This window comes from Patella vulgata, chromosome 4 (genome assembly GCF_932274485.2).
Source record: "Patella vulgata chromosome 4, xgPatVulg1.2, whole genome shotgun sequence".
Lineage (NCBI taxonomy): Eukaryota > Metazoa > Mollusca > Gastropoda > Patellidae > Patella > Patella vulgata.
In genome coordinates, this window is record NC_065882.2 from 13,934,592 (window position 1) to 14,006,680 (window position 72,089).

A 72,089-nucleotide genomic window follows, 5' to 3' on the forward strand; every position below is an offset into this window, starting at 1 on the left:
AATCAGGGGACATAGTTCAGGAAGTTAAGCTCCGATATGCGCAAATATCACAAGCAACCAAGACCTGTGAGTTATAAACATGCATTTCAAGTTCCATGAAAATCGGATCAAAATTGTTACCTCTATAGGGTCCACAACCTTGATATACCATATTCTTACGCTATTTGAGAACGAACGGGCGCCATTTTGTCTGTCAATTTTGGGCCGATTTTCACGAAATTCGAACTCAGTCGTCCTTAGGGTGTAACGGTGATATAATAATACGGTTTTTTTTTAAATCGGATACAAATTATGACCTCTATAGGGTCCACAAGCTAAAAACTCGATTTTTCGTACAATCAGGGACCATAATTCAGGAAGTTACGGTCCGATATGCGTGAATATCGAAAGGATCCGAGATCTTTGGGTTATAAACTTACATTTTAAGTTTCAACAAAATCGGATAAAAATTGTGACCTCTATAGGGTCCACAACCTTGATATGCCATATTCTTACGCTATTTGAAAACGAACGGCGGCCATTTTGTCTGTCAATTTTGGGCCGATTTTCACGAAATTCGAACTCAGTCGTCCTTAGGGTGTAACGGTGATATAATAATACGGTTTTTTAAATCGGGTAAAAATTATGACCTCTATAGGGTCCACAAGCTAAAAACGCGATTTTTCGTACAATCAGGGCCCATAGTTACGGTCCGATATGCGCGAATATCGAAAGGAATCGAGATCTTTGGGTTATAAACTTACATTTCAGGTTTCAACAAAATCGGATAAAAATTGTGACCTCTATAGGGTCCACAAGCCAAAAACGTGATTTTTCGTACAAACAGGGGCCATAATCCATGAAGTTTCGAAAGCAGCCGAGCTCTTTTCGAGATAAACCTATATTTCAAGTTTCGTCAAAATCGGATAAGAATTGTGACCTGTAGAGTGTCCACAAACAAATTTTGGACGGACGTCCGGACGGACAGTGGCGACGGCATAATACGTCCACATGAAAATGTGGGTGTATAAAAAACTGTTCGAACGTATCACCGTTACACCGTAATATTGTTTGAGGTCGCTTTTGTGAAAATCGGACAAAAACTGCCAGACAAAATGGCCGCCCCTCCACGCAAATAGTGTAAACATCTGGTATATCAAGGTTGTGGACCCTTTAGAGGTCACTATTTTGATCCGATTTGATAAAACTTGAAATGCATGTTTATAACCCAAAGATCTTGGTTGCTTTCGATATTTGCGCATATCAGATCGTAACGTCCTGAATTATGGCCCCTGATTGTACGAAAAATCGTGTTTTAGAGGTCACAATTATTATCTGATTTTCAAAAACGTTCGATATATCACCGTTACACCGTAATGTTGGTTGAGTACGCAGATTGTGTAAACATCTGGTATATCAAGGTTATGGACCCTCTAGAGGTCACAATTTTGGTGCGATTTTCATGAAACTTGAAATACATGTTTATAACCCACAGATCTTGGTTCCTTTTGATATTTGCGCATATCGGATCGTAACTTCCTGAATTATGGACCTTCATTGTACAAAATTAAGAGGTCACAATTTTTGTCCGATTTAACGAAAACTAAGATCTTGGTTCCATTTGATAATCGCGCATATCCTAACGTAACTTCCTTGATTATGGCCCCTAATTGTTCGAAAAATTGCATTTTTAGCTTGCGGATTCTCTAGATGTCACATTTTTTTTCCGATTTTAAAAAACGTTTAAATATATTACCATTCCACCATAATGAAGGTTGAATTCGAATTTCTGGAAAATTGAAATGAAACTGTCCATCAAAATCGCCGCTCTTTGTACGCAAATTGTGTAAAAGTATGTAATACGAAGGTTGTGGACCCTCTAGAGGTCACAATTTTTATCCGATTTGATGAAACTTGAAATGTATGTTCATAAATCAAAGATCTCTGTTCTTTTCGATATTCGCGCATATCGGACCATATCTTCCTGGATTGTACAAAAAATCACATTATATTTTTAACTCGTTCTCTGTCCATCTCTTGCAAAATGTGGGCGTATCTTGCATGACAACCGCGTGTTTTAAATAACGCGGTCTTACTCTTTTTGGAACACCTGCTGTCATTTCTTAGTTGAGAACTTCACTTAGCTGACACTTTATTGTTGTGCAAACCACAAAAACGAATTTACTAAAAGCCTCGAGATTGTTGTAAACAAGATTTTATCATATACAAATGTTAGGGCGTACTATATTCAAACTTGTATATATTCACTGGCTCAGGTAATATATACGTGTATATGACATTATGTAATTGGTATTATTTTGATTAATTCCTATTGTAGGGACCGGAACCAAAGCAGGTGATCCAGTAGAAGTAACAGCTCTTGGTAAATTCTTTCAGAAAGATACAAATTCCAAACAGAGACTAATAGGATCTGTAAAAACTAACATTGGACATCTAGAATCGGGTGCTGGTGTAGCTGGTCTAATTAAAGTTTTACTGATGCATAAACATCGGGAAATCGTCCCATCCCTCCATTTTGATAAACCCAGTGAGAATGTTCCTCTTGATAAATATAACCTGAAGGTACCAACAGAAGTTCAGCCCTGGCCCAAAACCGATAATGGGTATATGCGATCTTGTGTAAATAGTTTTAGTTTCGGTGGTACTAACAGCCATGCTATTATCACAACCCACATGAACCCGTCAAATGAATTAGAAAATTATGACACCTCAACATCTCAATTACCCAGGATTGTTTGCTTGTCGGCACGTGATCTCTCCTCCTTACATATGATCAAATCGGTTTTCTGCGAAAACGGAGAAGCTTATAAAATTGAGGATGTTTCGTATACCACTATGTATAGACGAAACCATTTCCCGTTTCGTGTTGCTGTCGTTGGCACTAACATGAAACAAATTATTCAAAAATTGAAAGAAATTGACTTAGAACACAAAAACAGAACAGATCCTCTTTCTAAGAAGAAGAAAATTATTTTGGTCTTCGCTGGAATGGGAACAAACTGGAAAGGAATGTGTCAGTCTTTAATGAAACATTCTACTATATTCAAAGATACTATAAATGGTGTGTCAGATTTATTGAAAGAATTTGTTTCATGGGATTTGTGTGATGCATTTCAGACCGGCTTTAACCTGGATGATCCTTATGTAGCCCCAATCATGACATTCGCGTGTGAAGTTGGTGTATATGCTATGGTCAAAGAATTTGGTGTAGTGGCAGATGCTATCGTTGGACAATCTATAGGTGAAGTTGCAGCAGCGTATGCATCCGGAGCTCTTACCCTAACACAAGCAGTTTGTGTTATTTATCATAGAACTAAATATCAAGCCGAAGCAACAGGGGGTAAAATGTTTGTAGTCAGAAATATGAAGATTGCTGACGTAAAGTCTTTAATGGAGACATTTAAAACACAAGCAAACATATCCTTGTTTTACAACCCATCCTGTTGCACAATCAGTTGTGATGATGAAGTCGTTCATTTGATCAAATCTCGGTTGAAAGAAATAGAACGCCGTGTAGAATTCATGGATTTAAATGTGACAAGCGCATTTCACTCACACCATATGAACGATTGTGCAAAGAAGTTGGCTACTGCCTTTACTCTTGACGGAACTCCACCTACAACGCCAATAGTATCATCGGTAAGCGGGAAAATGGCCGTTGGTGCAGATTTCATCACGTCTGAATACTGGGCGAAAAACGTCAGGAACCCAGTGTTGTTTCACCAGTCTATAGTAGAAGTTCACGAACCCGATAAAATTAATATATTTATAGAAATTGGACCGAAGCCGATTTTAAAGGCGCACATTAGGGAAATCTTTGAACAACATCTTGTTGCTATTGCCATACCAACAATACAGAAAGATGGTGAAATGATATCTATAACAAAGGCTGCAGCATCTCTATATGAGTATGGAGTAAATATTAAATGGGAGGATGTTCTAAAATGTTTAGGAAAAGTTCTGGAAGTTCCCCGATACCAGTTCAACCGGGTTCCAAATTGTTACATTCCCAATATAGCAAGAGAAACACTCATGGGTTTTATTTCTAAAACACGCCGTCATCCATTTCTGAAATTACTCGGTTCAGATTCTAGAAATTATAAAGTTCTATTAGACCCGACTCGCGTTGGTTCTATCTATGAACATAGAATAAATGGGATAGTGGTGATACCTGGTGCATTCTATGCAGAAGTGGGATTAGCTATTGCTGCCACAAAATCTCCCCGCTTATTATTCGAAGAAATCAGTGTTGACTTTAAAAACCCACTTGTTTTGATGAACCGAAAACCGAAAGAGCTTGATGTAGAAACAGAAAACATAAATCAGGAGATACAATTCAGGATCTTTAAAGGAACCAAAGCTTATGCTACAGGTACTATTAAATCTTATCCTAGTGGATCTGCTGTTGATAATTTAGATTTAGATTGTATCCGAAGCAGATGTAGTAGTTTGCTAACACCAGAAGACATGTACACTAATTTAGCTTCTTATGGCTTTCAATATGGAAAAGCAATGACCATTTTGAAAAGGGGCGTAAAGAATAACAATAGCAACGAGGCTTTAGTGGAATTTAAGTTGAATGGACTTCTAAAAGAAGAAATGGAAGGAACGATACTGCACCCGGCTATAATAGATGGTCTCCTTCAAACACCTAGCGTTTTCGGCTCAAACGAATACGACTTTAAACTGCTTCCTGCCCATTTGAACCAAATTCGGGTCTTGCGGGAAGTACAAGATCAAATGTTTTGCTATGTTAAGAATCTAACAAAAACACCAACAACGTCAACTTACTTAATCCATCTTTGTGCTGACAATGGTGACATCATAGCTAGTATTTTGGAATTCACTATTAAAGTCATTGGCATCAATCGGGAGAAAACTAAAGAATATTTTTACAAACAAAATTGGAAAAAAGTTCTTCTCGTCGACCATAACACAAGTTTTCACGCGAGCGGCGGTAACATCTCGCAAGACGAAGGCCCTTGCTGGATTATTATGGAAAACAATATTAAGTTATCGGCGGATTTCAGCACCCAAATTAAAGAGCACAAAAATATAGCAATAATGATGGACGAATTCAAAGATCAAATAGTTAATAATCGTGACATACAGAGTTTTGTGGAAACAAAATTATTCCGACTCCGAAATATTTTAATACATATTCACGAAAATACTGAAAACTGCAGGGTTGTAGTTATTACCAGGAACACCTGGACTGTTACTACCGATAAAAGCAACTATGCTGAAACGTCAAATTGTAACCCAATTCAAGTTTCAATATGGGGATTTCTTAGATCAGTTCAAAGAGAAACCATGTCTTTTCAACTCTACATTGTTGATTTACAGGATTATAGTAATGAGCAGATATCCGAGACCGGAATCTTGGAATTTTTAATGTGTGAATTTTCGAACAATCTTAAAAACCAGGGTGAAATTCTGGTCACAGCGGGTGCAGTATATTCATTCGAATGTACGGGCTTTTATGAAATGAAAGATTACATTGAACGAGACCAGTCCTCATTAGGCGATTTTGAAATGTTTTCTTCACAGAAAGATAATATACAAGATCGTTTTCAAATGTATCCTTGCCATGAAAGAGGAAATGCTAACCCAATTAATACAGTTGTCCAAAATCCAGATTTATACCCCTATTGTTTCGATTCCCAAGAGCAAGAAGACACCGACGAACCAATCAAATTTCCTATCTATTGCCTCGAGACGCTTTGCTATGAAGAAAACAATCAAAATGATTTTTATATATCATGCTATCCCGTACATGCATCAAACAGGATAAAGGTACCTAAATCCTGTTGTATACCACTGTCACTATTACCCGGGTACCACCCTGGATTAATAACGATCTTCGTAACTATGTGGCATATATGTGAGCATATAACATCCAAGTCTGTTGTCTTATTTTGCGAAGATAACACTTCATTATATGAAGAAATTATATGCTTAATGCTGCGATATAGGAAAGTTAAAACTACTCGAGTTTCTCGAAACACCAACAATCTAACAACTGAATGCGACTTAATAAATCTAACACGATTAGACAAAAGTATAATTCTACAATTTGCTAAAGTGAGAAGATTTACTAGCCTTTCTGCTCTTGTGACACAAGACTGTTTACGTCTATTATATCACCACATGCGAGATTCGGAAATTGAAGTTTTAAGGGAATTGGACATATTTTCACATAGAAAGCTCACATCTACCATGCCAAAGATGACAAAATGGTTGCAGAATTCAACTAGAGATGTACAAATGATTATAAATAAATATGGAGCATTCACAGAATCTGCAGATTATCTGACCAAGTTGTTTTCTCCAAAGGAAATCAGTTTTGACCAATCACCATTACGCTTAAGACCACCAGATCGAATACTCAATAAATCGGCTGCTTATGTAGTTGTTGGGGGTTTAACTGGACTTGGGTGGCAGTGTGTTAAATGGCTGGCTGAACATAACGCTGGGTTTATTGCTTGTTTCAACCGCAGAAATCCCACCAGGGACGACGAGATCAAAATGGAAATATTATCCGATAAATGCTGTTGTAAGATTTTTGCTGTACAAACAGACGTAACAAATTTTATTTCTTTGGAAGGGTCGTTTGAAGAGCTCATGCACCAATTCCCGATGAACCCCATTAAAGGCGTGATCTTCGGAGCAGGTGTATTGAGAGATTCTACATTGATTAACATGACGGAGGAACAAATAATAGAAGTCTTAGATCCTAAAATTGCTGGGGCTTGGAACATGCACTTAGCAACAGAAACCAAAAATATTAAATTGGATTTCTTTATTCTTCATTCTTCAATAACATCAGTATTCGGGGCACCAGGGCAGAGTAATTATGGGGCGGGAAATGCTTTCCAGGACAGCTTAGCATTTTATCGCCGATCAAAGGGATTACCCGCACAAAGCATAAACTGGGGACCTTTAGACATGGGAATGTTGGAAAATGTCAATGATAATTTGCGTAATAGACAAAGACTAGAAAAGCAAGGTTACCGTCTAATTTGCAAAGACGATATTGGACATTGCCTAGAATCTGCCATTTTATCAGATCTTCCACAGATTATTGTAACTGATCTAAATTTAGAGCTCCTTAAAACTACTCTGTTGGGGAACAAAGACATGTTTGCCATAGAAAAGCTTCGTGGTACATTACAGAAATCTGGAAATATCACTGAAGTAACTGCGGACACAAATTCTGAAACAATACAAATAAGTACCCACGTTTTACAGTCAGCAACTACCGAAGAAAGAATATCAATGATCGAATCTTACATTTCTCAATTAGTATGTAAAGTTCTGATTTTAGATGAAAAGAGTTTATCGTCGAACACCTGTCTAGTGGATGAAGGAATGGATTCAATGTCAGCTATGACAGTTGTGAACGAAGTAAAGAAGAATATTAGCTCCACAATACCTATTAGTTTATTATTTTCACCAGATACAACTGTAGCTAGTCTTTCAAGTTTTATAAATGAGAATATCAGGAGTAGCAATAAGGTTGACTGTCAAGATGACAACGTTAACAACCAACAAACCATATCCCACATGGAGTACAGATATTACAAATTAAACCAAAATCCACAAGCTTGCAAAGCATTCCACCTATTATTTGATATGGAATTTTCAGATTTAAGCCTGGATGAAGAGAAAATGAACAGTTTGTTGTTGGAAATAACGAACAGAAATCCTATTCTTAGAACAACTTACTCAGGAGTATTGCGTCCAGGAGGCTCAAAAGAGGACATCAAACGAAATCTGATTGAAGCAAACCAAGCACTTGATCTGATTGTAATCGACAAAGACACTCGAAACATCGATGAAGCATTTGAAAAGGAAAGTATGGAACACTTTGATTTGAAGTCCAAAGGACCCGTCCGTTTTATATACCACACAAATGGTTCATCTATGCGAATCGCCATTATATGCAATCACATAGCATTTGACATACAAGCGATGAACATGTTATTGAAGGAATTCATAAACTGCTTGAAAAGTGCCTGTATGTACGGCGACCTTAAACATCTTCCAATACCAACATCTGAAAATAATAGATTGGCAGCGAATATAATGCATGGGGAACTAGAATCATCATCTAGTGCGATGAAGAGTTTTTGGAAAGAGGAGCTATCTAAGGGCGTCCCGTTGATTTCTATCGATTCTCCCAAAAGATGTGACTTACACGGTCTGTCAGTTACAGCTCATAGACAATTATCTGGAGTACTACACAATAATCTAAGTAGACTAAGCAAGACACTACGGACAACAACCCCTAAGATAATGATGTCTATGTATCAGCTGTTTTTGAGTCTTCGGTCTGGAAATCGTAGAGTATTTATTATTCTACCCGAAGACCTTCGGGGGTTATTACCAGCTACTAAAAACTTTATGGAATGCTTAATAAACCATATTCCAATTTTTGCAGATATAGAACATTCCATGTCCGTGAAAGATTTTCTTGTTACTAACTCCAAACACGTCAATGACATTCTTGATAACAGTCTGTTTCCCTATGATGAAATAGAAAAACTTATACCTAAGGATGCTAACAAAGACTTGTACCGCCATGTTTTGACTTTTAACGATTATTCATTTGTTGACCAATTAACAGCAATGAAGGATGGAATTGAACTGCAAGTGAAAGAAACCAATAATGAACATATTTTTGGCGAATCCTTTTTATTCGTTTTCACTAATTTTAATGCCCAAACAACGTCACTAAAGCTGCAGTTGTGTGCAGAGATGTACAGTCAATCTGATGTAGAAGATCTTATTGACCAAATTATTGAACTTTTACAAGAAATGGTTGATCAGCCCGAAATTAAAATCGGACAGCTAAAAATGGCAGCACCTAAAGAACATTAGAAGGTATGTTGGTTTTCTTCTTTGTCTGTGAAAGTTAATTGAAACATGTAGCCGTGTAAAAAGAACTATTTTAAAAAGTTTTAATTATATACTGTGTGGTTCCGATATGCGTTGCTAGACTTTGTTATGCCAATAAGATTCAGAATATTATTATAGTCAATTATGGAAAATGAACACAATATATAATCATTGCAGGGAAATTCTGAAGAGAAACATCTACAAGAATGTGAAGTTTCTTGAGCCCGAAAAATGATGGTGTAAAAAGAATATAAGTGACGTCATTCAATGTTATTTTAAAGAAAGGAAAAGTAATAGGCTGGTAGGAGTACTTCGAATTTACGTAAGCTGGGGGTAAAAATCCGAAACAAACGATTCTTGCTTTTTATGAAAGGTCTATATGAGTACAACTTCAGTGGAAAAAATCCACCAAAAATCGGCCTTGGGCAAAAAGAGTTATAGGCGTTTTGGTTTCCGTACCCATTCGACTTATCAATCTACCATTTCGTTTCTTTTTCTTTGGCATTCCGAGGATATATTTGTGCATCACAAATGCCTGTCCGCTATTAGACAATCGACATAAGTCAGTAGATTCCCATGTTGGGAAATTCTGATTGTAAAGACATCCATGATTGCCCCATCCAAAAGGCTAAGCTAGATCAGCGCATTTACTAACTGCATGAAATTGTTTGCATAATGTTCAGGATTGTCACGAGCATCAGAAGTGACAACTGTCAGATATTTTCAGTGTTGGGGTAAACTCGTCAGGCGCCTCTAATTGCCCCACACCCACTAGCTTATTTACTAACCACACGAAAATGCAAAATGTTCAGAAAATTCACATGTATCAAAAGACCACCTCCAGACATTTTCAGTGGTGGGGTATCCCCGTAGGCCTGGGCGGTTTACCCACCACTACTCAATACTAACTAAATGCTACCTTATTATTGTGGGAAACTACCATAATACTTCAATTATGTTCGATGGTATTGGGTAAACGTCCTGCCGTCCCCTCCAGACTCTCCCATTTCCCAACACCAAAGGCTAAGCCAGATGAGCCCAGTTGCTTATCGCACAAAATTTCTTATAAAATGCTCAGCATAAGATTGACTTGCCAGACTTTTTCAGGAGTCGGGTATCCCAGCCAGAAATCTAAATGCTCCACCCAAAAGCTAATGTCAATTACCACATGGCTAACGTATAAAATGTATCTGAAAACCATCAACATATTCCAACGAATCATAAATGGCCACTCCCAAGTATTTTCAGTGAACATACGAACTGTAAATCGGACCGTTTCCAACAATAATTGACTAACCGCGCTCACTGTAACTCTTTATGGCGAGAAAGAACATATCCCTTGATGACCCTAATGATTCTGATCATGAACCCTTGACAGACGAATCCAATTCCGATCCAGATGAGTACGTATACTAGTCTTTTTGAGCTGCTCACTGACTATTGAATTACCTGATACAGAACATTTCAGATGTTTATTACTGGCGAGAACGAACGCATCCCTTGATGACCCTAATGATTCTGATCATGAATCCTTGACAGACTAATCCAATTCCGATCCAAAAGAGGACGAGTATACTAGTCTTTTTTTAGATGCTCACTGACTATTGAATTACCTGATACAGGACATTTCAGATGTTTATTTCTGACGAAGTGTCGATGCAAATTCTCTCGTCGCTATTATTGAAATGGTAAAGAGATCAGCGTCACCACTCACCAGCTCTCCTCCACATTACCCCCTGATACATATAACACTCTTCGCGACAGATTGAAGCCAATGCCAAACTACACATCCTGGTGAAATGCAGCCATACCAATAATATCAACCATCTAAAACTCTATCCAAGCACCTGCTAGAACATCTCAGAATGAATATATTACGAAAACTGTTATCAATCTTAGCCTCCTCACAGGTAACTACCACTCCAAAAGAGAACACGAAGCTGCAATAATGGATATAGCTGACCACTTCAGCATTGTCAACAAGACGGGTAACGAAAAAAAACCTTTCCGCTCATCAAACTAAAAACCCGAAACACGTTTGGCACAACCAAAAGCAACCTAAATCCGAGACTTTCTACCACAAAACAGTCCAATACCTTTCGAATTTTTATACGCCCACATTTTCATGTGGACGTATATTGTCGTCGCCCCTGTCCGTCCGTCCGTCCACAATTGTTTGTGAACAGTCTACAGGTCACAATTTTTATCCGATTTCAATGAAACTTGAAATATAGGTTTATCAAACTAAGATCTCGGTTCCTTTCGATATTGGCATGTATCGGACTGTAATTTCATGGATTATGGCCCCAGATTGTACGAAAAATCACGTTTTTAGCTTGTGAACACTGTAGAGGTCACAATTTTTATCCGATTTAGTTTAAGCTTGAAATGTATGATTATAACCCAAAGATCTCGGTTCCTTTCGATATTCGCGCATATCGGAACGTAACTTCCTGAATTATGGCCCCTGATTGTACGAAAGATTGCGATTTTAGCTTGTGGACCCTATAGAGGTCATAATTTTTATCCGATTTAAAAAACCGTATTATTATATCACCGTTAAACCCTAAGTACGGCTGAGTTCGAATTTCGTGAAAATCGGCCCAATACTGACAGACAAAATGGCCGCCGTTCGTTCTCAAATAGACTAAGTATATGGTATATCAAGGTTGTGGACCCTATAGAGGTCACAATTTTTATCCGATTTTGTTGAAACTTGAAATGTAAGTTTATAACCCAACGATCTCAGTTCCTTTCGATATTTGCGCATATCGGACCGTAACTTCCTGAAGTATAGCCCCTGATTGTACGAAAAATTGCGTTTTTAGCTTGTGGACCCTATAGAGGTCATAATTTTTATCCGATTTAAAAAAACGTATTATTATATCACCGTTACACCCTAAGGATGACTGAGTTCGAATTTCGTGATAATCGGCCCAAAACTGACAGACAAAATGGCCGCCGTTCGTTCTCAAATAGCGTAAAAATATGGTATATCAAGGTTTTGGACCCTATAGAGGTCACAATTTTTATCCGATTTTGTTGAAACTTGAAATGTAAGTTTATAACCCAAAGATCGTGGTTCCTTTTGATATTCGCGCATATCGGACCGTAACTTCCTGAATTATGGTCCCTGATTGTACGAAAAAACGCGTTTTTAGCTTGTGGACCCTATAGAGGTCATAATTTTTATCCGATTTACACCCTAAAGACGGCTGATTTCGAATTTCGTGAAAATTGGCCCAAAACTGACAGACAAAATGTCCGCCGTTCGTTCTCAAATAGCGTAAAAAAAATGGTATATCACGGTTGTGGACATTTAAATTTAAAAAAACGTATTATTATATCACCGTTAGACCCTGAGGACGACTGAGTTCGAATTTCGTGAAAATCGGCCCAAAACTGACAGACAAGGTTGTGGACTCTAGAGAGGTCACAATTTTTATCTGATTTTGTTGAAACTTGAAATGTAAGTTTATAACTCAAAGATCTCGGTTCCTTTCGCGCATATCGAACCGTAACTTCCTGAATTATGGACCCTGATTGTACGAAAAATCACTTTCTAAAATTTTAGCTTATTCTCTATCCATCTCTCGAAAATGTGGGCGTATTCTGCCTGGCAGCCGCTGGTTATTCTTACTGGACTCCAAAGACTTTTGTAATAACATCAACGTAACTTGCCCCCCCCCCCCCGACACTCCCCTACTCTTTACTAGACCAGCGTAATGGTAATAAGTTCACTATATACAGAAAAAATCGAAAATTACCGTAAAGTACCTAAAAAAAATTTGATACCCGAAATACCAAAAAATCACTAAAATAACGAAAAAACAACACTATTTATCGGAAAAAATCCTAGGCCATACATAAAAATTGTTTTGTGGGTCATGGGTCAGGCTAGGCCACGCATAAAAATCATAAAAATTGGTCACGCATGGGTAAGGGTGAGTAAGACGATGGCTCGCTAGCCTAGAGGTCTCGCCAGTTCGATCCCGGTGTTGGCCGAGAAAGATCATCGGGGTTTTTCGTCGTGGTTTCCCCTTGTCAGTCGTGCAGTGCGGAGGGCCTGATGTGACGAAATACCATACACGTAAACGATCCTTCGGGAGTTGGAATTCGATATGTGTTGGCCGTAGCGCCGCTGTCCTGGCAAAATTTCGCTGATATGGCACACTATATGGCACAACTGTTCTGCTCCGAGAGATCTAATGAAGACGGGCATACGCTATACAGTGTGTTTATGAGGGAATTTTTTCCCGGACAACAGCCTACTCTTTTACGTACACGCCAATGTGTACACGGGACTTCGGGTTTTCTTCCCATCCGAACGACTATATGTTCCTTGTCAGGACCTTTTGTGCACCACTGACATCCCAGTGAATTTTCTCGGCCAATGCAGGGATCGAATACGCCACCTCCAGGTTAGCAAGCCAACGTCTTACCAGATGAGCCATCGTGGTGGCTCACCACTGATGGTTTGTGTATCCCAGTCCACTACTGATGGCATGTGGCACATTCCACGGCTGATGGTATATGGCCTGGCCCACGACTGGTGACCTGTGTGTACCAGTCAACTGATGATTGTCATTATATATGTCATAGTCTATCACTGATGGTCTGGTGACCTGTGTGTACCAGTCGACTGATGATTGTCATTATATATGTCATAGTCTATCACTGATGATGGGCTGTGTTATTCCACTACTGATGGTTCAATGTGTCCCAGGCTACCAATGCTGGTCTGTGTCGCCCAGTCGACCAATGATGGTCTGGTCTGTGGTTCATCGACCACGGATGGTATGCGTCACAGTCCACCACTGATTGTCTGTGGCCCATTCCACCACTGATTGTCTGTGGCCCATTCCACCACTGATGGTGTGTGGCCAGTATACCACTGATGGTCTTTGTGTCCCAGCCCACTACTGATGGTCTGTGGCCCATTCCATCACTGATGGTCTGTGGCCCACCTCCAAATATGATCAGTATGGACCAGTCCACCTTTGATTGTCTTATGTCATATGGTGTGTGTGTCCCAATTCGCCACTGATTGTGTAGATCAGTCCACCGTTGATTGTCTATTATGTCATAGTTCACCACACAGACTGGTGGTCTGTGTCAACCAGTCCACCATTGATGGTCTATTGAGGTGTCATAGTCCACCACTAATGGTTTGTGGCCCAGTTCACCAATGTCGGTCTGTGTGTCCGAGTCCACCAATGATTGTCGATTGTATCAACGCTTCCAGGTAAATTTAGAAAATAATAGTTTTCTGCATGGTCTATTACCAGGGGGAGGCTTAAACTTATTTGATGAACTTTTAGGCTGCTCCCATTTTGCTCTCCTTTTCTTTGTTACATTCAAATGTGGCATATCGACGGTCGGTTGATTGCTGAACACCCGAACGCCAGAAAGTTAAAGAATAAAAGCCACCGAGGAATGCTTACTACCTGCATTGGAGTGTTCTATAAATAGTTCATGAATAAAATGCCGTGCTGAATACTGTAAACGGGAGAAATTATCATCTGAAAATACCCTAACCCATGACCCACCTAGAGTGTCCCACAAGTTTTATAAGTGGCCTAGCCTCACCTACAATGTCCCACAAGTCTTATGCGGGAACTATTGTTATACATGGCCAACCTAGAGTGTCCCACTATATTTGTGAGTGGCCTAGCGTGACCCATTACCCACCTAGAGTGGTATTTAGTGATTTTCCGGTATTTAGTGTTTTTCGGATTCTTTCAGTAATTTGTATCAAAAAAGTTTTTTCGGTATTGTTTGGTTCATTTCGAAGTTCTTTCGATATTTTTCGGATTCTTTCAGTAATTTGTATCAAAAATGTTTTTTCGGTATTGTTTGGTTCATTTCGAAGTTCTTTCGATATTTTTCGGATTTGTTCCGATTTTTTCTGTATATAGTACAGTCTCCGTGGACACAGAACGTGACCACAGTCTTCCCTTTCTATATGCCGTTATCAGAAATAACAACAAGTCGCTCCAAACGTCAGTTTATAGGACACCAGCCCACAACAATCATCTCCATTACAAACCCAACCACCCGTATTAGACCAAGAAAGCCACCATCTCGACACTAACCCTCCGTTCCCTCAATTATTGTGATCATGATATTAATAGTTGCGCTAATAATATTTTGTATTAAAAATCACGATGTTGAGTGTGTTTATGGTTACTTACAATTTGATAATCCATTTAGTGTGCTTAACGTTGAAGATAACTTAAATAAGGCGATTTTACAAGGATTATTCATTTTGAGGTCGGATACCAAAACCAAATCGTCCATAAAGAAATCCCAGGGTAGATTGCGGTGGATTTCTTTCTTGGGTACTATGTACGAAAAAGCAAAAATCATTTGTTTCGGACTTTTTTCACCAGGTTGTAGTGTCTCCTATCAGCCAAGTTATATTCATGGTTATATTCTAGCGAGGACAAATTGATTTTTTTCTGTTTTGATATTCCTATGGGATTTACTTCGACAAAGAAGTGTCTATCCAATTTGCACAACATGCTCTAAATTTTTGTTTTGGAAACATAATTTAATTGATCTGTGCAGAAACTGTTATCCCTTAGAACTTAGATAATTGGAAACGCATAATACTATTATATAGTTTAAGTTTAATCTGTGCAGAAACTGTTATCCCTTAGAACTTAGATAATTTGAAACGCATAATACTATTATATAAGTTTAATTCCTTATATTTATCTGTTAGTAGTAATGTTACCCCGCCCCCCCCCCCCCATACACACAAACACCAGAGCTAGTGGAAATATGTGTATACACTTATTTGAAAAATACATTTAGGTCTACATTAGTTACTTTAGGAACTGTCTCTGATCGGACGATATCCGCTAACAGTTCCAATCGCTTCCTATATAGCTGCAATATGAAAATACGTTAAAATACCGCTCTTCACCAACTCTGTTTTCAGGCTATTTTGGAAACCTTGCCTTCTATTTTACACCGTGAATGTTTGTTTTTTGCAAAAAGGAATCATTTCTCCTCATATCTGACACAAATTTATAATAATTCAACATTATGTTCAAGTAGAATTTAGCGATTAAATAAACATGCGGTCCCCTACGCATGTTCGAGTCTCGTAATGGCTGATCAGTTCAAACTTATTTTGTGTATGTTTTTAATCGCAGAATTGTACTTGAAAATCGTGTTGAATTATTATAAATGTGGGTCAGATGTGGCAAGAAATGATTCCTTTGTCACCCTGATTCTTCTTTGTTTGCCAATTAGTCGGCAAGGATTCCAAAATAGCCTTAGACCAGAGGTGGGGATGATCAATGGTATTTTCATATTGTAGCTATATATCCATTCAGAGACAGTTCCTTAAAGGAACAGGTCTACGCGTGTTGTTGAATGTGTAAAAGCGAAATGAAGACTCCAGGGGAAAAAGTGGCGATGTCACGTTTTCTGACTTTAGAGTAAATGGAAATTTCCAGTTTAAACACTCATTTCTTCAGTTCGGAAGAGTATTTTTTTTAATATTGCAAGTTTCTATGAAGAATTATGCATTTAGTGAGAATATTAATTAAGTTGGTGCACAATCCCATAGCATTCCTATGGTGTATTTTAGGCATTTGATTTGACTGACCATGGTTTGGACATCACCAGTTTTTTCTTTTATGCCTTTCAAAAAACCCTCTGTCGAGAGTGGCATGTCCAGTTGTTCCATACAATATTTATGGAGACGAAAGAAGGGACCAAGGGGTAAAATCAGGGGAAGTAATCGTCGTCTTCTTTATATTATATATTATAGATGAAATACTTATTCAACAAGGGCGTTACTTACATACACGGTCTGACAATTAATTTTATTTGCGCAAACCAATGATGTTTTACATAGAAATAGAAAATGTTAATACAACGTCTTAATGCTAGGTTCCCACCTTGTTGAATAAGTATGTCAACTATAATGTATAATATAAAGAAGACGATGTGTAAATGTGTATGTATAACATCAACGATAAATAAATTCATTATTTATACATTTGGAGCATGACGTGATTTTTAATTTTTTTAATAACCAGAAGCCTTTTATGAAGGGTGTTTCACGCTTTGCCGTTGTCCTTTTATCAAGATAAATCTATACATAAAACGGTCCAGTCCTGTGATGCATAGGCGTACGAGCTCGATGAATGTTTGAAAATTTATCTGCAGCAAACGCGTTTTCCTGCTAGACCAGCCCGTAATTACAGATACTTCAATGTCTTCCAATATAGCCTACCTTAGGTGACTTACCAAAGTCCCAAATCCCAAACATCCAACCAATCGTCGCGGGGTATGGGGGCCTCGCGCTCCCCGAGAAAATTTTCAAAATTTAACCGCCGCAAATGCGTTTTTCTGCTATTCTAGCCCGTGAATTAAGCAACTTCAGACTTTCCAATCGGTTTTCAACCGAAATCCCACTCTATGCCGACCAGAATTCCAACCATCCAATCAGACGGTTGCAGCGGCATTCACAAAAAAATAATCAATGCCCGAGAAATGTCGCACAAAGTAGAGTGACTCCACACAAAATGCTTTAATCCATAGTCAATTTAGTACAAATTCCTTGTATTCAGTTAAAAGAAAAGTAAAATTAGTGTGTTATTAGATTTCGGGCACTTTATTTTGCCAACTAGATGAAATATTAATTTTTGTTTTCACTTTACCCGTCTGCCCGAAAGATTGCCCGAAAGTTAGGGGGTTTTGGAAATAAGATAAAAATGGTGACCTCTAGAGGGTCCGCAAGCTAAAAACGTGATATTTCGTAAATTAAGGGTCATAATCCAGAAAGCTACGGTGCAATATCGAAAGGAACCCAGGCGTTTAGGATATATCAAAATTGGATGAAAATTCGAACTTCTGGCCCACAACCTGATTATTACATGCTTTTAAGGGTAGCGGCCATTTTGTCGAGCAGTTTCGGTCCGATTTTCGCAAAATTTGAACTCGGTCGTAATTATTGTGCAACGGTGATATATATGAACGGTTTTGACAATCAAATAAAAACTGTGAGGCCTAGAGGGTCCACAAGCTAAAAATATCGAGATCTTTCGGTTATAAACATACATTGTCAGTTTCATCAAAATCGTATAAAAATTGTGACCTCTAGAGTGTTCACAACCTTGGAATTGTGTAACACTATTAGTGTATAACAGAAGATCGGTTTCGTAAATATATGGTTTATTTACAACGGGAACAGAATATCAAACATCTACATAATTACAACAGCAATACAGTACTTAAAACTATACAAGAACTAGTCTACGACAGGAACACATCTAACAATCTTGAATCAACCATTCCGCCCCTCTGCCAAGGCAGTGGCTGAACTCAGGTGAGGATTCCATACACTCGTCCAACCCTTTCTTCTCCTCCCTTCTAACTGTCAGTGAACTCCTCAATATATACCCTTGCACACATGGTCATACATGAAATTGTCTCTTTTATTTTTTGTCACGGCATGCCTACTGACCAATGCATATTCCTTTGAAGTAAAGCGGAGCGTGTGCAAAGACCACACGTAGTTTGTAAAGAACATACTGAATCAATAAGATGTTTAATAGGCTCGTGCTTAACAGAAGTTTATATAGAGGTGAAAGTCAAAAATCATATATTGTTAAGTTCTATGTACCGTAAACTGGGGCTACTTTGTACATTTTTCAGAGATTTTCTTTTATATCTAAAAATTTATTTCAATTATGATTTTCTTTTAATGTGCAGTGATGGGGCTTGGTATAAGGCTACAACATGCACTGTTAAACAAATTAAAATAACCATCTTAAAATATGTATTTCTTTTAAACTATGGGTGTTCAATGTTACACAATGGTTTGAGGATTCTTTGAACATAACAAATTTATAAGATTTCTGCAACAGAAATAAACACATCTTTAAAATAGCACCTTCATTGAGGTTAAAATGGACAGTTTTTGGCCTTTTAAAAAATATTGCTAACTACTGCCATGATAAACAAAATAATGAACATGTTTCTTTCATGATAAAAATGTGGTTAAAAATTCGAAAACATTTGATTACTAGACTGCTGTTAATTTCTAACTAAAACCTGGCTGTATCTAAAACCAACTTAAATTCAATTAATAGAAAAACGTCATTTTACAACATTAAATTCTTAAACATCAAAAACTTTAAAACATCAAAAACAAACTTCATAATGTCGTGAACAAAATCCCTGATATAGTGTTACTGAAGGCTCTGACTGTATGAGGAAAGTTTGGGAGATTTGAAAGATACTTCTCCTCTCCTCTCTACAACTGAAGTTTTAAGATGGAGAACAAGTTGAGCACCATATACATTTCCCACCTCTGGATTATCAGGCCATACAAATTCATGCAATTTCTTGCGAGAGGCTCTCATAAACTTAACTTCATAAGTGTCTGAACTTTTATCAAAAGATAATAATTTTGCTACATAATGTTTGCTTGACAACTTTCCAGTAAATTCTACCACATAATATTCACCAACAATATGTCTTAATGTACTCTCCTCATAATTATCAATTTCAGATTCTGAACTTTCATCTTCTGTAAAGGTATCCGTTTCATCATCATATACAATGTCATCACTGTCTTCAATTTCACTGTCGGTACTAGCTTCAACTGAGGGCTTTGCCTTTTTTCTTTTCGGTTCAGATGTTGACGCTTCAGATGTTGATGGATTCATGTCTTCAGTACTGATGCTTTTTCCAGGAGTTACATTGATTTTTGTCTTCCGTTTTTTATTGGAGTGTCAACATCACGCATGGATCTTAGTATATCAACAACTGCACTTGATACTGCTTCATCAGGCTTTTCTACAAGTGAATCAGATAGTCGATTTAACACCACGTCAGGATCAAATGGACAAATGCCACATTTACGAAAACCGGAAACTATATTGTCACTAACCTGTTGATCATCAACATATAAACTGGAATACAATTTTTTTAACAGCCCTGGAAAGCTAACTTTATTAAGAGTAGAAGTCTTCTTACCAATACCAGATTTCCATTGATCTAGGACATTTCTCCAGTACTTTTTCAATGGACCATAAAAAAGCAACATCAAGTGGCTGTAATAAATGTGTGCTGTTTGGAACAAGACATACAAATGCAATATTATTTTTTTCAGCTAGTTCTAGAACAGTGGTACTAAAATGGCTACTTAAATTGTCACCTATAAGGACCTTTTTACCAGGAAGGGATCTAACAAATGGTACAAATAAGGATTCAAACCAGTCAACAAAGCACATGTTATCAAACCATCCGCTTTTGCTACGATTATAGCGAGTGTTTTGAGGACCTCCTTCAGTCCAAGTGGACCATATGTGTTCTGCTTTATAAACAACATAGGCTAGAGTCATCTGCCCTGAACCGCAAAACATAACTGAAATTGCAGTCTTGGAACTATCTTTTATTCTTTCGGGATATTTCACCCCTCTTTTAAAAATGCATTTTTTTCTGCCAAGATCATCTGATAATTTGGTCTCGTCGTAGTTAAAAATATTTCTTGGTGGTACGTCAGTTCCATCTTTATTAGTCATAGATTGCTTAAGATGTTCAAAATATGCCTTTATTGTTTCAGAAGATACTCGTGCTCTTGCTTTTTTGACGTTTTGTGACTGTCTTCTTGAAATGTTATCTTTGTGTCGTTTTAGGAAATTGTAGGCCCAATCTAAACTTGGAAGGTTGTTTCTAAACTGCTGTACTGTGCGACCAGCTTTTGACAAATACGTTCTCACAAGAACACGGAGGTCAAAAGTATCGAATGGGAAGCCCCACTCAGAAACCTTCTTTATATGATTAAGAATAACTTCTTCTTCGCATTCTTCTAAGGCTAATGGGTGCCCATGGTTTTTCATATATTTGTTCTTTAGTTTATTAGTAAGAGTTCCTAGAGGGATTTTGAAAGTCGAACTTGCTTATCTGAGACTGTAAGTTCCAGCTTTGATTGCTTTTAATGCATTTTCTAAATCACCAGTTGTGTAATTTTTGTAGCTACGGGAACCTAAGGGTGTTTTATAATTCCGCACCATGATAATATATTATTTCTCAAAGAAAAAGTTACTATTTTGAGTCAAAATTAACACATATTTTATAATATGAACCCAGTAACATGTTTTTTGGGGTTTCTTTGAACGCCCTATGGGCTTAGTATGAACTGTTCAAAGTTACCTCCGCCTCTCTGTCTTCCAGACTGTCTTTTGTCTACCAGACTGTTGTCTCTGTCTACCAGATTGTCTTTGTCTACTTGTCTAAATATGAAAAAGATCTATTAAATTCACATAAAAATCAAGTCTTAAAACTCAAAAGATTATGTTAAACAACCAATTGTATGCCGCTTTGTCTACAAGACTGTCTTTGTCACCTAAATATTAAAAAAGTTCACATAAAAATTGGAATGAATGAATGAAACAGAGTTTTATCGCAGGTCAGCTCCAACCAGGCTATATTGCGCCAAACATAATATGGTGAATATAACAAGACGAATTAAAACATTATCACAGAAATGTATTTATATATGTAAATAAAAACAAATATCAAAGAAAGTATAATTAAAACCAAATATATCAAATCCTTTACATATATAAATATTAAAAACATAATATATGATAGACTATATACAATTAATATTTTGAATAAAAATTTGTCTCCTTTGATAAATGTCAGAACCGGTTGGGAAAATAACTAACGTACTGACTGGCAATGGTAATATTTTGATCGCTTAAGATTCAAAATATGTGTTGGACAACACATATTTGGTGAACAGCATCAAATAATAAACCAGATCTAATTCATCCGTAACCATTCTTCGTAATTTGCTGATGTTTGTAAAAATAAAACAATTACTGATCTTACCTGCGTATAACTAGAGCCACGCCCTCCTAAAGTGTCGAAACCATATCGTATTACAGGAGTCTGAGGTAATACAGGTAAATTACTACCTCTCCCTAAACTGAACTCCTGTCTGTCATGAGATTCACTAGGTACTTCCGATCTGTCACTTACTCTATTGGGATTTCGTTCACCGCTCGACGTTAACTTAATTGGATGATTGCGATTATAAATGGAATGTCGGCTATCCTTTCGATTCTGTAAATGATGTCTGTATCCACGATTCGTAGCACCGATTAATCGGGAACCTTCATACCGTGTAAAAGGGACATAATTTGGTAAAGTAAACTCATAGGAAATACCAGGATTCTGGTTATAATACAGCACCTGGAACGATAAATTTAATCTGATCAACTATGGGACAGAACTTGTCATATAATACTACATATATATACTATTCAAAAACAGTAGGGGATATTTGATTTTGGGGGCATAATACTAAAATATGCAAATAACTACGAAAAAAGTCACTATAGAACCTAACAGAAGAAACATTTCCAGTTACATGTGACGCCCAAACGCACCAATAGCTACCGCATGGAATGCAGGTGATGCTTGGGATCATCTTGGGGGTCCAACCCAAGATTTGCACGACTCTGACTTTGAATGTTACAGTCATTGTGGCATTAAATTCCAGGGTGAAAACATCAGTTTAATTGTTTTAGTGACCAGAAAACAAATTTTGATATGCGTCGGCTTACCCAAAATGAAAGGTTACGTGCCCTTGGCATGCTACAGATCGACACAACACAGGCGGTTGTGGCGCGGACGATGAATGTTTCTCAGTCTGTCATAAGCAGGCTATGGTCCAGATACCGTGATACACAATCTGTACAGGACAACTCAAGCCCAGGATCGATTTATCCGTACCTTGGCCTTGAGAAATCGTGTCATCACAGCAAATCAGATCAGCGCTCGTCTTCAAACAGACACTGGTGTGAGAGTGAGTGGCCAGACGATTCGGAATCGACTGCATAGGGGTCACCTTCGCGCCCGACGTCCTCGCGTGATCCCTTGTTTGAGAGATCATCACATTCAGGCAAGACGTCGTTGGTGTAGGGATCGTCAACACTGGGATAATCGACGCTGGAGCAATGTGATGTTTTCAGATGAGTCAAGGTTCACTGTTGATTTTTTGGACAGACGTAGGAGGGTGTGGCGTCGTTGAAACGAGCGCTTCCAAGACGTTAACGTCATCAGACATGATCGATTTGGGGGTGGTTCTGTTATGGTGTGGGGAGGCATCACTGTTGCTGGAAGAACGGCTTTACATGTTGTTGCAGGGCGTGTTACAGGCCAGTACTACCGGGACAACATCTTGGCAGTCCATGTTGTGCCGTTCGCACGACGTCATGGCCGCCGTTTCATCTTCCAGGATGACAACGCAAGATGTCACAGGGCCAGGATCGTTACAGGTTACCTCCAACAACAGAACATCACCACATTACCTTGGCCAGCACTGAGTCCCGACCTCTCCCCCATCGAGCATGTCTGGGACATGCTTGGACAGAGGTTACGTCAACGTCAACAACGTCCTGCCAATGTCCAAGAACTTGCTGCTGCGTTGCAACAGGAATGGGACAATCTGGACCAAAATGACCTTAGACGTCTCATTAGGAGTATGCCACGTCGGATCAATGCTTGTTTGGCAAACAGAGGAGGATTTACCCGTTACTGACTTGGTTGTGATGCTGTGGTAACTTTGCTGTTTGACCCCGGGTATCATTTTACCCTTATAATGGTCAGTCTGTGCCTTACTTAGTCTAACGATCATTTGGAATAAATCGATGAATGTGAACTTCATTTCATTTTGTCATTTGTTTCTTCGTCAGTTTCATTAGGTGACTTTAATAACACTTAAAAATCAAATATCTCCTACTTTTTTTGAATAGTATATATCTACCCCCCCCCCCCCCATCCTATCCTCTGTCTTCATTGGGGATCTCGGTGGCTAAGTGGGTAAGATGCTAGCTCGCTAGCCTGGAGGTCGGGTGATCGATCCCTGCATTGGCCGAGAAAGTTCATCCAGATTTTCCGGCATGGTTCACCCTTTTCAGCTGTCTAGTCATTCCAATGGGACGAAAAAACGAGGCCCCGTGTACAGATTGGGGTGCACGTAAAAGATCCCTTGGCAGTTGGAATTTGATATAAATATAAGAGTATGCCGTAGTGCCGCTGTCCGGGCAAAATTTCCCTAACAGCACACTGTATGACGTATGCCTGTCTTTAATAGCCCAGTTGGGAGCAGAACAGTAGGACGTTTCACCCTATTTCATTTCATGTCTTCATTAGCCAGGTGACAATGATCCAAGAACCGGAAGTAGTCGAAAAAATATCTTGAATATTGAATATTGAAAAAACCCGTAATGATAAATTTAATCTAATCAACCATTTCGTTTCTGGTCACTAAGGTTACCAGTTTTATTTCCTCTTTTCTATTACATAAATAATATGGGGTTAACTTCTAAATTTCTCTACCATCAGGGAGAGAGAGAGAGAGAGAGGGTTTAACATCCATTTGACACAGACTAGGTAATTTCGGGACTAAAATATGGTTCAATTTTATTTCAATAATTCGGTTGTGTGTAGGGATCTTTAGCAGTGGTAGGAAACCGGAGGGCCAGAAAAAAACACACGCGGTTAGATAGACGACCCTACTCCACTTGACTCAAAGACAGACCTTCTGGCCCAATTATGTGCACGTGTTAACCATTAAGCCATTAGGTGTGCTATGGGGAAAATTTGCCCAGACAGCAGCATTTCTGCCTATTCTTCATAGAATTCCAAATGACATAGGTTCTTTAACGTGCACAGTGTACATCCATGCCAATGTGTACACAGGATATCAGTTTTTAAACCCTTCCGAACCACTACATGCTCTTCCTTGCCAGACCATGAGGAACTTTCACTGCCAACTCCTGCACCTTGCTTGGGACCTATTGGTTAGATGAGGCAGTGTTTTACGCAATGAGCCACCGTGGCTCCTTGAAGTACAAACCATTGTAATCATAACAAGAGAACTAGTGCACTATTTTTACCTGTACTACAATAGTTTCATTGGTAGGACCTTCCGTATTAATACATTCTCCTGGACACGAGCCACTGTTAGATTTATAGTATGAGAATAATGAACCAGCTCCACTATGCTGACCAGGGGAACTTACTCTCCAATACCCATTTATAATTCTAACACCACTCTTTGTCTTTATAGCAGTAACTATAACGAAATAACATCATAAACAAGTCAACAGTGAGGCTGATGTCCCCCGCTGAATTCCCAAAATAAATAGATGACACATATTAATCAATAGCACATTTATTTTTTTCGAAAGTATCAAGCATTCAAACTGATTATCAACTATACACTATCGACCAATGAAATTGCTTAGCTCTGCTTAGCTTTAGCTTGAAATGTTAATCAAGTTTAAACATTCTACCTCAATTACAAGCAGAGTTATTATGTTCCAAAGTCTTGACCAATCAAATTGCTTATCGATCTATAGTCTATGCAGAAAATTCTCATCATCGAACTTAGTCAAGGTAATGATATAATGAATCTATACTCGGTGTTTCATCACTCTCACTTAATTAAAACTAAAGTTATCGTGCCCCAAGGCATCAACCAATCAGATTGCTTATCTCTGCTTCATCTATTGAACGCCTACACTAAGTTTGAACATTCTAGCTCAATTAGAAGGAGAGTTATTGTGTTCCAAAGTCTCAACCAATCAAATTGCTTATCGCTCTGCATACCCTCAGCAGAAAATGTTCATGATCGAACTTAGTCAAGGTATTGATGTAATAAAGCTATGCAGCTATCTTCACACTCCATCAAGGCATTGGCCTAATAAACACCTACACCAAGTTTGAACATTCTAGCTCAATTAGAAGGAGGGTTATTGTGTTCCAAATTGCTTATCGCTCTGCTTACCCTCAGCAGAAAATGTTCATGATCGAACTTAGTCAAGGTATTGATGTAATAAAGCTATGCAGCAAGTGTCCTCATTCTCACTTAATTAGAACTAAAGTTATCGTGTCCCAAAGCATCAACCTATCAAATTGCTTATCTCTACTTACCATAAGCAGAAAATGCTCATCTTCAAACTCTATCAAGGCATTGACCTAATAAACACCTACACCAAGTTTGAACATTCTAGGTCAATTAGAAGGAGAGGTATTGTGTCCCAAAAAGTGTGACGGACAGACAGACACAGACGGACGAACCCATTTTAATAGTCCCCTGCTTTCTTCGAAAGGCGGGGGACAATAAAATCAAAGATGTTTGTGTGTATGTTGGATGTTCGCCCCATACTGCACGCAGCGATCCATCTACTTCTTACTTCGAGAATACAAGTGGAGCTAACTGTAGACAGGCAGCCTAAGTTTGGGATGGTGTTCGCTCATCACGCTATGGTGTAACTTGATTGTTGATGTGACAAGAAGCGACCTGGCATGACAACACGTCACATGAGGTGTCATTATCGATATCGTATAATATACAGTAGTGCTACTATCTGCTACATAATAATGATAGAGAGAAATTCAAGTTTTCTCCATGCCGTGTGCTGTAATGGAAATTTTGCCCTGGCGGCAGTGCTACGAGGTATTGTTTTGACTGCCAACAGTCAGACGGTTCGTAAACGTGTTGCCAGGCCGTAGTTCCGCTGCCTGGACAAAATTTCCCTCATAGCACACTGTATGGCGCATGCCCGTGTTGATTAGCCCTGCAGAGTTTGGAGCAAAACAGTAGGACGTTAAACCCCATTTCATTTCAGTTCACGTGTTGCCAATGTGAAGTAAACTTTCATTCGATCACTGATATCAAATAAAGTAGTGTTGATTTTGACTAAACACCAAGAAGACAATTTAAGGACAATTCTATCAAAACTTTAGTTACATTCAGTGCATGTGCAGGGTGTTTGCTGTTGGTGGAAATTAGAATAAATCTTGACACATTTCACCGAAACACGTTAGTACTGCTTTTAAGCAGTTCTTGTTATTATTATCATTGTTGTTGTATTTATATAGCGCGACAAGTGTGTTTCTAACCGCATTCACAACAAAACAGTTCAAAAACATTTTTGAAATAAATGTGTTTTTAAGTTAGTCTTAAAGCTCTGGATGGCAGAGGACTTACGAAAAGATTTTTGAAGAAAGTATATTCACCAGAACACTTAGGGCCTGCTCTTGTTTTGGATTTCAAATCGTAATTACGCCAATCTGTACCCGATGCATACCACAACGACGAGATCGAACCCGCTTTTTATACTCCCACATTTTCATGTGGACGTATTATGTTGTCCGCCCACAAGCTGTTCGTAGACACTCAGTCACAATTTTTATCCGATTTTAACGAAGCTTGAATTATAGGTTTCTTTCAATATTGGCATGTATCAGACCATAACTTCATTGACTATGACCCCTGATTGTACGAAAAATCGCGATTTTAGCTTGTGGGCACTCCAGAGCTCACAATTTTCATCTGATTTTGCATGTTTATAACGCAAAGATCTTGGTTCCTTTCAAGATTCAGGCATATCGGATCATAACTTCCTGAATTATAGCCCTTGATTGTACGAAAAATCGCGATTTTAGCTTGTGGATTCTCTGATTTTAAAAACCGATTAAATATATCGCCATTCCACCATAATGAAGGCTGAAGGCGAATTTTGGGAAAATCTAAACGAAACTGACCAATAAAATGGCCTTTCTTTTTACGCAAATTGTGTAAATGTATGTAATACAAAGTTTGTGGGCCCTCCAGAGGTCACAATTTTTTTATCCGATTTTGATGACGATGTCCGCTGACAGATCCTATGTCTTTATATCCCAAAGACCCCAGTCCCTGTCGATATTTGCGCATTTCAGACCATAACTTTCTGGATTATGGTCCCTGATCGTACGAAAAATCGTTTTTGTTTTTGGTCTGTTCTCTATGCATCTCTTACAAAATGTAGGCGTAACTTGCCTGGCAACCGCTGGTTATTGATCCCTTACACCCACCAGACAAGTAGAACTACCGTAGTTAGGTTGAGCCTTTTCACATGAGATATATTTATGAATTACGCTATAGACAAATTTTATAATACATTACTGGTTTCTATTGCGTTGTTTAGCAACCGAAGAACATAATGAGAATACTCCATGTTTAATAACACAATAATAACGTCAATTTTATTTTCAACATTTTCACAATATTTGAAAGACGTTTCCCACGCGGGGTGTTAATGGGTTTTCGGTTTCTATTCAAATTCAATAAAACATAGAATACGATATGTCTTGCGTTTATTCAATAGTTACAATAAAACATGTTATTCATGTATTTTAAATACAGTACTACAGTTCAAGATAAGAAAATATTTCGCTTTTACACGTTCAACAACACACGTAGACCTGTTCCTTTAAAGGCTCAATACCACTCTTGTTGTAACTGAATAATATGTTCCAATCTTTATTCTGGTCAACAAATTGCACTATTTTACAATATTCCAATTAATTGATGATACAAATTTCATCTTAACACACCTAATTTAAAAAATTGAAAAAATTCAACTAAATGATTTGAAAAGCCTGACGTAAAGCTGTTCAAATGTGACTTGGATTTAAAAATATTTTTGAACCCTCTGGACAAGTAAAATAGGATTTAATGGATAATTTACACAACAGGTAGGACACTAACACATCTAGTACTTAGAATAAGGCTACTTTTTTTATTATTTGGAGCTGTTAAGCCAGCAAGAGTGTTATTGTCCTTTTAAGGAACTGTCTCTGATTGGACGATATCCGCTGACAGTTCCCTATATAACTGTAATATGAAAATACCATTTATCATCCCCACCTTTTGGAATCCTTACCGACTATTTGTCAGCCCGATTCTTCTTTGTTTGCCAAAGGAATCATTTCTTGCCACAGCTGACACACATTTATAATAATTGAACACTATTTTCAAGTAGAATTCTGCGATTAAAAACATACACAAAATAAGTTTGAACTGATCAGCCATTACGAGACTCGAACATGCGCAGGGGACCGCATGTTTATTTAATCGCTAAACTCTACTTGAACATAATGTTGAATTATTATAAATTTGTGTCAGATATGAGGAGAAATGATTCCTTTTTGCAAAAAACAAACATTCACGTTGTAAAATAGCCTGAGAACAGAGTTGGTGAAGAGCGGTAATTTAACGTATTTTCATATTGCAGCTATATTGGAAGCGATTGGAACTGTCAGCGGATATCGTCCGATCAGAGACAGTTCCTAAAGTAAATAATGTAGACCTAAATGTATTTTTCAAATAAGTGTATACACATATTTCCACTAGCTCTGGTGTTTGTGTGTATGTGGGGGGGGGGGGCGTGGGTGTATATGAGTGCGTGGGTGAGTGTGTGTGCGCGGGGGGGGGGGGATAACATTACTACTAACAGATAAATATAAGGAATTAAACTTATATCATAGTATTGTGCGTTTCAAATTATCTAAGTTCCCAGGGATAACAGTTTCGCACAGATCAATTAAATTTTGTTTCCAACTGTGCAGTGTGCACGTTGCCCTCTGACAAATGTAATCAGGATACCGCTTTTCTTGTTTCTAGTTCAAGTAATTGGGACACCACTGGAGTAAAAAGAATGAAAAAGACACAAAACAAAAAAGAGCCCTTAATTTAGAACATGTTGTGCAAATTGGATAGACGCTTCTTTGTCGAAGTAAATCCCATAGGAATATCAAAACAGAAAAAAATCAATTTGTCCTCGCTAGAATATAACCATTATTATTATTGTTCGATTTATATAGCGCTTCATTACACGTGAAGTGTTTCTAAGCGCATATCACAAACATATACTTCAAACACACAAAAACAATCAAAATCAGGAGAACATATGTAAACACAGCTGCCTGTTAGGCGCTATTATTCAAAGGTTTATATCCAACAAATCAACCGGCTAATCTCTATATTGAACTCAGTCGAGGTATTACCTGATGAACACCTACACCAAGTAGAGTTCAAAAATAAAAACGAAGTTTAAAAGAATCAACTTCATTAACAAAAATTAAACAACCAAAAACTAAACTGATAAATCAAATTCAAACGAAACAAATAAAACAAAGAAAATGAAAAGAGCAGTACATTACCATTCTACATTAACAAAATAAAGGAAATCAACTTGTGAAAATTTGTTAAAAAAATAAAAGCAAAGTAACACTAATGTTAATACTTTTTTAACGAACATATCATAAATATAATTAATTTTACCTATAATATCTATTTCAGAAATCAGACTTTATTTTGCAAATAAAAAAAAAATTCCGAACAAATGATTTTTGCTTTTTAGTAAGGAGGTATGTACATAGTACCCAAGAAAAGAAACCACCGCAATCTACCTTGGGTAATTTCTTTACGGACGATTTGGTTTTGGTATCCGACCTCAAAATGAATAATCCTTGTAAAACCCCGATGATCTTTCTAGGCCAACACCTTGATCGAACTGGCGAGACCTCTAGGCTAGCGAGCCATCGTCTTACTCACCCTTACCCTTGCCCATGACCAATTTTTCTCTTTTTTTTATGCGTGACCTAGCCTGACCCATGACCCACAAAACAATTTTTATGTGTGGCCTAGGTTTTTTTTCGGTAAATAGTGTTGTTTTTTCGGTATTTTAGTGATTTTTTGGTATTTCGGGTATCAATTTTTTTTTTAGGTACTTTACAGTAGTTTTCGGATTTTTCGATTTTTTCTGTATATATAGTGAACTTATTACCATTACGCTGGTCTAGTAAAGAGTAGGGGGTGTAGGGGGGGGGGAGTTACGTTGATGTTATTACAAAAGTCTTTGGAGTCCAGTAAGAATAAAAATTCGAAAGGTATTGGACTGTTTTGTGGTAGACAGTCTCGGATTTAGGTTGATTTTGGTTGTGCCAAACGTGTTTCGGGTGTTAAGTTTGATGAGCGGAAAGGTTTTTTTTCGTTACCCGTCTTGTTGACAATGCTGACGTAGTCAGCTATATCCATTATTGCAGCTTCGTGTTCTCTTTTGGAGTGGTTGTTACCTGTGAGGAGGCTAAGATTGATAACAGTTTTCGTAATATATTCATTCTGAGATGTTCTAACAGGTGCTTGGATAGAGTTTTAGATGGTTGATATTATTGGTATGGCTGCATTTCACCAGGATGTGTAGTTTGGCATTGGCTTCAATCTGTCGCGAAAAGTGTTATATGTATCAGGCGGTAATGTGGAGGAGAGCTGGTGAGTGGTGACGCTGATCTCTTTACCATTTCAATAATAGCGACGAGAGAATTTGCATCGACACTTCGTCAGAAATAAACATCTGAAATGTCCTGTATCAGGTAATTCAATAGTCAGTGAGCATCTAAAAAAAGACTAGTATACTCGTCCTCTTTTGGATCGGAATTGGATTCGTCTGTCAAGGATTCATGATCAGAATCATTAGGGTCATCAAGGGATGCGTTCGTTTTCGCCATAAAGAGTTACAGTGAGCGCGGTCAGTCAATTATTGTTGGAAACGGTCCGATTTACAGTTCGTATGTTCACTGAAAATACTTGAGAGTGGCCATTTATGATTCGATGGAATATGTTGATGGTTTTCAGATACATTTAATACGTTAGCCATGTGGTAATTTACATTAGTTTTTGGGTGGAGCAATTAGACTTCTGGCTGGGATACACCACTACTGAACCAGCGGCTGCCAGGCAGGATACGCCCATATTTTGCAAGAGATGGATAGAGAACAAGCTAATCAGGGGCCATAATTCAGGAAGTTACGATCCGATATTGCGCAAATATCGTAAGGAACCAAGATCTTTGGGTTATAAACTTACATTTCAAGTTTCATCAAAATCAGAAGAAAATTGTCACCTCTAGAGGGTCCACAACCTTGATATACCATATTTTTTTTACGCTATTTGAGTACGAGGGGCGGCCATTTTGTCTGTCAGTTTTGGTCCGATTTTCACGAAATTCGAACTCAGCCGTACTTAGGGTTTTACGGTGATATAATAATACGGTTTTTTAAATCGGATAAAAATTATGACCTCTATAGGGTCCACAAGCTAAAATCGCAATTTTTCGTACAATCAGGGGCCATAATTCAGGAAGTTACGTTCCGATATGCGCGAATATCGAAAATTGTCACCTCTAGAGGGTCCACAACCTTGATATACCATATTTTTTTACGCTATTTGAGTACGAGGGGCGGCCATTTTGTCTGTCAGTTTTGGTCCGATTTTCACGAAATTCGAACTCAACCACCCGTAGGGTGTAACGGTGATATATTCAAACGTTTTTTTTTAAACAGGATAAAAATTATGACCTCTATAGGATCCACAAGCTAAAAACGCGATTTTTCGTACAATCAGGGGCTATAATTCAGGAAGTTACATCCGATATGCGCGAATATCGACAGTAACCGAGATCTTTGGGTTATAAACTTACATTTCAAGGTTCAACAAAATTGGATAAAAATTGTGACCTCTATAGGGTCCACGACCTTGATATACCATATTTTTACACTATTCGCGTACAAACGGCGGCCATTCTGTCCGGTAATTTTGGTCCGATTTTCACGAAATTCTAACTCAACCTTCCTTACGGTGTAACGGTGATATAATCAAACGTTTTTATTTAAATCCGATAATAATTGTGATCTCCAGAGGGACCACAAGCTAAAAAGGGCGATTTTTCGGACAATCTGGGGCCAAAAGTCAGGAAGTTACGTTCCGGTGGCTGAATGGTTAGCGCGCGCTGTATCATAAAGTCTGTCATTGAGTCGACTGGCGTGGTTTTGAATCCCCGGTTGTACGTGACAAAGAGTAGGGTCGCCTGTCCAACCTCGTGGGTTTCCTCCCACTGCTAAAGACCCCTATGCGCAGGCGAATTATTGAAATAAAATTAAACCATATGTTAGTCCCGAAATGACCTAGTTGTGTCGAGTGGATGTTAAACCCCATGTCTCTCTCTCTCTCTCTTAGCCTTTGGTGTTGGGGAAATAGGAGCGTCTGGAGGGGACGACAGGAAGTTTACCCAATACCACCCAACATAATTGAAGTATTATGGTAGTTTCCCACAATAATGAGGTAGCATTTAGTTAGTATTGAGTAGTAGTAGATAAATCGCCCAGGCCTGCGGAGAACGCCCACCACTGAAATGTCTGAAGGTGGTCTTTTGATACATGTAAATTTGCTGAAAATTTTGCATATGGGTGTGGGGCAATTAGAGGCGCCTAGTAAATGCGCTGATCTAACTTAGCCTTTTGGGTGGGGCAATCATGGATGTCTTTACAATCAGAATTTCCCAACATGGGAATCTACTAACTTGTGTCGATTGTCTAATAGCGGATAGGCATTTGTGATGCACAAATATATCCTCGGAATGCCAAAGAAAAAGAGACGAAATGGTGGATTGATAAGTCGAATGGGTACGAAAACCAAAACGCCTATAACTCTTTTTGCCCATGGCCGATTTTCGGTGGATTTTTTTCCCCTGAAGTTGTACTCATATAGACCTTTCATAAAAAGCAAGAATCGTTTGTTCCGGATTCCCCCCCCCCCCCGCTTACGTAAATTCGAAGTACTCATACCAGCCTATTACTTTCCCTTTCTTTAAAATAACATTGAATGCCGTCACTTAAATTCTTTTTACACCATCATTTGTCACATTCTTGTAGATGTTTCTCGTCAGAATTTCCCTGCAATGATAATATATTGTGTTCATTTTCCATAATTGACTATAATAATATTCTGAATCTTATTGGCATAACAAAGTCTAGCAACGCATATCGGAACCACACAGTATATAATTAAAACTTTTTAAAATAGTTTTTTTTACACTGCTACATGTTTCAGTTACCTTTCACAGACAAAGATGAAAACCAACATACCCTCTAATGTTCTTTAGGTGCTGCCATTTTTAGCTGTCCGATTTTAATTTCGGGCTGATCAACCATTTCTTGTAAAAGTTCAATAATTTGGTCAATAAGATCTTCTACATCAGATTGACTGTACATCTCTGCACACAACTGCAGCTTTAGTGACGTTGTTTGGGCATTAAAATTAGTGAAAACGAATAAAAAGGATTCGCCAAAAATATGTTCATTATTGGTTTCTTTCACTTGCAGTTCAATTCCATCCTTCATTGCTGTTAATTGGTCAACAAATGAATAATCGTTAAAAGTCAAAACATGGCGGTACAAGTCTTTGTTAGCATCCTTAGGTATAAGTTTTTCTATTTCATCATAGGGAAACAGACTGTTATCAAGAATGTCATTGACGTGTTTGGAGTTAGTAACAAGAAAATCTTTCACGGACATGGAATGTTCTATATCTGCAAAAATTGGAATATGGTTTATTAAGCATTCCATAAAGTTTTTAGTAGCTGGTAATAACCCCCGAAGGTCTTCGGGTAGAATAATAAATACTCTACGATTTCCAGACCGAAGACTCAAAAACAGCTAATACATAGACATCATTATCTTAGGGGTTGTTGTCCGTAGTGTCTTGCTTAGTCTACTTAGATTATTGTGTAGTACTCCAGATAATTGTCTATGAGCTGTAACTGACAGACCGTGTAAGTCACATCTTTTGGGAGAATCGATAGAAATCAACGGGACGCCCTTAGATAGCTCCTCTTTCCAAAAACTCTTCATCGCACTAGATGATGATTCTAGTTCCCCATGCATTATATTCGCTGCCAATCTATTATTTTCAGATGTTGGTATTGGAAGATGTTTAAGGTCGCCGTACATACAGGCACTTTTCAAGCAGTTTATGAATTCCTTCAATAACATGTTCATCGCTTGTATGTCAAATGCTATGTGATTGCATATAATGGCGATTCGCATAGATGAACCATTTGTGTGGTATATGAAACGGACGGGTCCTTTGGACTTCAAATCAAAGTGTTCCATACTTTCCTTTTCAAATGCTTCATCGATGTTTCGAGTGTCTTTGTCGATTACAATCAGATCAAGTGCTTGGTTTGCTTCAATCAGATTTCGTTTGATGTCCTCTTTTGAGCCTCCTGGACGCAATACTCCTGAGTAAGTTGTTCTAAGAATAGGATTTCTGTTCGTTATTTCCAACAACAAACTGTTCATTTTCTCTTTATCCAGGCTTAAATCTGAAAATTCCATATCAAATAATAGGTGGAATGCTTTGCAAGCTTGTGGATTTTGGTTTAATTTGTAATATCTGTACTCCATGTGGGATATGGTTTGTTGGTTGTTAACGTTGTCATCTTGACAGTCAACCTTATTGCTACTCCTGATATTCTCATTTATAAAACTTGAAAGACTAGCTACAGTTGTATCTGGTGAAAATAATAAACTAATAGGTATTGTGGAGCTAATATTCTTCTTTACTTCGTTCACAACTGTCATAGCTGACATTGAATCCATTCCTTCATCCACTAGACAGGTGTTCGACGATAAACTGTTTTCATCTAAAATCAGAACTTTACATACTAATTGAGAAATGTAAGATTCGATCATTGATATTCTTTCTTCGGTAGTTGCTGACTGTAAAACGTGGGTACTTATTTGTATTGTTTCAGAATTTGTGTCCGCAGTTACTTCAGTGATATTTCCAGATTTCTGTAATGTACCACGAAGCTTTTCTATGGCAAACATGTCTTTGTTCCCCAACAGAGTAGTTTTAAGGAGCTCTAAATTTAGATCAGTTACAATAATCTGTGGAAGATCTGATAAAATGGCAGATTCTAGGCAATGTCCAATATCGTCTTTGCAAATTAGACGGTAACCTTGCTTTTCTAGTCTTTGTCTATTACGCAAATTATCATTGACATTTTCCAACATTCCCATGTCTAAAGGTCCCCAGTTTATGCTTTGTGCGGGTAATCCCTTTGATCGGCGATAAAATGCTAAGCTGTCCTGGAAAGCATTTCCCGCCCCATAATTACTCTGCCCTGGTGCCCCGAATACTGATGTTATTGAAGAATGAAGAATAAAGAAATCTAATTTAATTTGTTTGGTTTCTGTTGCTAAGTGCATGTTCCAAGCCCCAGCAATTTTAGGATCTAAGACTTTTGTTAATTGTTCCTCCGTCATGTTAATCAATGTAGAATCTCTCAATACACCTGCTCCGAAGATCACGCCTTTAATGGTGTTCATCGGGAATTGGCACATGAGCTCTTCAAACGACCCTTCCAAAGAAATAAAAATTGTTACGTCTGTTTTTACAGCAATAATCTGACAACAGCATTTATCGGATAATATTTCCATTTTCCTCTTGTCGTCCGGTGTGGGATTTCTGCTGTTGAAACAAGCAATAACCCCAGCGTTATGTTCAGCCAGCCATTTAACACACTGCCACCCAAGTCCAGTTAAACCACCAACAACTACATAAGCAGCCGATTTATTGAGTATTCGATCTGGTGGTCTTAAGCGTAATGGTGATTGGTGATAACTGATATTCTTTGGAGAAAACAACTTGGTCAGATAATCTGCAGATTCCGTGAATGCTCCATAATCATTTATAATAATTTCTACAGCTTTAGTTGAATTCTGCAACCATTTTGTCATCTTTGGCATGGTAGATGTGAGCTTTCTGTGTGAAAATATGTCCAATTCCCTTAAAACTTCAATTTCCGAATCTCGCATGTGGTGATATAATAGACGTAAGCAGTCTTGTGTCACAAGAGCAGAAAGGCTAGTAAATCTTCTCACTTTAGCAAATTGTAGAATTATACTTTTGTCTAATCGTGTTAGATTTATTAAGTCGCATTCAGTTGTTAGATTGTTGGTGTTTCGAGAAACTCGAGTAGTTTTAACTTTCCTACATCGCAGCATTAAGCATATAATTTCTTCATATAATGAAGTGTTATCTTCGCAAAATAAGACAACAGACTTGGATGTTATATGCTCACATATATGCCACATAGTTACGAAGATTGTTATTAATCCAGGGTGGTACCCGGGTAATAGTGACAGTGGTATACAACAGGATTTAGGTACCTTTATCCTGTTTGATGCATGTACGGGATAGCATGATATATAAAAATCATTTTGATTGTTTTCTTCATAGCAATGCGTCTCGAGGCAATAGATAGGAAATTTGGTTGGTTCGTCGGTGTCTTCTTGCTCTTGGGAATCGAAACAATAGGGGTATAAATCTGGATTTTGGACAACCAAGAAGTCCACGCGCATTACAACTGTATTAATTGGGTTAGCATTTCCTCTTTCATGGCAAGGATACATTTGAAAACGATCTTGTATATTATCTTTCTGTGAAGAAAACATTTCAAAATCGCCTAATGAGGACTGGTCTCGTTCAATGTAATCTTTCATTTCATAAAAGCCCGTACATTCGAATGAATATACTGCACCCGCTGTGACCAGAATTTCACCCTGGTTTTTAAGATTGTTCGAAAATTCACACATTAAAAATTCCAAGATTCCGGTCTCGGATATCTGCTCATTACTATAATCCTGAAAATCAACAATGTAGAGTTGAAAAGACATGGTTTCTCTTTGAACTGATCTAAGAAATCCCCATATTGAAACTTGAATTGGGTTACAATTTGACGTTTCAGCATAGTTGCTTTTATCGGTAGTAACAGTCCAGGTGTTCCTCGTAATAACTACAACCCTGCAGTTTTCAGTATTTTCGTGAAGATGTATTAAAATATTTCGGAGTCGGAATAATTTTGTTTCCACAAAAGTCTGTATGTCACGCTTATTAACTATTTGATCTTTGAATTCGTCCATCATTATTGCTATATTTTTGTGCTTTTTAATTTGGGTGCTGAAATCCGCCGATAAGTTAATATTGTTTTCCATAATAATCCAGCAAGGGCCTTCGTCTTGCGAGATGTTACCGCCGCTCGCGTGAAAACTTGTGTTATGGTCGACGAGAAGAACTTTTTTCCAATTTTGTTTGTAAAAATATTCTTTAGTTTTCTCCCGATTGATGCCAATGACTTTAATAGTGAATTCCAAAATACTAGCTATGATGTCACCATTGTCAGCACAAAGATGGATTAAGTAAGTTGACGTTGTTGGTGTTTTTGTTAGATTCTTAACATAGCAAAACATTTGATCTTGTACTTCCCGCAAGACCCGAATTTGGTTCAAATGGGCAGGAAGCAGTTTAAAGTCGTATTCGTTTGAGCCGAAAACGCTAGGTGTTTGAAGGAGACCATCTATTATAGCCGGGTGCAGTATCGTTCCTTCCATTTCTTCTTTTAGAAGTCCATTCAACTTAAATTCCACTAAAGCCTCGTTGCTATTGTTATTCTTTACGCCCCTTTTCAAAATGGTCATTGCCTTTCCATATTGAAAGCCATAAGAAGCTAAATTAGTGTATATGTCTTCTGGTGTTAGCAAACTACTACATCTGCTTCGGATATAATCTAAATCTAAATTATCAACAGCAGATCCACTAGGATAAGATTTAATAGTACCTGTAGCATAAGCTTTGGTTCCTTTAAAGACCCTGAATTGTATCTCCTGATTTATATTTTCTGTTTCTACATCAAGCTCTTTCGGTTTTCGGTTCATCAAAACAAGTGGGTTTTTAAAGTCAACACTGATTTCTTCGAATAATGAGCGGGGAGATTTTGTGGCAGCAATAGCTAATCCCACTTCTGCATAGAATGCACCAGGTATCACCACTATCCCATTTATTCTATGTTCATAGATAGAACCAACGCGAGTCGGGTCTAATAGAACTTTATAATTTCTAGAATCTGAACCGAGTAATTTCAGAAATGGATGACGGTGTGTTTTAGAAATAAAACCCATGAGTGTTTCTCTTGCTATATTGGGAATGTAACAATTTGGAACCCGATTGAACTGGTATCGGGGAACTTCCAGAACTTTTCCTAAACATTTTAGAACATCCTCCCATTTAATATTTACTCCATACTCATATAGAGATGCTGCAGCCTTTGTTATAGATATCATTTCACCATCTTTCTGTATTGTTGGTATGGCAATAGCAGCAAGATGTTGTTCAAAGATTTCCCTAATGTGCGCCTTTAAAATCGGCTTCGGTCCAATTTCTATAAATATATTAATTTTATCGGGTTCGTGAACTTCTACTATAGACTGGTGAAACAACACTGGGTTCCTGACGTTTTTCGCCCAGTATTCAGACGTGATGAAATCTGCACCAACGGCCATTTTCCCGCTTACCGATGATACTATTGGCGTTGTAGGTGGAGTTCCGTCAAGAGTAAAGGCAGTAGCCAACTTCTTTGCACAATCGTTCATATGGTGTGAGTGAAATGCGCTTGTCACATTTAAATCCATGAATTCTACACGGCGTTCTATTTCTTTCAACCGAGATTTGATCAAATGAACGACTTCATCATCACAACTGATTGTGCAACAGGATGGGTTGTAAAACAAGGATATGTTTGCTTGTGTTTTAAATGTCTCCATTAAAGACTTTACGTCAGCAATCTTCATATTTCTGACTACAAACATTTTACCCCCTGTTGCTTCGGCTTGATATTTAGTTCTATGATAAATAACACAAACTGCTTGTGTTAGGGTAAGAGCTCCGGATGCATACGCTGCTGCAACTTCACCTATAGATTGTCCAACGATAGCATCTGCCACTACACCAAATTCTTTGACCATAGCATATACACCAACTTCACACGCGAATGTCATGATTGGGGCTACATAAGGATCATCCAGGTTAAAGCCGGTCTGAAATGCATCACACAAATCCCATGAAACAAATTGTTTCAATAAATCTGACACACCATTTATAGTATCTTTGAATATAGTAGAATGTTTCATTAAAGACTGACACATTCCTTTCCAGTTTGTTCCCATTCCAGCGAAGACCAAAATAATTTTCTTCTTCTTAGAAAGAGGATCTGTTCTGTTTGTGTGTTCTAAGTCAATTTCTTTCAATTTTTGAATAATTTGTTTCATGTTAGTGCCAACGACAGCAACACGAAACGGGAAATGGTTTCGTCTATACATAGTGGTATACGAAACATCCTCAATTTTATAAGCTTCTCCGGTTTCGCAGAAAACCGATTTGATCATATGTAAGGAGGAGAGATCACGTGCCGACAAGCAAACAATCCTGGGTAATTGAGATGTTGAGGTGTCATAATTTTCTAATTCATTTGACGGGTTCATGTGGGTTGTGATAATAGCATGGCTGTTAGTACCACCGAAACCAAAACTATTTACACAAGATCGCATATACCCATTATCGGTTTTGGGCCAGGGCTGAACTTCTGTTGGTACCTTCAGGTTATATTTATCAAGAGGAACATTCTCACTGGGTTTATCAAAATGGAGGGATGGGACGATTTCCCGATGTTTATGCATCAGTAAAACTTTAATTAGACCAGCTACACCAGCACCCGATTCTAGATGTCCAATGTTAGTTTTTACAGATCCTATTAGTCTCTGTTTGGAATTTGTATCTTTCTGAAAGAATTTACCAAGAGCTGTTACTTCTACTGGATCACCTGCTTTGGTTCCGGTCCCTACAATAGGAATTAATCAAAATAATACCAATTACATAATGTCATATACACGTATATATTACCTGAGCCAGTGAATATATACAAGTTTGAATATAGTACGCCCTAACATTTGTATATGATAAAATCTTGTTTACAACAATCTCGAGGCTTTTAGTAAATTCGTTTTTGTGGTTTGCACAACAATAAAGTGTCAGCTAAGTGAAGTTCTCAACTAAGAAATGACAGCAGGTGTTCCAAAAAGAGTAAGACCGCGTTATTTAAAACACGCGGTTGTCATGCAAGATACGCCCACATTTTGCAAGAGATGGACAGAGAACGAGTTAAAAATATAATGTGATTTTTTGTACAATCCAGGAAGATATGGTCCGATATGCGCGAATATCGAAAAGAACAGAGATCTTTGGGTTATGAACATACATTTCAAGTTTCATCAAATCGGATAAAAATTGTGACCTCTAGAGGGTCCACAACCTTCGTATTACATATTTTTACACAATTTGCGTACAAAGAGCGGCGATTTTGATGGACAGTTTCATTTCAATTTTCCAGAAATTCGAATTCAACCTTCATTATGGTGGAATGGTGATATATTTAAACGTTTTTTAAAATCGGAAAAAAAATGTGACATCTAGAGAATCCGCAAGCTAAAAATGCAATTTTTCGAACAATTAGGGGCCATAATCAAGGAAGTTACGTTAGGATATGCGCGATTATCAAAAGGAACCAAGATCTTAGTTTTCGTTAAATCGGACAAAAATTGTGACCTCTTAATTTTGTACAATGAAGGTCCATAATTCAGGAAGTTACGATCCGATATGCGCAAATATCAAAAGGATCCAAGATCTGTGGGTTATAAACATGTATTTCAAGTTTCATGAAAATCGCACCAAAATTGTGACCTCTAGAGGGTCCATAACCTTGATATACCAGATGTTTACACAATCTGCGTACTCAACCAACATTACGGTGTAACGGTGATATATTCGAACGTTTTTGAAAATCAGATAATAATTGTGACCTCTAAAACACGATTTTTCGTACAATCAGGGGCCATAATTCAGGACGTTACGATCTGATATGCGCAAATATCGAAAGCAACCAAGATCTTTGGGTTATAAACATGCATTTCAAGTTTTATCAAATCGGATCAAAATAGTGACCTCTAAAGGGTCCACAACCTTGATATACCAGATGTTTACACTATTTGCGTGGAGGGGCGGCCATTTTGTCTGGCAGTTTTTGTCCGATTTTCACAAAAGCGACCTCAAACAATATTACGGTGTAACGGTGATACGTTCGAACAGTTTTTTATACACCCACATTTTCATGTGGACGTATTATGCCGTCGCCACTGTCCGTCCGGACGTCCGTCCAAAATTTGTTTGTGGACACTCTACAGGTCACAATTCTTATCCGATTTTGACGAAACTTGAAATATAGGTTTATCTCGAAAAGATCTCGGCTGCTTTCGAAACTTCATGGATTATGGCCCCTGTTTGTACGAAAAATCACGTTTTTGGCTTGTGGACCCTATAGAGGTCACAATTTTTATCCGATTTTGTTGAAACCTGAAATGTAAGTTTATAACCCAAAGATCTCGATTCCTTTCGATATTCGCGCATATCGGACCGTAACTTCCTGAATTATGGGCCCTGATTGTACGAAAAATCGCGTTTTTAGCTTGTGGACCCTATAGAGGTCATAATTTTTACCCGATTTAAAAAACCGTATTATTATATCACCGTTACACCCTAAGGACGACTGAGTTCGAATTTCGTGACAATCGGCCCAAAATTGACAAACAAAATGGCCGCCGTTCGTTTTCAAATAGCGTAAGAATATGGCATATCAAGGTTGTGGACCCTATAGAGGTCACAATTTTTATCCGATTTTGTTGAAACTTAAAATGTAAGTTTATAACCCAAAGATCTCGGATCCTTTCGATATTCACGCATATCGTACCGTAACTTCCTGAATTATGGTCCCTGATTGTACGAAAAATCGAGTTTTTAGCTTGTGGACCCTATAGAGGTCATAATTTGTATCCGATTTAAAAAAAAACCGTATTATTATATCACCGTTACACCCTAAGGACGACAGAGTTCGAATTTCGTGAAAATCGGCCCAAAATTGACAAACAAAATGGCGCCCGTTCGTTCTCAAATAGCGTAAGAATATGGTATATCAAGGTTGTGGACCCTATAGAGGTAACAATTTTGATCCGATTTTCATGGAACTTGAAATGCATGTTTATAACTCACAGGTCTTGGTTGCTTGTGATATTTGCGCATATCTGAGCTTAACTTCCTGAACTATGTCCCCTGATTGTACGAAAAATCGCGTTTTTAGCTTGTGGCCCCTCTAGAGGTCATAATTATTATCTGATTGAACCAGCGGCTGCCAGGCAGGATACGCCCACAACCTTGATTTACCTCGATATACCAGATGTTTACACTATTTGCGTACGGGAGGGGGTGGGGCATTTTGTCTGGCAGTTTTGGTGCGATTTTCATGAAATTAGAACTCAACCAACATTACGGTGTAACGGTTATATATTCGAACGTTGTTTTTAATTCAGATAATAATTGTGACTTCTAGATGGACCACAAGCTAAACGCGCGATTTTTCGTACAATCAGGGGACATAATTCAAAAAGTTACGATCTGATACATGCCAATATCGTGGACGGACGTGCAGGGGTGACAATATAGTCCACATGAAAATGTGGGTGTATAAAAAAGCTGCATTGATCTTTAACTCACCGTGTGCTTCGATATAGTCTACTGATTCTGGATTAATTCTATATCTGTCAAACACTATGTCGAGTAGTGATTCTTGTTGCTGGGGAGATGGTGCTGTGATTGGTGTGACTGTTTGGCCATCATGGTTGACAGCTGTAACAATAGTCCCCCAGATAGGATCATTATCTTTCAAAGCCTACCAAAAACACAAATAATATCAAGTAAACAGCATATAAAGTTATCGAAAGTTTTCTATTTTGTAAATAACGTGTACCTCAGCACATTCTTATGGACTTAACAGGGAATGAAGGACTGAAAAAGTAACAGAAGGTTGTTGGGGGTGGGGTGTTACGAATTAATGATTGGTCTAGCTACAAAGCCAAAATATAAAAGTTATACAAACATTTCAAATATAAAAGTTATACAAACATTTCAAATATAAAAGTTATACAAACATTTCAAATATAAAAATTATATACCTGTTCTAGTGGTTTTAAGATAATAATGCCACACCCTTCACCCCTGGCGTATCCATCAGCATTTTCAGAGAAAGCCTGACATTTTCCCGTAGGCGATATCATACCAGCTTTACTTAGTTGTATAAATATATCTGGTGTCATCAGTGAGTTGACCCCACCTGCTATAGCCATATCACATTCTCCTGAGGAAACATTATTATTATTATTATTTATTATTTCCTGTTTCTCGATTTTGTTTGAATTTTGAGCCCTGGTTTTGTGCTTGGTTTCTGTATTATGCTCATCATGGAATATTTCATGCTTTGCTTTACAAAAGAATTCATCAGTAAAACAAAAATATTGCACTTATTTCAACAAATTACATTTATGTAAACCTACCTGATCGTAAAGCTTGACAAGCTAGATGGACAGCAACCAGAGATGATGAACAGGCGGTGTCTATCATCATTGATGGACCGGTCCAATTGAACACATACGACACCCGGGCAGCTACAATACTATTACTGGTACCAGTCAATGTATAATTATCGCTTTCCTCGGCAACGGTAGAGAAAATTTTGGCATAATCAGAGGTAGTCATACCTAAAAGAAATAGGGAATTTCATGCCAGTTTCGTGTCAGTGACAAATAGAAAAATTTACAATGTTCATATCCGTGGCATAAGATAATATGCAATAACACTCTCTTGAATATTAAACGTATTACATCCAAAAGAGAACCAAAGTAACACACTAACACCACTAAATCTGAAGACCTTTATTTCACACACGTTCAGTTTTTCACTGTCTTCAGAGACAAGTGTTTCAAATTCTGACGACCCTCCATTACACACTCTGGGTTCGGTTTCTCGTTTGAGGTGACCGAAGTTATGAAATTCTTAGCTAGTAAAGTTACTCCACAGTGAGTATAAATAGAATTAGAAATCTATGAGTGGGGAGTAGCCGTGCCAGATTTCTCTCAAACTAGTTTCGTTCATTTCGAACTCATCAGGCTTAAATGAAATAATGCGGATGTTCCCTTTATATAGTCGTCGGGGACCGGAGCACAAAGAGGATCTCGGGTGGTCCTGCGCAGTGCTGTATCTCCGGAGCAACTGCTTCCGTTTAATGGTGAACAGAGAGACGGCTAAAGATTTGCCGTTTTAAAATGCTTATTTGCATAGACCCTTAGGCTTCCAACCCATTTGTCTGTGTCGTTTAAAATAATATAAACAAGTGGGGATCATTTAATTGGATAATCGGACTGGTTGGTTGAATCGTGTGATATGTACTAAATTATTCTAGTATTAGATAGCATAATTTGGAACTCGTCCAGACATCCATGCATGCTTAGTCTACAATCAGACTTAGTATTCAACTGAGCTGTGTGAATTTGAACTGACCCGAGAGGTGATCTGGGGTTGGGGGGGGGGAGACGCACTCCTTTACCAAACGGGTTTGATATCTTACGGCTAACCAAGCACTGTCGCGATATTATTCTAAAAATAGACTCGATAGGAGTTGGAAACTAATTAGAGACTTTTGGCAAGCGGAATTTTTCACATCCGTATCCGTATCGTATACGTTACGTCAATATAGTTTTAGAATTTTGGCAGATTTTCGCGTCGCGTACGTATGCATCGCGCTGAGCTGAGTTCTATTACAGCATGATGGCAGACATCTACCAAGATCACCATTAGTACTAGTCAAGCACCTAGCCTACAATTTCCCGGAGAGAGTGAAGTTGCTCGACAGTCGCTGAGCTATTAAAAAAAATTTTAATGTCAGATCTTATTAAAAAAATCTTCAACTTCAACTCGACAGCAATTTTTGGTTTCAGTAATGTATCATTTCAGAAAGTTTATACCCGTTAATCATTTACAGATTTGCAAAGTCCCACCTCACTAAATATAGCATGTAGATCAACCAGCATGTAGGCAGACAGACAAGAAAAGTATGAATATTCCGAGAAAAACCCATAAAAAATAATGATTAAATCCCAGTTTTTATCATTGATAAAATCAGATCTAATATATACCTTTGTGTTCTATGCTACAAACTGGTTCATAAAAACGGTACGATACAACAATTCAGCGACTAAAAGTAGCACTGAGGACTGTGAAATGACGACAATGTTATACGGACCTTTTTCCGTATGAAAGTTGTTCGATACGTGCTGCCATATCACGTATGAGAAATACACACACATTGATGACGTCACACACAAAATCGATACGGATCAGGAATTTACGCTTGCCAAAAGTCTCTAATTGTGGTCCTCGAAAACCCGATGGTCCAGCAATTGTTGGTGTGCAAGTGCCTCCCCCCCCCCACCCCACACACACACATACACGATAGTATTACTTTATAATAATAATTACCGATATATACTCCCGTGTTAGATCCACTTGTTTGCTGTTTACTTATGCCAGCATTCTCTAAAGCCATAAAAATACCGTCTAATACAAACTTGTGTTGCGGGTCCATTTTACGAGCTTCAAATTCATTGACGCCATACAGTTTAAAATCCCATTTGTCGTGACTAGAGTATTATAAAGAAAATTTGATTTTTTAAAATTATATCCTCATTGGCGGTTTGGAATGCTTCATTTCATTAAATACAAAGATTAAGTTCATACACTCAGAGCCATTAAAAACGCAATGCCTAATTCGGGAAATATTTTTAGTAAACGTTTTCTTGTGATGGGTCTCTTTTTTGGAGTTCTGGGTTTGAACCCAATATCAGTTCTTGGTAATGAACTTTGTTTGTGCAAATGCAACACTTGTCTTTTTTCACGATTTTAAGAAGTCCCATGTTACACATTTTGCACGTGCATTCCCTGCACTCTGGCCCTTTAAATACAGATCAAAATTTCAACATTCATCACTTCGGAAAAATGCCATGCCTTACACAAGAAAACAGGAACACAGCTATTGGCATGCTGGTTAAGGGGGCTTCACAGGTAGCTGTCGCCAGACTGTTTAATATCCACCCATGAACCATTGCTCGCCTCAGACAATGCCTTCACGCCACTGGAAGAGTTGCCGATCGACCCCGACCTGGAGCGCCACCTGTAACAACCGCTGCTCAAGATCGCCACATCCGACTACATGTTCCAGTCAGCTACTGATACTGCCAGGGGAACTGTTGGAACACGGCAACGTCAGATCAGCCATCAAACAGTCCGAAGGCGCCTAGCTGCTCTTGGGTTACGCTGCCGTCGACCATAGCAAGGTCAAATTCTTTTGCATCGCCATTGACTTGCCAGACAGCAATGGATCGCAAATTAGGGGTATCTGCATAACACACCATGACGAAATATCATCTTCTCGGATGAATCCCGATTCAACCTCGGTTTTCCTGATGGACGTCACCGTATCTATCGATGTCGGCATGAACGCTTTGCTCGTAACTGCGTGCTGGAAAGCGGTCGTTTCGGGGGAGGTGGCGTCATGGTTTGGGTCGCTATCAACGTCAACTTCCGGTCCCAGTTGGTGGTGGTACAAGGCAATCTCAACGCTCAACACTATGTTGACGCCATCCTTCGTCAGGTGTTGCTTCCATTGCTGGAACAACATGGCGTCCGTCGACAGATGGTTTTCCAGCATGACAACGCCCGACCCCACACTGCCAGGTGTTTCTGAACAATCATCACGTCTGTGTTATGGATTGGCCCGCTATGTCTCCCGACATGAATCCGCTCGAACACCATTGGGATGAACTTGGGCAACGGGTTCAAACTCAAGCCGTGCCACAACAAACTGTTGCAGAGTTAATAATAATAATAATAATAACATTTTGCCCTTTATAACAGAAGTTAAAGTTGGCACAGGCACACCAAAATCATTGGCAAACAATCCCAACACGTGTAGTGAGACATCTGTGCCAGTCCATGCCAAGGCAACGTCATGCATGTGTAAGAGCTCAGGGTGGACATACCCGATATTGACTTCAGCTGACCCCCGCTTTGTTTAATGGCTTTGAGTGTATAATTTTTTATTTTTTTTCATATAAGCATTAGGTAATGGTGACTTAATAATGGTAAATATGGTAGACATAATAAAAATAAAAATAGGTCTAAAAATTATAAGCTTCAAACTATGTGACTCACTGCCCTTCATGGGCGTTTGGGATTTTGTTATATAAATAGAGCATACATTTGTATGCATGCAGAGAAGAATACGATATTAGTACAATTGATTATTTTATGTGATTGGTCGAGTTACTTGTTCGTTCTAATATCAGAAGTTGTTGTTTTTTGGGGTTTTTTTCAAACTGGGCTTATATATTAAACTATATATTTAGTGTTTCCATGCAAGAAAATGAAATGAAATGTGGTTTAACGTCCTAGTGTTCTGCTCCGATCTGGGCTAATGAAGACATTGAAAACCCATACAGTGTGCTATGAGGGAAATTTTGCCCGGACAGTGGCATTAGGGCCTACTCTTATATCGAATTCCCATCCGAACGACTAGACAGCTGTCAAGCTTTGTCCTGCATCACTGACAAGGGGAAACCACGCCGGAAGATCTGGATGAACTTTCTTGGCCAATGCAGGGATCGAACACCCGACCTCCAGGCTAGCGAGCCAGCGTCTTGCCCACCGTGACCCCCTCCATGCAATAAGCTGCAGTTCATAATCACCAAACACGAACGAGAACATACAATTACAAACCCATTTTAGATTTAACATACCCCTCAACAAAACCTGCTCGTCTAACGTGTGTTTTTCCAGCTAGTGTAGGATCAGGATCGTAAAATGCTTCTAAATTCCAACGGTTTGGTGGAACGTCTATCACGTGATTTTCGCCATTACGTAGTACCCTCCAAAACTCGTCAACATTATCAGCTCCAGGAAAACGACAACCAACACCAATAATAGCCACGGCTTCACACATTGTTTACTGAAGAAAAGGAAAATTGGTGAACATAATATTTGTACTCCATGGAAGAGTTATTCAATGAATTCAAACGAAAAACCACTTATGGATAAGAATAATTAAGAGTCATTCCACTAGAAAACCACGTAGAAGGTGGGGGTCTGCAGATCAAGTTCATCTCGGGGGAATTTTATGGACTCCTCACAGCCAGGAGGGCCGATCTCAAAATTTCACCGTTATTGAGAAACAGCCTCAGGTTGATTTTTGGCCAATTTTGCCATTTTCAGGTCATTTTTGGTCAATTTTCAGCCACCTATTGTAGCGAGTCTAGGGTTTGGATGGAAATGGTGGTGATTGGTGATGTTAGTGGGGGTCTTCCTGTGCCCCAGTGTGAAGACCATAAAGTCGCGTCTATTCTCTTTGAGTAATGATCAGCAAAATTGTAACTAAAACCGAAAATATACACCTGCGAAAATTAGCTCTATTTTCTATGATACGGGGATAGGTCAAAATATCGAAATGGTTTTATGCACAGCTCGACACACTCGATCGATATAAAAAATAAAATCTCTATCACCTCTCTTCAATCTATGCGAAATAATAAGTCAAAGTTGGTGAATTTTCCCTATTGTAATCTCTCATTCTCTATGAAATGGCCAACTACTTTCATTCAGGCTAAGCCAGCTTTCTCCGTTTCTTCACCAAATCATTCGCCAGCACTCGCAGGTAGCAGCTTGAAAACCGCTCGAGCAAAACTAGTCTCTTTGATGATGATTGGTATCCAATCGATGATGGCCGCGCCCGAGACTGCAGAAAATTGTGTTTTTTCTTCATTTTTGGCCATAGAATGTTGTACATATCCCAGATATGAGTAATGAAATGACTTAATAGATTGAAAGAGTGTACTAAGGACATTAAGGCCCGTCCTTTAGCACATTACATAGCAATAAGTGAATTGAGAACCGAATGGGAGCTGATTTCTTGACGAAGTGGGATTTTTGATCTTGATAAGTCGATTCTAGATATGTGCTGCCCATCTCTACCGCCTGGGTCTCAAATGGAACATTCCAAAAGAATGTAAACAATATGCTGTCCATAATGAGGAAATGGGCTCTCAAAAGAGCCAAGTTCCTACACCACCTCAGGTTAGTTCTTCAAATAAATGATATGACGTAGGGTCAAAAATTAATTTTCATCCTGGGATCATTTTCAGAGTCCAAAAAAAAATCTTTCCATGCCCTTTAAAACATTTCTATCGGGGGCCACCTCTCAAAATATTGTTGACATCAACCCCAACGTATATGGGCCATTGAAAATTTTCTTACATTGAGTCTCCGAATGATGGAATGGCTGGTAACAGGGACCCCTGCAAATACTTAGAAAATAGTTTTAGTAAATTATTTTATATGGTTTGGTTGTTTCAGGTTACTGTTGGAACTGATGACATCCCCCCCACTGCTACATCATCTGCAGCTACTGGTAGTACTGCTTACATCCATCATCAAACTACCCCTACATCATCTGCAGCTATGGGTATTAGAACTGCTACGCTGCCTCTTCCTTCTGTAACAGCTATTGTTAACGACACCAGTAACAGTAATCACTTAGAACTACCAATAACTGGCCTAGATCAGGTAATGATGATTACATGCAAACCTTTAGGAAGGTTGCTAAGAATTCGCTGAAACCCGACACCAAACAAATCAGAATAAGAATACTGGGATTGGTTCAAGATTCGCATGTAATCATCATTACCTGATCTAGGCATATTATTTGTAGTCATTACTGTCACTGGTGTCGCTACCAATAGCGGTTACAGAAGGAAGAGGCAGCGTGGCAGTTCCAATACCCATAGCTGCAGATGAAGTAGTGGCAGTAGATTGATGATGGATATAAGCAACACTACCAGTAGCTGCAGATGATATAGCAGTGGGAGAGATGTCACCAGTTCCAACAAAGACCTGAAAGAATCAAACCATATAAAATAATTTACTAAACTTATTTTCTAATGTACTATTTGCAGGGGGCAACATTTGTAAAATTTTCAGAAACTGGTCCCAGTCAATCCATTATCCGAAGACTCGATACAAGAGATTTTTCAATTGCCCATATACGTTGGGGTTGATATTAAGAATATTTTCAATCTGATTAAAACACAGATCTTATTTCGTTTAGTTTTTATAGTTCAAAATTTCGTTTTACTTGTCTTTACTACACTATGATCTGAAAGATTTGTTATCATTGACGTGTTCTGAATATTATGAGGGGGGATCACGTGGCTAAGTGGGTAAGACGCTAGCTCGCTAGCCTGGAGGTCGGGTGTTCGATCCCTGCATTGGCCGAGAAAGTTCACCCAGATTTGCCGGCGTGGTTCTCCCTTGTCAGTGATGCAGGACGGAGGGGCTGACAAGGAAAGCTGTCTAGTCGTTCGGATGGGACGAAAAACCGAGGTCCCGTGTACACATTGGCGTGCACGTAAAAGATCCCTTGGCAGTTGGAATTCGATATAAGAGTAGGCCGTAGTGCCGCTGTCCGGGCAAAATTTCCCTCATAGCACACTGTATGGCGTATGCCCGTCTTCATTAGCCCAGGTTAGGAGCAGAACAGTAGGACGTTAAACTCCATTTCATTTCATTTTGAATATTATGAGGTATTAGCCAATGAAACGGTCTGTTACGGCGAGGTTTAGGCATGTTTTGCACGGAACTGTGGGTTAGCCCCGAGAAGCACTTATGCTGATTGGTAAATCAAATGTCTGACGTCATAGGCCCACTTGCCGCTCGTATGAACAACCATTTAGATCTTCATATAGTGTAGGTCATTAAAAGTATCCAAAACAAAAAACCAAACGAAATATAGATCTGTATTTTAATCAGATTGGAATATTTTGAGAGGTGGCCCCTGATAGAAATGTCCTTTGGATTGGATACCAAAAAGACTAGTTTATTACATCACTCCTGTCTAACAAATCATAAAGCTGTGGTGTTACGGTGGCGGCATAGTATTTCACCGTAACACCACAGCCACTCTAACCATTCATAATACATCTAACTATCCCTTTACAGCACTTCACTCCCTACACATTTCCCCTCGTCCTACTTTCCCAAACGTCAACAACACATCTCATACATCCAGTTCGCTGATTAACCCTTGTACCACGTCTACTGGATGACCTGGCGCCTGGTACGTTCGGGCATTTTTATGCGCGAACTCTTAGGTTTTTTTTTACTGGCATGCGCACAGGTACTATTTCTTTTTCTTTTAACAAGTACCCAAATCGGGGATTTCGTGCGGAGGTAGTTCGGAGGTAAACAGTCTGTGAAGTACAACACTTGCCACTGTACCTGTGTATCGCTAATTATAAACCGAATGTGTGAAGACAGTTCATACATATCACTCAAAAATTGTTCAGTACAAACTCAGTTGATTCACGCTCGATTTGCTACTAAACAAACCCATCGGTTTATTTTCTCAACAGTGTGACCCGAAGTGACCGCGGATTTATTGACCTTGTATGAACTTATCCATAGCTATATCCTTACACCGAGAGAAATTATCTAGTCTCGGTGAAAAGAACCATTGTCATCTGGTAGAAAATTACTTTTGTATTTTTTGGAACGGAAAACAGTGTTTTTAGAAGCAAACTAACCTGCCGCACATGAGGAAGTCATTATACTAATAATAAAAGGCGAGACCTCTTTTTGCGGCGCAGGCTTATCACTGAGTAGTAAACCGTCCACAAACAATAATATAGGAAGCCTAGTGACGAGTGTAGTAAGTAGGCTATAGACTATAGGTTTGAGTCGAGATTACTCGCTTTCAGTTTACTCTGTTTTTGCGATAACCAATTATGTGAGAAATACCATACTGACATTCGGTTTTTAAAAGTTGTACGCGAACTAAATGCGTTTGTTAGATACTGACAGAGCAGCCCCGAGTCGAACAATCGCCGCCCGAGCTGTCTTCGTCAGCTAGTTTCACAATATCGTGCAATAGGTGTATTAATGTGATTTTTAGGTTTAACCCCGCAAACAATGCCAAAATAGTGTTTTCACTGCTTACAGAAAACTGAAATTTAAAAAAAAATTTTTTTATGAGGGTGACCCTCCCACACACTCCCTATCGAGCTGCCGCTCGGTCTGCGCAGCCTCATGCCTGGCACATACTGTCAACATTGTATATTTTTCCGTTTCCGCCCTTCCCCCCCCCCCCCCACAATATATATATTTCACGGCTACGTTGCGACGGTACCAGCATACCCAGTTGTTGACACCCATTACATCACTCCTGTCTTGTTTGCGGGGTTAAACCTAAAAATCACATTAATACACCTATTGCACGATATTGTGAAACTAGCTGACGAAGACAGCTCGGGCGGCGATTGTTCGACTCGGGGCTGCTCTGTCAGTATCTAACAAACGCATTTAGTTCGCGTACAACTTTTAAAAACCGAATGTCAGTATGGTATTTCTCACATAATTGGTTATCGCAAAAACAGAGTAAACTGAAAGCGAGTAATCTCGACTCAAACCTATAGTCTATAGCCTACTTACTACACTCGTCACTAGACTTCCTATATTATTGTTTGTGGACGGTTTACTACTCAGTGATAAGCCTGCGCCGCAAAAAGAGGTCTCGCCTTTTATTATTAGTATAATGACTTCCTCATGTGCGGCAGGTTAGTTTGCTTCTAAAAACAGTTTTCCGTTCCAAAAAATACAAAAGTAATTTTCTACCAGATGACAATGGTTCTTTTCACCGAGACTAGATAATTTCTCTCGGTGTAAGGATATAGCTATGGATAAGTTCATACAAGGTCAATAAATCCGCGGTCACTTCGGGTCACACTGTTGAGAAAATAAACCGATGGGTTTGTTTAGTAGCAAATCGAGCGTGAATCAACTGAGTTTGTACTGAGAAATTTTTGAGTGATATGTATGAACTGTCTTCACACATTCGGTTTATAATTAGCGATACACAGGTACAGTGGCAAGTGTTGTACTTCACAGACTGTTTACCTCCGCACGAAATCCCCGATTTGGGTACTTGTTAAAAGAAAAAAAAATAGTACCTGTGCGCATGCCAGTAAAAAAAACCCTAAGAGTTCGCGCATAAAAATGCCCGAACGTACCAGGCGCCAGGTCATCCAGTAGACGTGGTACAAGGGTTAATCAGCGAACTGGATGTATGAGATGTGTTGTTGACGTTTGGGAAAGTAGGACGAGGGGAAATGTGTAGGGAGTGAAGTGCTGTAAAGGGATAGTTAGATGTATTATGAATGGTTAGAGTGGCTGTGGTGTTACGGTGAAATACTATGCCGCCACCGTAACACCACAGCTTTATGATTTGTTAGACAGGAGTGATGTAATGGGTGTCAACAACTGGGTATGCTGGTACCGTCGCAACGTAGCCGTGAAATATATATTGTGGGGGGGGGGGGCGGAAACGGAAAAATATACAATGTTGACAGTATGTGCCAGGCATGAGGCTGCGCAGACCGAGCGGCAGCTCGATAGGGAGTGTGTGGGAGGGTCACCCTCATAAAAAATTTTTTTTTTAAATTTCAGTTTTCTGTAAGCAGTGAAAACACTATTTTGGCATTGTTTGCGGGGTTAAACCTAAAAATCACATTAATACACCTATTGCACGATATTGTGAAACTAGCTGACGAAGACAGCTCGGGCGGCGATTGTTCGACTCGGGGCTGCTCTGTCAGTATCTAACAAACGCATTTAGTTGGCGTACAACTTTTAAAAACCGAATGTCAGTATGGTATTTCTCACATAATTGGTTATCGCAAAAACAGAGTAAACTGAAAGCGAGTAATCTCGACTCAAACCTATAGTCTATAGCCTACTTACTACACTCGGCTTCCTATATTATTGTTTGTGGACGGTTTACTACTCAGTGATAAGCCTGCGCCGCAAAAAGAGGTCTCGCCTTTTATTATTAGTATAATGACTTCCTCATGTGCGGCAGGTTAGTTTGCTTCTAAAAACACTGTTTTCCGTTTCAAAAAATACAAAAGTAATTTTCTACCAGATGACCATGGTTCTTTTCACCGAGACTAGATAATTTCTCTCGGTGTAAGGATATAGCTATGGATAAGTTCATACAAGGTCAATAAATCCGCGGTCACTTCGGGTCACACTGTTGAGAAAATAAACCGATGGGTTTGTTTAATAGCAAATCGAGCGTGAATCAACTAAGTTTGTACTGAAAAATTTTTGAGCGATATGTATGAACTGTCTTCACACATTCGGTTTATAATTAGCGATACACAGGTACAGTGGCAAGTGTTGTACTTCACAGACTGTTTACCTCCGAACTACCTCCGCACGAAATCCCCGATTTGGGTACTTGTTAAAAGAAAAAGGAATAGTACCTGTGCGCATGCCAGTAAAAAAAACCCTAAGAGTTCGCGCATAAAAATGCCCGAACGTACCAGGCGCCAGGTCATCCAGAAATATTAGTACAACCGTAAAGCTGCACTACTTTGTTTCACGGTAAACGATGAAAAGATAAAAGGTATGCCGACAAAAAACTGATTTCAACACTGGTTTAATAACATTTTAAAGTACTTTTCGTCCGTCTTGGGACTATTCATAAATAATGTCATTGTATAGACATGGACAGTATAGTATATTTATACATATTTACATAGTAACACTGTGGTTTTAATTGACTATAGTTACCATTGTCTATGGTTACATAGTATATCGTTTACTTATAGAAAACAAAAATACACCTGTGTTAATCTGTAGTGTATGGGTTCAATTTAGGAACAATGAGTGGAAGATAATCATGGGATAGATTTAAGAAAATTAATGAAGCTAATGGCCAATTGTTACTTATTGACTATTAAGTCGAGGAAGGTATTTTTTAAATAAAATGGGTTTCCATTAATTTCCTTTTCGTTGTGTCTTCGACTTTCATTTTATAAAAAGGGAAAATTTGGAATTTTACTTGTAGGTGTTGTGCACATTTAAAGATATGTCTATTTACAAATAAGGGCCCATTTTCAATATTACAATCCCGTCGATGGTTGCGTACTCTATCCCGTAGATGCGTGGACGTCTCCCCTATGTAGAAATTTAGACAAGCATTGCAAGTCAAGACATATATGAGATTTTTTGTGTCACAATTCATATTGTCGTTGACACTAAACGTAAACTTATGAAAATTGTATTTGTTATTTGGTGTAATATGGTCGCAACATTTACATCGAAGATCCGCGCTACAACTACTTTGTTTGCGGTAGATAAATGCATAAATAGATAAAAAAAAATACGTCCAGGTAAAAAATTCTCCACTCTACTTCATTATGACATACATTAAATCATATAAGCTAGCTGTCTGCCTTCTATGGGCTTCTTCAGATATTAATAATGTATGCAATATATATATACACACCAACACACACAGAGGGATTTGTCTATACAATATATAGATCACAAATCTATTATTAGCTATTCTGAGTATTCAACTAATAAATAAATACTATATTCATAAGTATCTTTTTAATTCAAATAATATGGTTTAAGATATAACATTACAAATGGCGTCATCAGATTTTAAACATAATAAGGAGAGGGCACGAGAAAAGAAATGGGTACTTTGTCTGAGAGCAGTAATGGGATAAAGAAGAAAACCCAGGTATATTTCTGTGTATGAAAATTAAAACTGACGAATTATATGTGAAAGCTTATTAGAATCACGCAAACGGCTACCTTATAATCTAGAGGAGATGCAGACGAACTTCTTGCGATAAAAGTTGGTGTTGGGGTGGGGGGAGCAATGAATAATAGTAGGCAAGCGCTACAAAGGTTGTGTAAGATCAGAATAGGACTTGGTTATTTAAAACATATCATTTGATCATTTTAATATTCTGCCATTCGAGAATGCGTATTTACGACCACACATATTTAAACGGAAACAATATTTTGCACAGAATTGAGAGTTTCTATGTTAAAGAAATTGAGTAGAAAACCCTAAAGAAAAGTATTAAAGAAATTGACTACACTGCATGAAAGTATACTAAACAGCAAAAAAAACAAAAAAACAAACAAAACAAGCCAACAGTGAGGCTGATGTCCCCCGCCGAAATCCCCAAATAAATAGATGACACATATTAATTAATCGCACATCTATTTTTTTTTCCAAAGTATCAAGCAATCAAACTGATTATCAACTATACACTAAGTTTCATTACTCTCTATCAGATATAATCAAAGTTATCTTGTTCCAAAGCAGGAAATTGCTTATCTCTGCTTAGCTTTAGCTCGATATGTTAATCATTGAACTCAGTCAAGACTACCATCTACATCAAGTTTAAACATTCTACCTCAATTAGAAGAAGAGTTGTTATGTTCCAAAGTCTTGACCAATCAAAATGCTTATTGCTCGTTAGCCGAAGCAGAAAATTCTCATCATCGAACTTAGTCAAGGTATTGATGTAATGAAACTATACACCAAGTTTCATCACTCTCACTTAATTAGAACTAAAGTTATAGTGTTCCAAAGCATCAAAAAATCAAATTGCTTATCTCTGCTTACCCTAAGCAGAAAATGCTGATCTTCGCACTCCATCAAGGCATTGACCTCATAAACCCCTACACCAAGTTTGAACATTCAAGCTTAATTAGAAGGAGAGTTATTGTGTTCCAAAGTCTCGGCCAATCACATTGCTTATCGCTCTGCTCACCCTGAGCAGAAAATGCTCATCATCGAACTTAGTCAAGATATTGATGTAATGAAACTATACACCAAGTTTCATCACTCTCACTTAATTGAAACTAAAGTTATCGTGTCCCAAAGCATCAACCAATCAAATTGCTTATTTCTGCTTACCCTAAGCAGAAAATGCTTATCTTCACACTCCATCAAGGCATTGACCTAATAAACACCTACACCAAGTTTGAACATTCTAGCTCAATTAGAAGGAGGGTTATTGTGTTCCAAAGTCTCGGCGAATCAAATTGCTTATCGCCCTGCTTACCCGGAGCAGAAAATGCTCATCATCGAACTTAGTCAAGGTATTGATGTAATGAAACTATACACCAAGTTTCATCACTCTCACTTAATTGGAACTAAAGTTATCGTGTCCCAAAGCATCAATCAATCAAATTGCTTATCTTTGCTTACCCTAAACAGAAAATGCTTATCTTCACACTCCATCAAGGCATTGGCCTAATAAACACCTACACCAAGTTTAAACATTCTAGCTCAATTAGAAGGAGGCTTATTGTGTTCCAAACTCTCAGCCAATCAAATTGCTTATCGCTCTGCTTACCCTGAGCAGAAAATGCTCATAATCGAACTTAGTCAAGGTATTGATGTAATGAAACTATACACCAAGTTTCATCTCTCTCACTTAATTAGAACTAAAGTTATCGTGTCCCAAAGCATCAACCAATCAAATTGCTTATCTCTGCTTACCCTAAGCCGAAAATGCTCATCTTCGAACTCCATCAAGGCATTGGCCTAATAAACACCTACACCAAGTTTGAACACTCTAGGTCAATTAGAAGGAGAGTTATTGTGTCCCAAAAAGTGTGACGGACAGACAGACGAACCCATTTTAATAGTCCCCTGCTTTCTTCGAAAGGCGGGGGACAAAAAGTCGGTATGATTTCAAAATCAGCGAGGCATTTTAATCAAATCATTCAAGAAAACGACTTACTAAATGGATCAAAGCAATTTTTGTGAACATTATGTTGACACATTCGTGATTAATTTATCACAAATTCCAAGACACCAAGAGAAGGTTTAGAGTCTGTACACAGTCTATACATCAGTATCTGGTGTGTCCACCGCGAGTGTCAATAACAGCAGCGCAGAGTCTGTACATGGAGTGAACCAAACGATTGATGAAAGCCATTGGCGCCTGGAACCACACTCTCAGAAAAACCTGGCGCAATCCATTGGCTGTGTTTGGTCTCGGTACGACGTTATTAAGTCTCCTCTGAATTTTATCCCAAAGATGTTCGATTGGGTTTAAGTCCGGACTAAGGGCTGGCCAGTGTATAACGTTGACATCGTTCTGCTGTAGAAAGTCCCGAATAACTCGGCGGTGTGGGCACGGGCGTTGTCGTGCTGGAAAACGTTGTTTTGATGACGTGCGAAATAGGGTATGACGTGGGTCTGAGAGCTTGATCGATGTAGCGCACTGCTGTGATGTCGCCTCCTCTCCCTGGACCAATATTTTGGAACACCCCAGGACCCACTCTCTGGTTCAGGCCGATTCAACCCCAAATCATTATGCTTTGACATCCCCATGAGTCTCGTTCCATGACACATTGGTCAGAATAACGTTGGCCACGTCGACGCCATATTTTGTTCCTACCATCTGCAGTTGATACGCAAAACTGACTCTCATCTGTGAACAGAACAGTTCTCCAATGCCTGTGTCGCCAGTTCAGGTGTTATTGGGCAAACTGTAGACGTTCACGTAATGGCGAAGGGTGTGGATCGGTCCACGGTACGGTCTACGGCAATGGATGTTCTCTCTGGTGAGACCTCGGGGCACTGTATCGGTACTGATGGGTCTGCCGTGTGTTCCCACTGTCTGACAACAGGGGGGGGGGGGGGGGGGCTGGATGGTCGAATGGTTAGCACGTGCGTGCTGTATCATAAGGCCTGTCATTGAGTCAACTGGCGTGGTTTCGAATCCCCGGTTGTACGTGACAAGGAGTTGGGTCGCCTGTCCAATTTCGTGGGTTTTCTCCGGGTCCTCCGGTTTCCTCCCACCGCTAAAGACCCCTACGCGCAAGCGAATTATTGAAATAAAATTAAACAATATGTTAGTCCCGAAATGACCTAGTTTGTGTCGAGTGGACGTTATTAAACACCATTTCTCTCTCTTTCTGTCTGACAACAGTAATACAATATGCAATATAGATCCATAGAACTAAAATACTAGGGCGTTTGTAGCGCCATCTAATTTCATAACACTCTATTAACCAGTCACGTTTTTCCTTTGATTTACTGGATAATCTCATCTTATGTAACTGTAAAGCAGACGGCATAAATTGATAAATTTCGTCTGCTCTGCACAACAAAATGGTTGTTTGCACGTGCACTGTTGTCCTGACGAAAAATTCACTTATACTGTTAAAACCAACAGCAAAGATTTTCCCAGAGAATGTGCCTCATTCATAGAGAAATTCGAGACACTGACTCGCACATGTTGATACTCCAACTGACAGTAGAAACAACGGTACGGGTGCCAATAATGTAGACTTAGTGCCGACTCAAGATTCGTTCGGAGTTGACGAAGTTTTGGTCAGAAATGGAAACGACTGGATCGCTATTGACCGGACATCTTTTGATATAATTACTCTAAAGTTGTTGGAAACTTTAAAATACCGTATTGATATTAATTGTGTTCAAAAATTTAAAAAATATATCAACTCAGAAATTAATGTGTTTGAGAGAGAAAAATGACTTAATTCAAAGAACTTTTTTAGGAGTTGCTAAAGACTTTATCTTTAATCAAATAAATTTTTATATTTTAGAAACAGATCGCATAAGAAATCTTATGAATTATACTAACCCTGAGCCCCTAACAGCCAGTGTAGGCCTACATCAACTGAAAATGACATAGTGTCTCTTAAATGAAAATATTGTTAACGCGCTTTAAATATCTGGATTCTATGTACACATTGTTAACCACCCATAGATGTTTTAATGACAATAATAAAGTCATATACTTTATTCAGCTCGACGTAAGACCTAAAATGCATACCTACGGTTGGTTTAACTTGAATGGAGATATTATTTATCTATGTTGCATATATAGAACCTTTCCGTTGAATCATATCATAAAAATATCTTATTTCATATAGTCTTACGTATTTGTCAACTTCTTCTATTGTCCCATTTAGTCTATTCAGATTTGTTCATAGTTATTTTCTTGTTTCACATGATTAAACAAAACATTTTGTAGAAATGTAGGCTTTTATAGATTGAACAAAAAGCTGATAAATGTTGAGTTGTGTGGAACATGTTCGAGGCGATTTGTAACAAATCTCTGACACGATATATGTTTGATATTGGCTGAGCATCAGAACAACATGATTCTTGTCATTAGAAAACGGGCGCAAATACCCAAAGGAGTCGGACAAACCCCTAACTACGTCCCCTTGTGACACTACGCAGGCTACGCTTGCAGGATTCCTTCACCTTTCTTAGACTGAATCACGGTTCCTGCTACCAGTTATTTCTGGAAGAGGGCTACTGTTGTGTCATGGTTCGTTAAAAATGATATCCTATTACGTTAACGATCAGACATCAGGTCAGAGGTCTCCGCACCTTTGGTACAGTACAAATTAGCCCAATTTCATAAAATTAGGTTGACGTAACGGCGTGCTATAGTACAGCTCTTGCCCTGATAGTTGACACTCCTAACCTTTTTATATAAATCAGACCAGCGCGTTTTCCCGGGAGACGGTTGGGCGAAATAGCCAGGGTAGACATCATAGGTTTTAATCGTGGTTAACGTTTAAATACGTAAAGAACAATAGCTGTGTCGATGTTGTAGAATATATTATTGTAGACACACGACAGTGTGACACAGAAGATGTGGCCGTCCGGACACAGAGTACGTGTCCCAAGAGTGGCACACCCTTCACTGGGCCCCTCCAATGTATGCCTACCTGTGGAATAACATGTATTTGTATCTGCTAAATGTATCCGGTTTTTATACTCTTCAAAAAAAAGAGTAGGGGATATTGAAATGCAAATACCTATGCAGGTTGTGATATGATAAATAGTCATGGACACTTGACATGCTTTGAGCGTATGTTCACAGATGAAGAACTTATCGCCCCAACAGAACCACTGGGCTGCATGTGCGACACGCAATAGTGCCATACACGAGGGAGGGGTTCATTGTCAAATTTGACACTTCAAGGAAGGTTTGATGAAAACTGCCGCTTGCTGGTTTATCCTATCCATGTTTGCTTTCCTATCGGTTCTTTCATAAGATTTACTGTTTAACGTATCTTTGCTTTAGTGTGTTACGTTTAATTTGATCGGGAGGCGTGTTCGTCGACGTCAACGGACAACACTGCAAGAATTGGCCGTGGCACTGCAAGAGGAGTGGGTCAGATTGCCCCAAATCGTGATTGGATGGTTGATTAGGAACATGCCACAACGAATTGCTGAATGTCTGCGGATTGGTGGAGCAATTACTCATTATTAACATACACTGGTTACCTCTAATAAAAACAGCAGTGCATTTCCGCAGTTTTGCATTGTTTCTGAATACCCCTTACTTTTTTTTTGAAGAGTATATATTATACAAATTAATATTATTAATTAAAACATAAGCGGGGAGTGATAACGTCTTACCCCAAACAAATTGCAAAAAGAAACCAGGATGTTTCCGAGAGCAATATCTCGTATCACATGACAATGATGAAACATTATGCCCGAAACACACGTCGTGGCTCTAGACACATTTTATTTAAATTACACTGAGTTTACACTGTTTCTAAGTTACAGTGATTTTAAATGTTTTATTTATTAGTCAATTTAAAGAAATTTGGATTTTCGAAAAATTGATGATACAATTAATGATCGATGACCGAAAACTGACACACAATCCGGAATGGCTCTAGACCAAAAATCATGGAATTTCAGGCACTTATTTTGACGGCTAGAAGGCAAAAAAGGTTTTATCACCCAAATTGTTCTTTAAATTTTAATCTTTCACTTTATCCGTCTACACATAAAATCTAATCTTTAAAAGCGTATGCAAGTTAAATATTTTATCTCCTATAGACTTTTTTTCGCGGAAATCTATGACATATCTATCCACATCCTATATGTCGGGGCAACCAACTTCGACACAACAATATAATAGGGTTTGTAAATAGATAGTGCGTAGGTACTTGGGTATGGAAGACCAAACAGCTCTTTATTCAGTGTTCTTAGTCCTTATTTCTTAATTCATAGTCCTTAATTCTCATTTCTTCATTTGTTGTTGTATTTCGACATTTGTATACTAAAATTAACATTTGTATCTTAAAATCAATATTTGTTTTACAAATCAGACATTTGTCATATCAGATTTGTAAAATGTATTTTAATTGTATTTCAATATAAAGATAAAATTTATTTTAGAAAATCAAAAATTAGCCTACATTTACATTTCACCAGAGAAATACAACGAAAAACAAATCTGGAACAACAAATTTCTAACTACAAATCTCCAAATAAAAATCTTGCAAAACATTTCTTCAATGAAATTTCTCCAGAAACATTTCTCGAAATCCATCGAACCGGAATATTATGACATGAGCGGAAATCAACCTTGCATATACAACTGGCGGTAGTTTTTACTTTGATGTCCATAGCAGTTATATCTCATAACAACCTGTCATGACATCATCATAGGTTGATACATTCGTTCATATCAACCGCTGATGACGTCATGACAGGTTGATATTTTATATCAACCGCTAATGACGTCATCTCAGGTCAATATATTCGGCTCATATCAACCGCTGATGACGTAGATAATCGAAATAATACAAAAAACACAGAAATAAATTTTTATTCTTTTGACAATTAAAATTTGTTATGGTACAGTTTCTAACATTCAGGACCGAAATAGACGGCATACTTATCGACATACATGTATTTAGATCGGTTATCCATGTCTAAGACATCTTTCAGAATTTTCTTTTCGTCCACATTGCGATTATTTCTCCAAACACTACACGACTTGAAAGTATTTATCGCCCAAGAGTTCCTTTGTAAAGTATTTTTGGGTACAGTCCACTTAAAACAGTCGGTCAAATCCTTCTCTGAACATACCGAAAACCTTCAATCATGGTTCACTGTTAGAATTCTTGGAAAATAATGCCTTTTGGTCCAAATTTTCTGCAGGCTTTGGATAGATCCTCGTCGATATATGCATTCACATCTATTCCATCGTCAATATGTTGGCTAAAAAGGATTGATTATTCGTCTGACTTCGTATTACTATCCATTTTGTTTTTGCTTTCAATTAAATAGTCCAAAATGGTGACGTATAAACAAAAACATGCACGTAATTGCACGTAATTACTTCGGTAATTTTCGCTATTTGGCGGAAACTATCGAGCAATTATCCAATCGTTGTTGCCTTTTAATGGAAGAGCCCATTAAATTTAAGGGTGAAATGGCGTTGTATATGTCGGATATAAACCTACTCTCCCTCGGATTGATATGGTAGAGAACCATTTCAACCTCGGGTAGGTTAATATCCTATACATACAATAAGTCACCATACAATAAAGGAGAATCGAGCAAGCATATATACAGTAAGAAAAATGGCTCGATGACCGGACTCTAGTGAAACCACGTGCATAAATTAGGTTTTGTCTGATAGCGACATATTTCTTTGCTAAAACGAAAGGGTGTTTTATCTCTTATAAATCATGTAATCATGAATGTGCCAGGGAAATGAAATGAAATGGGGTTTCACGTCCTACTGTTCTGCTCCTAAACTGGGCTAATGATGACGGGAATACGCCATACAGTGTGCTATGAGGGAAATTTTGCCCGGGCAGCGGCGCTACGGTCTACTCTTATATCGAATTCCAACTGCCAAGGGATCTTTTACGTGCACGCCAATGTGTACACGGGACCTCAGTTTTTCGTCCCATCCGAACGACTAGACAGCTGTCCTTGTCAGGCCCTCCGTCCTGCATCACTGACAAGGGGAAATCACGCCGGAAAATCTGGACGAACTTTCTCGGCCAATGCAGGGATCGAACACCCGACCTCCAGGCTAGCGAACAGCACTTCCGAGGCGAGAAGACAAGAAGTCGAGATTGTGACAAGCGAGGGAGCGAGAACACGAAAGGGTGAGATTAACTCGAAGGCGAGGGAGCGAGAAGGCGAGGTTTTTCAAAGGCGAGAAGTCGAGTGCGAGAACACGGGGTTTTTCAAAGGCGAGAACACGAGGGAGCGAGAAGTCGAGGTGAAAGTAATCTCGTGTTCTCGGGGCGAGATCCTCGTATTCTCGCCCTGTTTCCTCGTGTTCTCGCTCCCTCGCACTCTCGCCCTCGACTTCTCGTGTTCTCGCCCTCGACTTCTCGTCTTCCTTCTCGTGTTCTCGCCCTCGATTTGCAAGAAGTCGAGATTCTGAAATGGGCGCAATAGGCTTTCATACTATGATTTAAGAACTAAGAATTAAGAACACTGAATAAAGAGCTGCTTGGTCTTCCAAATTTCTGGCTTCACAGTACTGTTGTCGCAACTTTATCTATACGGCTTCCCTTTGGTTTCAAGTATGGAATGACGTCACGCGGAAAATCGATACGGATACGCGATACGGACCAGGAATTTACGCTTGCCAAAAGTCTGTACTATTTTAATGCTGTTATTATGTAACTATGTACATTCGAGAATACACAAAGTTATAGAAGAACTATTATTATTTTATTATGACATGGTACGTTGGACTTCAATATCAATACCGATTTCGATTAAAGATTGAACAATTTTAATACATAAAATTTAAACACACTGCAGGTCATGTAATGAATAAAGCATAATTACCTTGACTGTTCGCTGGGTTACCATATTTATCAAACTCAACTTTGAATGATATATTATGACTGATCGTTCCTTCAAGATTGTGCGTATATATTTTGAAACAGAAAGATATTATTTAAATATAGCCGAATGAGATTTGTTGGTACGCAGGTATACATACGTAGTGGGCTAGTCATAATCTAATCTGTTTCACGGAAAATTACGAACTAATATGTTTCTCGGAGAATTACGAACTAATATGTTTCTCGGAGAATTACGAACTAATATCCCTGTAAAAGAAAATTCACTGCTGATCAGTGTGCACAATTGAACACAAAGTATATTTAGTAATCCGTATTGTAGTAATGGCAATCACGGCTTGTGTTTTTTTGTTTTGTTTTTTGTTGTTTGTTTTTTTTTTGCAAAATATAAAATAATTACGATGTCGTTTAACACTCACAATAACATATTTGGTTACCGGCCATTCAGCCATTCAGGTCGTACATGTGTCAAGTATACAGTCATATATACAAACGCCTAACTATAGAAGCCTACAATTCTTAATTTCTACTTTTCGCCTTCCAAAACACGAAAGTCGAAAAGTAGCAGTTACGACAAAATGTGAGGCGACAGCAACGCTATACAAGCCAAAATCGACTCGAAAATAGGAAATCAAGAATTAATACACTGCGATAATAGCGCCCCTCGTTTTTTTTCCTAATTTCTTATTTTCGACTTGCATTTTGGCTTGTATACCGTCTTGTTGACTTTCGACTTAGTCATATTTTTGTATTTATTGATGTCAGTAAGATGTTACTATGGAGAACGTAAATTTCAGATTATACATTCCAGACTTCGTGCTCTAAACTTCCATAGATTTTTAATGCATATTTCACATAACCCGACATGCAGTTGTGGTCATACTCAAGAAGACAGCGACCATTATTTTCTGCACTGCCCAAATTATTCGACTCAGCGTATCTCAACATTAAATATCCTCCCATTTAAATCCATAAATACAAAAGCGTTCCTATATGGCGATACCAACGAAAGTAACCCGTTCAACAAAGTGAGTTTTAGTAAAGTTCACAAGTATTTAAAACTAAACAAGCGCTTTGAATAGATAAGGTAATTGTCAGGCGACGATGATTGGTGTTAAATAGTGATGATGACGATGATGATGACCATGAAGATGATTTATTTATATATTTATTTATATACTAGAAGAATGCCCGGCTTCGCTCGGGGGTCATAACTCCGAAACCGGAAGTGGTAGACTAACGCCACCTGGCCTATGTTACTCCCCGGTCCGAGCTACCCCTATACCCCAAATTTCAGACATTGAAATGACAACGTGAATGATGGATCAGTCGAACGACAGGGTGAATGACAGGAGTTTTCCAGTCGAATAATAAAGATAATGGCAACTCTGGTCATAGCATATCTGTTTATAATATATTTCATATAAATGTTTATACACGTATTTGAAAAATACATTTAGGTCTACGTGTAATGTTGAATGTATAAATTCGGAAATGTTTTGATCTCTTGAACTGTATTATTTAAAATACACGATTAACGTATTAAATTGTAAATAATGAATCAAGCCAAGACATGTATTAAATGTTTTATTGAATTGGAATAGAAACTGAAAACAGATTAACACCCTGTGTGAGATATTTCATTCAAATATTGTGAAAGGGTTGGTAATAAAATTAAAATTGTCATTGTGTCATTTTAATAACATTGAATCGTCTTATTCTGTTACGTAGTCGTCTCAACATATTGTTGTCATGGGTTACTTCTGCTAAACAACTCAATAGAAACGAGTAAAGTGTTATAAACGAAATTATGTCTAAAGAGTTCTTCATGACATGTATTGACTGTAAGACACAACGCGTACAGGATCTAAGTGTGATGTTAAAGGTCAACACGCAAATATTGAAATTGGGTATGTTCGTGGATTGACTTATAGAATGTTGTTAATATTTCCATTTAAATAAATACAAAAAGCAATTCGAAAAATAAACTAAAAGTAAAGGAACCATCTCAGTGAATAAAGCTATTAATATGCCGTTAACCCGTGAGGCAAACCGAATGATGTTTTATAGTAAATTAGACGAATAAAACATATAACGTTGCCATCTCGACCCTGATGCCCATGAACACAAATGACGAGTTTAAGACAAACCAATTGCGGAATGGAATTGATTAATGCAATATATATTTTATTATGTATTGACAATACTTTTCTGGTTAGAATTTAGCCTAAAAACGACATGTGTGTTGGTTACAATTTTGGCAGTCATATCTGAATGACTCAAAAACTGTTTATATTTCTTTAACTTTTGGTATACCTAAATTCGGGCTATTATTTATGGTAGAAAGATATAATAAAATGACCTAAAGTTTTAAAACATATTTTTAAATATGTTGAGGCACCCTAAATTGAATTTGAAGCACCAGGGATAAATAAATAAAAATAGCTATAATGCATGATTTTATTGTAACTAGTGAACTGATAAATATTGTACAATTTATCTAAAGAGTACATTTATGAAAACGTGGTACTTTTCTGATATCTAGTTAAATTAACACTTACCCAGATCTTGGCATAAGCATGACTTAAAATGATCACGGCTAAAACACTTCCGTGCGAATCAAGAATTCTTTATGTAAGAATAGAGCTTTATAAGACCGTAAATGCACCACACATTATGTCTCCATAAGATGGTAGCTATAATCTTTCAATCCAATCCCCTAATTAAGTATACCCCCACCCAATCATAAAAAAATAATAACATAGCAAAACGGTGTTTAATTCTGATCATCTAAATTATCAAATGATATTCGCCGAAGTAGTAACTGAGAAGGGCGTGTTTTAATATATACATAATGTATCTTACTATTTTTCGCTTATATAATTTGATTTTCAAATACAAACCATTAATACTTATCTTAGCATTAAAACAATCAACCATTTGTGGTTATATTGAAATCTGTAAAAGACGCATTCTTTTTGAATATATTTTTAAAAAATAATAAATGGAAAAAAACATATTATTAACGCTTTTTCAACAAGCAATTGTTATACTCTTAGTGATTTGTAGAGCGTCAAATCACAATGGTATTGTACTGTTTTAAATTGTAGATTTTATTCATTCATGTAAAACATTTATTACAATTTTATAATAAAATGTATAAAACACTGAGTTCGAGATTCAAATCACAAATCCATCCAAGCTAGGATACTGCAAATCCGAATATTTTTGTTTATAAAATATTTACTTTCCATTCAATAAATATTCCAGTCATCTAGTTTTGGATTTGGGGAAATTCATTCTCCTTTTCCCATATATACAGATTGCCGTATTATTTAATAATCAAACCAAACAGCATGTAATCAAAGAACGCTTGTATCCGCCATATGTAATATTGTCACGTGACATTGTTATGTTTTGTTTCGCTCGGGAAGCGTTTATTATACATAATAGAACTCCAGTGTAGTAAGCCATAACTATGAACAATATCATGTCCCAAACAAATAATCTAATTTGTAGATCTGCAATTGGTCAAATGATGGTCCGAACATTATTTGTATGGCTCTATTTGTTGACAGCAAATACCGCTAATAATTACCTTGGATAAAATACCTCGTTTAGTAAACAAGCAATTTTACCCAGCCTCGTTCTGAACAAAATACCTCGTTCCAAAATCAGGGCAATTTAAAAAAAAACACGTTTTGGAACTCCAGAGAAACGAGGTATTTTTTTTACCTCGTTACAACGAGGCAAAATCGGGGCAAAAATTTTGACACGTTTTTGCCTCGTTTGGACAGAAATGCCGAACGAGGCATTCTGATGTTTATAGTGATACACCACTACGGGTTCTTCGTCGCAGAAGACACTAACGTCGGCATCGTCTGAGATGGAGGACTCCATAACCGGAACTGGCACATCGTATCATAATGTGATTCTGTAATGGAAGTATTTGAACAACATCGTAGCGCCGAACAACTAATGTTAATTAAGCATGATTTCAGAAAAATTGAACAGATTTGGTAATAACATGCCGAAATTTTTTTCCTGACCGCGCCATATTATAAACATGAACTTCCGGTTTAAATTGTTGGAGTTTTTTTTAAGGAAACGAAATACTAATATTATACAGAGAAACAATATCGATGCTAAATTACATACATGGTATTATTTTTTTTATATAAATATTCACAAACCTGCGGTCTTGTATTCTATGTGACCATTAGCTTACATTTGTCAAACATATCACTGCTCCAAAATCATTTCAGCACGTTGTTAAATGTTAAATTAATTGTGTCAAATCACTTCATTTAATGTCCGCTTCCACCGAGATGATATCGCAGACAAAATGTAGCCTATAGTACGTTGATTTTATCAACCAATCACATTCAATAACAGTTTTACTTATTTTCTTGTCAACGCATTTGGAGTCAATTGTTAAAATCACACCGGGCATGAGCGCTCAACAGGCCTTTGATCTACCAGTTTATTGGGCCCAACTTTATTTTAACTACAGACATCTTAACACCAATTAGCATTCAAGTCTGTCTGGCTATATTGTCTGAGTAAAAAATACCTTTCTCTTACTTGTGGACCCCCGGATTAAGACTTTGTATGGTACACATTACTTGTGTTAATTATATGGAAAAAACACAAGATTTGTGTTAATGTATTAAAAAGAACACAAATTTGTGTTAATGCAATGCAAAACAACACATAACTTGTGTAGAATAATTTTCACACAAGTACTTGTGTTGAGATCCAACACAAGTTTTTTTTCAGTGCACCAAACCAATAATGTCACCACCCAGCAGGCCTCAAAAATGTTGGGGGGCAAGGGCTTCTAGGGGCGCCGATGGGGCCTCCGATGTACCTACACTTGGCGTTCCACGGCGAACGGCACCGTGGACGCGCCTCCCTTTAGAGAAGGGGCTAGGATGCTCTTCCCTCCATAGAATTTTGGAAAACAGGGTTTGCAACTGGGGAAATGACAGAAAATTTCAATTTTAAGGACAAATTTGCGATATTGGCGTATTATGATATTTTGATATGAACATTATAAAAATTTGAATAAAGCAATACGACTTTAGCGTACCTATAATAATTTATGAGAAAAACGAAAAGTTCGGAATCGTGTTAGAGTGCAACTTGTTTGAATTTTAAAGATTATCATGCCTTGCGTGGACTTGAATCAATCTCATGCACATCGTGAATTTGACCTGGAAAATTTCCTACAATCTCCAGTTGGCTCTGTTATGGTGATTTGGTTGTGGCGACCCACCAATCTCGGCATTATGTGCGCCACTCCGGGATAAAGCAACCCACCAATCATGCCGTTTAGGGCGCCTCATTGATCAAGTCGTGGGCGTCCAACCAATCTCACTCGACATTATGCATTATGTGCGGCCCAACAATCATGTCATCATGGGCGCCCCTCCTGGAAAAGAACCTTCTCTTTCTTATATATATAAATGATATCGTTAAGAACATAAAATCGAATATTCGACTTTTTGCGGATGACACTAGCATCTATCTAAAAATTAAGGACCCAACCGCATGCGCGACTGTCTTAAATAGTGATCTTGAAATGCTAAACAAATGGGCAAAAACGTGGCTGGTTTCCTTTAACCCGCTGAAAACTGAATATTTGCACTGACTACTAAACGAGACCCATTGTTACCTACACTAAATTTGAACGGAATTCCTATTAAAGAAGTTTACCAACACAAGCATTTGGGATTGACTTTTCAGAAAAACTGCAAATGGGACAAACACGTTAACATTATTTTGACTAAAACGAGTAAAATGATTAATTGTCTTAGGTCTTTAAAACACCGCCTTAATAAAATACCGTGAAAACTATATATACCTCTTTTATTCTTCCACATTTTGACTATTGTGACGTAATATGGGATGGGTGCACAGACGAACTAAAAAATAAATTAGAACACTTACAACTAGATGCACTCAGGACTATATGCGGGGCGGTGAAGGGTACCAGTCATAGGTTATTATATGAAGAAACAGGATTTATCACGCTGCAAGAGAGGCGAAAGCGTCACAAACTCATCTTAATGTACAAAATTATTAATCAGCTAACCCCTCCATACCTCCACAATTTAATCCAGTTTTCTAAAACTCCATATACTCTTCGTAATAGCAATAATTTAACTGATTACTTTTGTCGAACAACTTTATTCTCTAAATCCTTTATACCTTCTACCATAATGGAATAACCTTGATATAAATATTAAAAATTCGACCTCTATAAGTAAATTTAAAACTAAAATAGTTTTCACGGTATTTCTATTAAGGCGGTGTTTTAAAGACCTAAGACAATTAATCATTTTACTCGTTTTAGTCAAAATAATGTTAACGTGTTTGTCCCATTTGCAGTTTTTCTGAAAAGTCAATCCCAAATGCTTGTGTTGGTAAACTTCTTTAATAGGAATTCCGTTCAAATTTAGTGTAGGTAACAATGGGTCTCGTTTAGTAGTCAGTGCAAATATTCAGTTTTCAGCGGGTTAAAGGAAACCAGCCACGTTTTTGCCCATTTGTTTAGCATTTCAAGATCACTATTTAAGACAGTCGCGCATGCGTTTGGGTCCTTAATTTTTAGATAGATGCTAGTGTCATCCGCAAAAAGTCGAATATTCGATTTTATGTTCTTAACTATATCATTTATATATACTATTCAAAAAAAGTAGGGGATATTTGATTTTTAAGTGTTATTAAAGTCACCTAATGAAACTGACGAAGAAACAAATTACAAAATGAAATGAAGTTCACATTCATCGATTTATTCCAAATGATCGTTAGACTAAGTAAGGCACAGACTGACCATTATAAGGGTAAAATGATACCCGGGGTCAAACAGCAAAGTTACCACAGCATCACAACCAAGTCAGTAACGGGTAAATCCTCCTCTGTTTGCCAAACAAGCATTGATCCGACGTGGCATACTCCTAATGAGACGTCTAAGGTCATTTTGGTCCAGATTGTCCCATTCCTGTTGCAACGCAGCAGCAAGTTCTTGGACATTGGCAGGACGTTGTTGGCGTTGACGTAACCTCTGTCCAAGCATGTCCCAGACATGCTCGATGGGGGAGAGGTCGGGACTCAGTGCTGGCCAAGGTAATGTGGTGATGTT

General features: G+C 38.2%; 2 protein-coding genes and 1 long non-coding RNA gene across 3 annotated transcripts in view; 1 reads left to right on the forward strand and 2 right to left on the reverse strand.

The window, feature by feature from the left end:
* Positions 1 to 2,487, forward strand: part of LOC126817308 (uncharacterized) — a 3,893-nt gene extending 1,406 nt beyond the window's left edge. The window contains exon 4 of the long non-coding RNA XR_007678965.2: positions 2,318 to 2,487. This is a non-coding gene — a long non-coding RNA (uncharacterized LOC126817308). The remainder of the gene's footprint in view (positions 1 to 2,317) is intronic.
* A 25,585-nt stretch (positions 2,488 to 28,072) lies between these two features.
* LOC126817306 (uncharacterized) lies at positions 28,073 to 37,576 on the reverse strand. Its single transcript, XM_050544164.2, has 2 exons — positions 33,700 to 37,576; positions 28,073 to 33,507 (listed from the first exon to the last, which is right to left on the reverse strand). Exon 1 carries the CDS (start codon positions 37,543 to 37,545, stop codon positions 34,270 to 34,272), a length of 3,276 nt encoding a protein of 1,091 aa, XP_050400121.2. The 5' UTR covers positions 37,546 to 37,576; the 3' UTR covers positions 28,073 to 33,507; positions 33,700 to 34,269.
* Positions 37,577 to 38,701: 1,125 nt separating this feature from the next.
* Positions 38,702 to 48,367, reverse strand: LOC126817798 (uncharacterized). Its single transcript, XM_050544944.1, has 7 exons — positions 48,187 to 48,367; positions 45,872 to 46,032; positions 43,891 to 44,094; positions 43,513 to 43,694; positions 43,055 to 43,229; positions 39,597 to 40,292; positions 38,702 to 38,721 (listed from the first exon to the last, which is right to left on the reverse strand). Exons 2-7 carry the CDS (start codon positions 45,975 to 45,977, stop codon positions 38,702 to 38,704), a joined length of 1,383 nt encoding a protein of 460 aa, XP_050400901.1. The 5' UTR covers positions 45,978 to 46,032; positions 48,187 to 48,367.
* Between the last annotated feature and the right edge of the window lie 23,722 nt (positions 48,368 to 72,089).

Bases quoted from the DNA above. Each gene is read 5' to 3' on its own strand.
- LOC126817306 (XM_050544164.2), bottom strand. From the start codon at position 37,545: ATGATGGACGAATTCAAAGATCAAATAGTTAATAAGCGTGACATACAG.
- LOC126817798 (XM_050544944.1), bottom strand. From the start codon at position 45,977: ATGGACCCGCAACACAAGTTTGTATTAGACGGTATTTTTATGGCTTTA. The intron at 43,695-43,890 runs GTAGGTTTACAT...ATGTTTCCTCAG, and splicing joins TTGTCAAGCTTTACGATCAG to GAGAATGTGATATGGCTATA. The intron at 43,230-43,512 runs GTATATAATTTT...TGTTTTTGGTAG, and splicing joins TCTTAAAACCACTAGAACAG to GCTTTGAAAGATAATGATCC.